This window comes from Galeopterus variegatus, unplaced genomic scaffold (genome assembly GCF_000696425.1).
Source record: "Galeopterus variegatus unplaced genomic scaffold, G_variegatus-3.0.2 Scaffold1858, whole genome shotgun sequence".
NCBI classification, from domain to species: domain Eukaryota; kingdom Metazoa; phylum Chordata; class Mammalia; order Dermoptera; family Cynocephalidae; genus Galeopterus; species Galeopterus variegatus.
The window spans coordinates 154,301-226,389 of NW_007727969.1; the positions used below are offsets into that span (position 1 = coordinate 154,301).

General features: G+C 41.8%; 3 protein-coding genes across 3 annotated transcripts in view; all 3 read left to right on the top strand.

The window, feature by feature from the left end:
- The window catches only part of IL1B (interleukin 1, beta), a 5,552-nt gene extending 3,974 nt beyond the window's left edge, over nt 1-1,578 (top strand). The window contains exons 5-6 of the mRNA XM_008579323.1: nt 356-486; nt 1,227-1,578. Coding sequence (XP_008577545.1) covers nt 356-486; nt 1,227-1,439 — 344 coding nt within the window. The 3' untranslated portion in view covers nt 1,440-1,578. The remainder of the gene's footprint in view (nt 1-355; nt 487-1,226) is intronic.
- Nucleotides 1,579-40,326: 38,748 nt separating this feature from the next.
- Nucleotides 40,327-50,662, top strand: IL1A (interleukin 1, alpha). The gene is made up of 6 exons (XM_008579324.1): nt 40,327-40,377; nt 41,531-41,579; nt 42,886-43,108; nt 44,695-44,868; nt 46,297-46,421; nt 50,468-50,662. The coding sequence occupies exons 1-6, from the start codon at nt 40,331-40,333 to the stop codon at nt 50,660-50,662; spliced, it is 813 nt and encodes a 270-aa protein (XP_008577546.1). The 5' UTR covers nt 40,327-40,330.
- A 10,683-nt stretch (nt 50,663-61,345) lies between these two features.
- CKAP2L (cytoskeleton associated protein 2-like) overlaps nt 61,346-72,089 on the top strand; it is a 34,407-nt gene continuing 23,663 nt past the window's right edge. The window contains exons 1-3 of the mRNA XM_008579325.1: nt 61,346-61,398; nt 63,073-63,139; nt 65,656-65,707. Of these exons, the coding sequence (XP_008577547.1) occupies nt 61,368-61,398; nt 63,073-63,139; nt 65,656-65,707 (150 nt within the window). The 5' untranslated portion in view covers nt 61,346-61,367. The remainder of the gene's footprint in view (nt 61,399-63,072; nt 63,140-65,655; nt 65,708-72,089) is intronic.

The following is a 72,089-nucleotide window of genomic DNA, read 5'->3' on the forward strand; positions in this document are numbered from 1 at the left end:
CCTTGTCTTCCACATTGAACAAATTGGCCACAATTGTGGATGGGCACATTGCTGGCCAGTGGCAAGATGGCTTCCTTCCCTCCTTCAGCATTTAAAAATTAGGTCCCCTTTATTCTTCATTGTCATTGCTGTGAGGCTCTGAGAAGCCCTCGGACTTCTTTGGGGAAACCTTGAATCATCCAACTGACCCTGCTCTTGTCTGTGAGAAACCAAGTTATCTTGTCTATTAGGCCAAAGGAACTTGGCTGTGGGTTCCCACAGAGGGTGCTAAATTGTATGGGTCCTGCACATGGGGTCCCAGGGTTGGGACCTGCACTGCTGTGTACCTGACCACAAGCCTCTCTCCTTTCTTCAGTGGTGTTCTCCATGAGCTTTGTGCAAGGAGAAGAAAGTAATGACAAAATACCTGTGGCCTTGGGCCTCAAGGATAAGAATATGTATCTGTCCTGCGTGATGAAAGACAACAAGCCCACCCTGCAGCTAGAGGTGAGTGAGGGAGGCTTCCCAGCCTCTTCTGAAACACCCCAACCATCTTGTACCTCTCAGATACCACCTTCTCTCTGCCCTCCTGCCCCTCAAAAATCTGGGAGCAGGTCGACTTGACAGTTCTGCATAAATATAAATAAATTTAACATACTTTTTAAATGCATGCAACCTTCACTCCTACCACAGAAAATTAAATCATTTTGCTGATGTATTATGTCCCGCCATTGTTACTACCCTGACAGATTACATACAATGTTGGGGTTAAAAGTATTATACATGGTTAGGGTTGCTGTCATTTGACAGATGACACTTCAGGGAATTAATCCATTAAAGGGACCTGTCATCATGTGCCCTCCACTCCCACCACAATCACCACCACCACCACCTTCAGCTTTGCAGCAGAAACTTCATTTCCAAGTTGATGTCATTCTAGCCAGGGCCATGGGGAAAAATATGGCAAAAGTCTTTAGAGACTAGCTACTTCTAGAAGCTCTAGCTTAATTTTGACTTTTTAGAAAATTCTCATCTACATTATGCTCCCCAGCATTTGGTACTAAGAAAAGTCGAAGGGCTCTTGCCGTCACCACACAGAAATTTGTGGCTCCAAGGGTAGCTTAGGCTTCTGGCTCCTGGTCCTGTAACCTGCTCATCAGTTTCTCTCCAGCCAACCCAGAAAACATCTCAACCACAGTGTCTTTGTCCCTTCCCTCACAAAAATTCTTATTTCTATTTTGCTGCAGAGCGTAGACCCCAAAATCTACCCAAAGAAGAAGATGGAAAAGCGATTTGTTTTCAACAAGATAGAAATCAAGAACAAGGTAGAATTTGAGTCTGCCAACTTCCCAAACTGGTACATCAGCACCTCTCAAGCAGAAAATATGCCTGTCTTCCTGGGAGATGGTCAAAACGGCCAGGACATAACTGACTTCACCATGGAAGTCATGTCTTCCTAAAGCGATCTGTACCTCAGGGACCCCGTGTGCTGCATGTAGATTCAACTTCTCAATCTGGTGGAAGGGGAATGGAAGGGTTCTGAGCATGGCTGCAGGCTGGTCTTTACTGCTGCCTACACTGATGCCCAGCTGCATTCCTAGGACAGTACTAGGGAGACCTCCCGCCCATCAGCCAAGAAGAACAGCTCTCTCTCCCGGGGCCAACCCTCAGACCCTCTGCTGACCCAGGCCTCTCTCACTTCACCCATTCAGTTCAAAGAAATCCTCTGTCCTTTGCTCCCAGCTCCTGAAGAGCGACCAGTTTATTTATTTATTTATTGACTGATTGGTTTGGTCTATTTAATTCAAGGGGTCAAGAAGCAGCAGCATCTATGAAAGAGCCCCATTTTTAATATCTATGGAATCAATTCAGTTTGGACTGGTGTGCTGTCTTTAAATCAAGTCCTTTTGACACAGCTGAAAATACATAAGCTCAGATTATTTAAATGGGAATATTTATACACGAGGGGGTATGATCACACTGTTCTGATGATTCTGAAATAAATTTCACTGAAAAAAAAATTCTGCCCTAGTCATTAAAACTTGTTTTAGATTTGATACAGAAATGTGAAGCTAAGCGGGGCTGCAAGAGCCCTCTCTTTGAGGGGTTAGAAGCCCACTCCTTATCACAGGGTGCTGCAAAGTAGAAACATCCCTGGGCACCAAAGACAAGCCTCCCCCCTCATCCCCTTCATTTCTGTTTTTCAACAAAAGGATATTTAGTTCACAAGGTTCATTTAAAAAGCAGGATCAGCTGAAGCATTGTAAGAAGTAAGGATTAGTGGTAACAGCTGCTGATGAATTTTCTATCTGTTGACTCAACAAACATCTGCTAAGCAAATGCTATGTGCTAAGGACCAGGAGTACAGAGACCAGAAAGGTAAAGAGTTCTTAGTTAGATAGGACAGGCAGATACGTACAAACAAAAATAAGACAACGTGACAAGTAGAGGTAAGAGACAGTATAAAAGGAGTAGCCAGGAAGGAGTGATGAGATCTGCTGGGAACGACAGAGGGTCAAGGGGGTGACATATGAGTCAGGGCCTAAAGGGATGAACAGAGTTCCCAGACAAAGGACACTCCAGGTAGAGGGACCAGCATGAGCAGAGACAGGGGGATACAAGTATGACTGATGCAAAAAGTAACCTTTCAGGATTGCAGAAGTCACCAGAAGCAAAGTCAAAACACAAAACAAACCAGGGAAAAAAATATTTGTAACTCATGCGAGATAAAGAGATAATTTGCTTAACACATAAAGAGCTCCCTGAAAACATTAGAAAAAGAAAACAAAAGCAAACCCCCAATGAAACAATAGGTAAGGGATATTAACAGGCTGTTCGCAAAAAGGGAAATACTATTGGATCGTGGACAGAGTAAAAGATGCTGAGCATTACTCATAATAAGAAAGTCAAATTAAAAGTACTTTGAGGGCCGGCCCGGTGGCGCACTGCTACAGTGCGCCGCTTGGGAGCGCGGTGTCACTCCCGCCAAGGGTTCGGATCCCACATACAGACCGGTTCCCGCTCACTGGCTGAGCGAGGGGCGGGCGCAGCACCGAGGGTTGTAATCCCGTTGCCGGTCCCGGTCCGGTACGGGCGCGACACTGAGGGTTGCGGTCCGTTGCCGGACATGAAAAAAGACAAAAAGGAAAAAAAAAAAAAAAAAGTACTTTGAGATACCGATGTTCTCCTATCAGAGTGACAAAATCAAAAGTTTAACAAAACACCCTTTTGGCAAAACTGTGGAGAAACCCCATGGTTAAACATTACTTTCAGGAGTATAAATTGGTATGACCCCTACAGAGGAAAATTTGATAATAACTATGAAAATCACAAATGCCCTTCCCCTTTGGCCAAGCAATTTCACTTCTGGTGATTTATCCTACAGATAGACATAACCCATGTAAAATGACAAATGATCAAAATTATTCATTGCACATCATTAGTAACAGCAAAACTTGGAAATAACCCAAGTGTCTATCCACAGGAGATTAGCCAAATGAATTATGTGGCATGGAATACCATGCAGCTATAAAAAAGAATAAGAAAGCACTCTCTGCACCAATATGGAATTCCCTCCAAGATATGCTAACTGAAAAAAGCAAGCTGCAGACAGTGTTTGTGGTGTGCTCACTTTTATGGCCAAATTAATTTTTTTTGGTCTCTTGCATAACTGTGCTAACTTTTATGTAACAAAAGGTGGGGGGGGGAGGCAATGCATTCTAATGTGCTTGTATTTGGTTTGAAAAATCCTGGAGGATGCATAAGAAATGAATAAAATAGTAATGTGGGGGTTGGGCAATAAGATAGATGGGGACAGGGGTGAGAGCAAGACATTCATTCATATACTTTGTATATAGTTTGATTTTTGAATCATGTGAATACATCACCTACTCAGAAATAAAATAAGAATAATTTTTAAAGCCTTTGTTCAAAAACAAAACAAAAGAAGTATATGATTTATTGCAGGAAAATCAACTATTGAAACATGCCAGTCCTCCTCAGCTCACTCCCAGTACTCTCCCTGCCTCCTTGTTCCCAGCTCTCCAAGCTCTTCTCCTAGCTCTGTCTGCTTCCTAACTGCAGTAAAAGGAATACAATGGCTGTTAGGAGCAGGCATCTAGGTGGCACCCATTCTGCAGAAGAGGGCAGAGCTGGTGGGAGACAGGCAACTGGTCTGGGAAGAGAGCAGAGGTGTCCCTGTGAGCCCCAGCTACTACATGACCCCCTTTCCTTGGTTGAATGATACAATTCCACCCACCCCTCTGAGGTCCAAAAGGGAAGACAAGCCAGGAAGATGACAAATTGCAAAGGCATCTCACCTTGTGAGGTAGCCAGATTCCAAATCTATGTGTGGGGAAATTGGAGAGAAAATTGAGTGTCTAGTTGTTTTTTTAATATGCCCTATGGCTCAACAATTGCACTATTTGGTGACTTTAAAGAACCAAGTTCAAGGATTTTTATTGATGAATTGTTTATAAAAATTTAACAAAATCAACTAGATACAACCTAAATACCCATTAGTAGGGAAAAGGTTAAATAAACCATGGCAAGTTATAAAGAAAGGAGATAGTAATGAAATGGAAAGACATCCAGGTAAATCACTGAGAGAGAAAGGCACATTGCAGAACAAGTACAGAGTGATAGTATTTATGTATAAAAAAAAAAAAAGCAAGCAAACAAACAAAAACACTGTACATCCGCAACACACAACCATGTGCTTCTAAAGGTATGTACAGGCAGAGGGCTTTGCAAGGTACTGACCGGACTGAAAATAGTGGTTACTTGGGGTGGAGAAGGGGCAGGGAATCGGGTCATCAAGAGAAACTTTAGCTTTATTTATAATGTTTGAATTTTTCACGTGAAGAATATATTTGTTAATTACATATGTATCTCTTTAATCTTCTGCATTACAATGTTAGAAAGCTTGGGTTCTGATTCCTAGATGTGAGTCAAAAACTAAAATTGACGCTCCAAGGGCTATTCTCTTCCTGATTTGAAGCCAAGTTCTCTCCCTGATAACAGCTCTCCATTTCTCTCACTCGGTGTCCTCGGCCTGGAAGACAGAAATGATCTGCTACTAAATGGAAAGGCTCAGACGATTTGAGTGGGAAAAGCCAAGAATGCTCCCTGGACCCAACCCAGTACACAAAATGCAACCAGAAGAAGGCAGTCTTTCCAATGGGCTGGAAAGTGAACTTGTCTACACTGCCAGCAGGTAACACACTACCACAGCTCCTAGCAGCTTTCAAGGAGATCCTGTGTACCTACGGAGTAGAAGGCAAGTACTCATGAACTTGCCTTGATGTCTAAGATTCTGTGACGGGCAGTCCATAGGGGTAGGCTGTGGCTTATCGGATAGGCTTGCACTGGAGTCAGCAAGTTTCTGGTTGGAGGAAGACAAAAGAGGCCATGGTGTGTAGGAGCATATCTGGTGTGAAAGACAGATGAGGGCAGGGGGCTGCTACAACACCCTAGTCAGAGGTGGAGGGGTAAGTCAGCATGTCTTCAGCACAGACCTCCTCCCACCCCATTCCTCATCCACCTATACAGCCTTGTGAGCTACCCACACACATCTGGTTCAATTGGAAGCTGAGGAGAGGGTGACCTAGAGGACTGGAGTAATGCCCACCAAGGGGTGTGGGACACAGTCGGAGATCCTCCCAGTTCTTTCATTCCTCATCCATCTCACCCACATCCTGGGTCCTAAATTGGCAGTGTGGGAGCAAGCTGTGGGATAAGATTTTCTCACTGGAAAGTCCAGAAGCACTGCTTTTCCTATTTGTATAAGCATGATTATTTGCTTATATAAATAATCATGAAAATGCAAATCCCTCTCAGAGCAGATCATAGAATCATGAAGTGTAGCATGTAGACCAGGATCACTGGGAAGGTAGGATTGGGATGGATGAGGAATGAAAGGGAGGAAGCAAGCAAGATTCCAGGGGCCCTGGGCTGCTGTCCTAAATCAGGAGTCTCACCATCTCTGAGAATGTGTCGCCTTCTGGCAAATGGGGCAGGTGGGGATCCAGAGGTCTAGGGAAGGCCTGTACCTGGGCAGATGGGGTCCTCTAGTGACTGAGGTGTGAGTTGTGACTGATGTGCAGCTACTCCTTGCCAGGTCCTGAGCTTGTTTCTCTCCAGGCCCTCACCTCCACCACTTGCACCCAAACCCCATCAGCCCTCAGGGGCAAAAGAGGTATGAAGTCCTTCATCCTCCTGCTGAGTGGGACCCAGGGATCAAGAAGTATGGGCTGAGGGAGTCACAGCCACCTCCTGATGCTGCAAGTCAGCTGAAGAAGCACCTGGCCAGAAGGGGGCCATGTTGTTTGGGTGTGAAGGTTGGATTTAGATGAGACCTTGGAGCCAGTGGATAGCCAGATACATATAGGAGCATCTTCACATCCTATGGCTTGGCTTTAAGATAAAATGTATGTGATCCTTTACATTGCCACCTGGAAGAGAAGTCAAGCATCAGAGGAGACAGCACAGTCCTCACTAACCTGAGCAGAAGGTGAGGCTGAGCCTCAGTACCCTCCCAGCCTGGAGCGTGGGACCCTTGTCCCAAGGGGTAATGTCCTTCTGATGCCCCATCCACTGCAAGCCTCACTGCCACAGCTGCAAGTCCAATCCCCTCCACAAAAGGCCTTTCCTTAACTTACATACTGCCTAAAAGAATTTCAAAAAACTGTGGGACCCCCAACACACCCCACATGCATACTTTAGGTTAATATCTAAAATTTTTCATCACCATTTTAAAGTTAGTTGCAAATATTATCATTTCTAGACGATTTTAAGTATTGACATTTTAAAACAAAATTGTTATTTTACCTTTGTAAATGTATCCAATAAAATCCCAGTACCTCAGTGATTGTTTCCTATTGTTATCCATCTAAAAATTATACAAACAAATCCGCTTTGATAGCCAGAAAATGGACAACGTTCCTTTTTGTCCTTAAACTGATATTTCTACTCATTTCCTCCTTGAAATTTTATACTAATGTAATATATAGTATGCTTAAAAGCATTTTATAGTCATCTTATGATACTTCTTTGCAACAACAAAAATAGGTATTAAATATCAACATGTAATTTATGATATTTTTATGTAAGCATAGGATGCTAAATTTTTTTAATTCTTCGAGATTGAGCTATCATTACAATGATTGTTAGTTACACAATTGATCAAAATAACATAAATATATTACACATGTTAAGGCTTTTATTGGTGTGCTGTCTTTAAATCTATTTCATAGATTTATATTTCATAGATTTATATATTACTCCTAATTAGAATGAGAGTTCAATATTGATCTTATTTTTATTTTAGTTTTTTAAATGTAAATGCTGAGAAAACTTGTACATATAAATAATGAGTAGATGGGAATGAAAGGAATTTTATTATAGCAACATCGCTCAATTCTTTGAAATCTTTCTGAATTATTTGCCAAAAGTCACACAGTCAACTATCATCAAAATTTTTAATGATTTATTAAATGACAATCTATTCAGATCTTCTTTCGGTGTATTGGAAGTAAGAAATGGAAACCATTAGAGCTACATGAAGTTGTTAGAGTTCTTGAGTGGACACAGAACACTTAGACATTCCCTTTTTCTGGTGTCCCAGGGGTTCTGATCCCCAGGGCAATGTAACTTCCTAAGATTAGGGAATATAGTTGTTGATCTTTTGGAGCCTAGGAGAAGAGCAAATTTTTTTTTTATTTGCAATTTCTTTTTTAATATTTACAAGTTTCTTTTTTACAAAGTTCTATACACAAAAATAAATATACAGAAATAAAACCCATCAACTGTCTGCATCAGTAATCCTCACTGGTGGGCTCAGCATTTATAAGGAAGACATCATTCCGTGCAACCTGTCACAGAGACTGTCCTATCAGCAAGAACTTTTAACTTAAAAGATCACTGGTAGGCCTCTTTTATCAAGATTGTTAATCATCTGGAGGCCTTTACCTGTCAACTAGCACTTAACCATGGATCCAATGAGTGCAATCACCTGTCTTTAAGTGGAGTGTGACCACTGACCTAATGCCGAGTGGCAATGTCTATACCCTACGCTGACTGAAGCACTTAAACACTAAGGTATCATTAAGAACAGAAATAAATCCCACCTGCCTTTGTCTAGTCACTGTGAAAAGCATGAGTAGGGCAACTGAATCAAGAGTTAGTGACTCATCTTACTAATGCTGAAAGCAACACTAGCAAGATTCTTAGCCTCATCCACCAGATGATGGGCCTCTGCATCCAGGTCTCCAGGAGCAGGCTCCTCTTCCTTCACCAAACAATGGGAAATTGAGATCACTCTGGCCTTCCTTCCTCTACCCATGCACTGCCTGTCATGGGGGTATGTTCACTGGATTGAGGGATGCCAAGTGTGACCACAGCTGAGGTCAGGCTGTGACTGCAGTCAGGCCACCCAATTGAGCTCTGCTGCATGGGTGGAGGGAGAAGAGTTCTGAAAGGGAAGATCTGGGCCCATCCTCCCCCTGACCTCACTTGGGGGCAAGGTCGGGTCATCAGCTCTAGCATAGTGGTTCAGCTCCTCATCAGCAATAGGAAAATAACCGAGCAGGAGAGCAGGATAGGGAGCCACTGAGGGGTGCCATGACAGGCACTGTTGCAAGTGAGGTGGCCAGGGACGGTGCCTCTGAGAAGGTGGCCTGAGCAGACACCTGAATGTAGAGAAGATGCCAATCATGCAGAGAGCTGGGGGAACAGCATGCTGAGAAGAGGAGGCAAGTGTGCAGACCTGAGGTTGGAAGCGGGGTTGGCAAGAGCGAGGCAGAGGGACAAGGGAGAGGGGCTGAGAGGAGGACACCAAGGCGGGAAGGCCAGGCCTCAGCGTGAGGAGTGTGCACTTGGCGTGTTGTGCAAAGCCATCGGTGGTTCTCAGACACAGAAGGGATGATATCACACATGGTTTTAAAATACCACTCTTGCTGTTGTGTGAGGGATGGACTCGGGAGGTGGATATCAGGGGTGGAAGCAGAGAGACCAGTTAGGAAGCTGTGGCAATGAACCACGCAGGAGAGAACAGCATCCTGGACTAGGGTCATAGGAGAGAAAGGGGGTGAGGAATATATTCTGGGCATAAAGGCGACAGAACTGGCTGATGGTGTAAATGATGCGGGAAAGAGACAAATCAAGGGGGACTCATAAGCTTGAGGGCTGAGTAACTGGGAATAGGGGGTATTCAAGAAATATGGGGAAGCCTGGGAAGGAGGAGGTATTGCTGGGGTGGAGGTCAAAAGCTCTGTGTTGTGGCTAAGTCATACTTGAGAGACCTGTTAGATATCCATGCGAAGATGTCAAAGAGTCCACTGAATATAAAATCTGGATCTCCCTTGAGATTCAGATTTAGGAGTAACTGGCATGTAGAAGGCATATAACGCCCTGGGTCTCAGGAGACCACCTAAGGAGAGAATGAGCTAGGAAAGAGAGAATGGCCAGAAACTGAGCCCTGGGCACACCAGCATTAGAGAGGCCAGAAGAAAGGAACAGAGCCCTCAGGGAGACTGAAGAGAAGTCGCCAGAGAGGTGAGAGAAGCATCAGGAGAGGGGAGAGAACAAGAGGATGTGGGTGGAGGAGAATGTGGCCAGGTTCAGGGAGCTGAGAGGTTAGGTAGGCATGGGCTGGACCCTGGATCCGTGAGAAGGTTGTTGGTGGCCCTGAAACAAAAGTGCAGAAGAGCTTGAGGACAAAACCTGATCAGAAGGGGTTAAGGAGAAAATGAAAGGCGAGGATGTGGACCCAATAAGCACAGAAAGGCTCCCTTGAGTAGTTTTGCTGCAAGATGAAGTGGGTGCAGGGAGGGGATGGGGGACAGGGACATGCAGGGGTAGCTGGAGGAGCCATGGGACCAAAAGAGGGTTTTTATGTTTAAGACAAGGGTAGTTCGGTAGCACATTAGTGGGTCCATACGAGTCATGCAGTAGGAGGAGTGATCAACAAAGCAGGAGGGCAAAGGAGCCACGTGGTCGAGCAGTGCATAAGGAAGGTAATGAAGGCGGGGTGTATGTGGTACAGAGGCAAGTGGGCCCGCGATTCCAGGTGAGGAACATGAGGCATAATGTTGAATATACTACTTATCCTGATTTGAGCATCACATATTGCACACAGGTATTGATATTCAACTCTGTACACCACAGATATGCACAATCAACTATGTTTCAATTTTAAGAATTTAATTGTATAAATTTAGGCTCATGTAACTGTAAATGTCCTTTCTATGCATACAAGCTACTCTTGCACATTAAAATTTTTTTTAGAAGTCAATTGACACCACGGAAAGTTAATGGACATGACAGGAACTTCAAAGCTCTCCAAGACAGAAGACCTCAGAGAGAGGACCCTCCCTGGCTGGTCTGTGCCCATCATCCCCCTTCCCAAGGGGGCAATAGTCATTGCATACTTCATCCTTGCTGGTCCCTTTGAATCCCCAATGGTGGGCAACTGTGCTGCCCAGTCTCAGCACCAAGTCCAAGTCAGGAAAACATCCACCCACCAACCCCCCCCCCACACACACATATTTTGGCATCAAGAAAGCAATTTTAAAATAATTCACATTCTTTGCTTATTTCCACAAACCCCATGAAAAGTGTACATAGCCCAAGCAACATTTTTTAAAATCCCCTTTTTCTCTCATATCCATGTCCCTCACATGTTTCTCTACCCTTTCTCTTCCAAACTCCCTGTTAAAATCCCTACCTCATGTCTTAGATCCCTTGCTCTTTTGCAGATTTGGCATCACAAAAGTCCAAACAACTAGACTGGCTAAGGCAGAAATGCCCTTCTGAGAGCAGGGATGAGAGGAGAAAGGTTAAAACACTTTTTGGCATCAAGAAAGCAATTTTAAAATAATTCACATTCTTTGCTTATTTCCACAAACCCCATGAAAAGTGTACATAGCCCAAGCAACATTTTTTAAAATCCCCTTTTTCTCTCATATCCATGTCCCTCACATGTTTCTCTACCCTTTCTCTTCCAAACTCCCTGTTAAAATCCCTACCTCATGTCTTAGATCCCTTGCTCTTTTGCAGATTTGGCATCACAAAAGTCCAAACAACTAGACTGGCTAAGGCAGAAATGCCCTTCTGAGAGCAGGGATGAGAGGAGAAAGGTTAAAACACTATGTTAAGAAAAATTATCTGAAACGTGGGGAAAAGGCAACAGAATATGTGCCTTTGCAGTGTCTAAGTAGCCCACCTAACGGGCATCTGGTGCTCCAGGACCGGGGTCCACAAAGCTTTATTGTGAAGGGCCAGATGGTAAACCTTTCAAGCCTGAGGACTATCAGGTCTCTGTCACCACCACTCAACACTGTGTGTTTTGTAATCTTTATTACAAAAACAGGCAGAAGGCCAGATTTGGCCTAGGGGTCATAGTTTGCTGACCCCTTCTCTAGAGGAAAGTATCTTTCTTTGACTTACTACTTACAACTGATTGAAGACCAGACTCTGTAGAGTTAGTTGCTAACTGGCAGAAGATTGGCAAGTAATTTATTTATTTATTTATTTATTTATTAATATTATTTTCTTACATTCTAAGATGCTGTTGTGGAGAAGTTGGGGGGCAGGGAAGAGAGGAAGGGAGACGGAAATAGGGTGGGAGGAGTAGGAAGGAGGGGAGGCTTGGTTGAGGCCCATGAATCCCCCTCATTCTGGCAGGGGAGACCAGGGGTGTTCCAGTGGCAGCTTGGTGGTCATCACTGGGCTGGTGGTGTGGCTGAGGCCATTGACACCCCACTGCCCCAGCTCTAGAACCTGGGGCACTTCCTGCGGCAGCTGGGTGGTGGTCGCTGGGCTGGTTGTGGATGTGGAGGTGGGACATGGCTGAGGCCCTCAGCCCTCTGCTGCCCTGGCTCTGGAGCCCAGGGCACTTCCAGCAGCAGCTCAGTGGTCATTGCTGGGCTGATTGCAGTTGTCGGGGGAGGAGGTGTGCCTGAGGCCGTCAGCCCCCACTGCCCCAGTTTGGGAGCCAGGGCACTTCCAATGGTGGCCTGGTGGTCATCACTGGGCTGGGTGTGGTCATCAGGGGGCGTGGTTGAAGCCCACGGTCCTCCCTCCTCCCTTGCTTGGGAGCTCAGGGGCCTTCTGGTCCTTCTAGGTTTTATAGGTGTTCTTTGTGTTCTTTTGTGGTGTCAGGCCTTCACTAGTTTATATCAGACTTTGTCTCTGATCTGTGGGTATTTTGTTTTTCTGTCAGTTCTGTGTTGGATTATTTGCTGTTCCCACCACTTAAACTCTGCACTGGAATTAATTCGTTGTCCTTTGCTTGCTTCTAAAATGGGGGAACTTCCTATGGGGGACCAGCACTTAAGCCCTGTAACTGTAAATTGCTGCTTTGCTGCTGATTCCCTGGGGACGGCTTTTTGTGCCGCTCAGGTTTTAATTGTTAGCCTTGGAACTACTTCTGAGGCTTGTAAGTTCCAGTACACTGGCCTCTGATTGGGTCCTTTTTTCAGTTGCCTGTGGCCCCTCACTCCTAAGTGGGTCCACGGGAACCCTGTTAGTGGTCTTTCTGACCTGGGGACCACCAAGTCCCTCTTCTCTCCTGCTGTGTCCAAGCAATTTCACGTGAAGGGTACAGCTGCGGCTTTTGCCAACTCCTGCTCCGTGTGTTCAGCAGCTCCAGCCTTAAAGTGGCTGGGGCTTGAAATGGTGGGAGTGGTCCTTCCTTTCTCTCATCGTGGTTCTCCCACCTTCATGAACTCCGCAAGTCTCTTCTCCTCTTCCTGTGAGCTCTAGTGGCAATTAATTTTTGTCTAGTAAAATAGCAAATAATTTCTGTCCAGTGGGAAAGGTAAATCCAACTGTCACATTATCACCCTGTTTTGTATTTTACTTTGCTTCTTATTCCAGCATTTTTTATTCCTATCTATCTACAGAAATATGTATCTCAGTCTCTTGTATCCCCCTTTGATCAGCTTTGCCATTCCTTTGGTAATATTGTGAAGTATGTATTTGGTCTTCATCCCCTGACTACAGCTTCTGTTTCCCAATACAGCTTCTAAAACCCTAGGAATCTCTGGGGTGACAAGAGTGTCTTTTGTATGTTCATGATAGCTTCAGGATAGGGGCTGGTCACAGGAAAAACCAAGGAATGTTTTGACAGTTGTGACTTTCAGCCCCACCCTCTAACCCCCAGGGAGGGGAGAGGGGCTGAAGGTTGAGTCGATCACCAGTGGCCAATAATTTAACCAATCGTGCCTCCAGAAAAACCCAAAAAGGACAGGGTTCAGGAGAGCTACGAAACAGCTGAACACATGGAGGTGCCTGGGGGAGGTTGTGCCCACAAAGAGCATGGAAGCTCCACACCCCTCCCCACACTCCTCTCCCTGTGCATCTTTGCATCTGCATCTTTAAAATATCCTTTATAATAAATAGGTAAAAATAAGTAAAGTGTTTCTGTGAGTCCTGTGAGCTGCTCTAGCAAATTAATAGACCCCAAGGGAGGGGGTCATAGGAACACCAATTCATAGGCAGTGGGTCAGAAGTATAGGTGACAACCTACTACTTGTGACTGCAAAGTAGGGGGCAGTCTTGTGGGACTGATCCCTCAACCTGTGGGATCTCACACTATCTCCAGTTAGATACAAAGGTATTTCAAAAAGTTCATGGAAAGATTCATATTGTCTTTCAATTCTATTTTTCCATGAACTTTTTGAAGTACTTGTGTAGCATCGGAATTGAATTAGAAGACACTCGGCTGGTGTCTGCTGCTGGAGGATTGCTTGTGGGGAGAAATCCCCACACATTCTGGTGACCAGAGGTCACAGGAGTATTCTGTGGCGAGTGTTGTAGGAGAACAGTTTGTTTCTTCCTTCTGCAACAAGTGAAATAAACTTTGGAGACATCTACTGTATTTTACTAAAAGTATCATTTTTTTAATGTCTTGAAAGTTATGCTTTAACAACTTTTATATCAATCATTTTTTTTTTTCCTGTCCCTTTGGAATCAAAATCACTTAGTCACCTGAACTGGACTGCCACCCATTCCCCAGGCCTTGGAGGCTTTGCAGCCTTCCCTCCAGCCCCGACCCTCCTGAAGGCTAAGGCTCCTGTAGTTAAAAATGGACTTGGACAGTGAAGCTGGGCTGGACAGAGTTAGAGGACATGCAGGAAGCAGCATCTGCCAGAGGAATGCCAAACTCCACCTGTCCTGACTCTCTGACCTCACCCAGGGAGCTCGGTGAGGATAGGGAGGGATCTCTGCCTACACCTCCTCTGCTTCCTAGACCTGAGTCATGCCAAGTGCAGTAAACCTTGAACAGAAGGGTTCAATTTAACAATAGGATCTGAAGTACTCAAGTCACTTCTCCTTTGACCCAAAATTATAAGAAGTAATTTTATATATATATATATATTCAATATAATTCTACTTATAAGAAAGAATCAGGGATGTGCAACAAATTTTATGTATTTTATGGATGTTTATTAAAGCATTATTCAAAACAGCAAAAAAAAATTGGAAATAAATAGGACTGGTTAAATAATTTTTGGTATAACCACATGATGGAATATTATGAAGCCATTAAAAATTATGTTAAAGGAGAATATTTTAAAACATAGATAGATATTCATTTTTCAGTGTTCAATGAAAATAAAAGCAAATTATAAAATATACAATTTGATTCCAATTTTGATGACAACATACATTATGTAGTCATCAATATATGTATACATATATATGTTATACATACATATAAAATATGTGTTATATATACATGTATTATATATGCACTTACAAACACACGTTTATATAATATTTTCTCTAGAAAGCAGAAAGAGACTAGACAAATATGATGGTGAAGACAGATACATCTACGCTCCTGCTCAGCTTAGAGGACTGCTTTTGAGCCCTCAGGGGAGACAGGTTAAGACCAAAAGGAAAGGCAGCTGTTTGTGAGAGTCCTGGTGTTTTATGCTACTGGGGAAGACAAGCAACAGCACACGTGGAGGCCCCTTCCCACTCATCCTACAGATCGTGGTGTGGCTTTAGGTTCCCCAGAGCTCAAGAAAGACATCTGCAGAGGAAAGGAAGCAAAAATGTGCATGGACTTGTCCCTGAGCTCATGGGCTGCACCATGACAGCAGGAAATTCCTAAAACAGTGGGAAAGTCCTTGGAGGAGGGTAAAGGCCTCTCATCGGCAAGTCCAGGCAAGAGCCCACATACCAGAGATACTTCTCTCTCTGGCTGGTGAGGTCTAAGGACATTTGGTCTCAATATTAAGTATCATGAGAGATGTATAAACCCACTCCCTTGGCCACAAAAAGAAATAAGCATAAACTCTGGCTCGAGAATTTGTGGGGTTGAGGAGAGAGATCAGGGAAGGGGGGTTTCAAGAAGATTTTCATAGAAGAGGTAGAATTTAAGCTAGGTCCTGAAAAGTGAGAATTTCTACCAATAGATATATGGTAGGTCAGAAAGGAAAGATAAAAGATAAGGAGGGAGCAAGTGCCAGATGTGACCAGAGCAAGGTGGGCCCTGGCTAAAAGAATAGATAAGTCTGGTGTCTGGAAAAACCAGAATGCCAACCCCCAACCCTCGTGTGTCATGGCTCCAAAACAACAGGTGCTTTTTTGAGTGTCCACTTTCACCCCACCATTCTCTCCTGGTTAGGAAGAAAAAGAAAGCGGAGGCACAGAGAAGTGCAGTCACTTGTCATAATCACACTGTGATTTGGCCACAAAACAAGGACAAAACTTCACACCCCAAAATGCTGACTTGGTCATCCTTCCTTGCTAATAGGAAGGTACTTTAAAAAGTTCACAAAATAGCAGAATTAAAAGATAATATGATTCAGATCCCCATACTGGCCAGCCACCTAAAAAAAAACAAAATATGAATCTTTCCATGAACTTCTTGAAGTACCCTCATATTTCTATGTTAGCCATTTCAGACTATCTCGAGGGTGCCGTACACCAACACCAGCACTTGAACTTCTCCCCCCAAAAAATGCCAAATATTAACCACAAGGCACAGGCATAAGAGCACTGGACTGGGAATCCCAGCTTTTATGCAAATTTACTGATTGACCTTGTGGACCATTCACTTAACTTGTCCACTCTATTTTTACCACCTGTAAAATGGATGGTGTCTCAGGTTCCATCCAGTTATGAAAACAGAAGATGCTATTGCTCTGATTTGTATCTAACTTTGCTACTTTAGAAAAGCGTATGGTCCTGTACATTCTTCTTTGCCAATTCCCTGCTTATCTCTACTTCTTCCAGCCCTTTCCGCAGACAAAACCAGCATGGGCCTTCTCCACCCCTCTCTCCTTAATCTCCTTGGTTACCTAGGTGATGAGAAGTGTCCCAGATGACAGACCCGGGATGGCCTGGAGGCAACAGGAAAGCACGTGAAGTGCACAGTTCCAATGATGATAATAACAACAATCAACGCTGCAAGTTCTTTTCTTAGTGCAAAAGAAAAATATTCTCACTAAAGAGAAAGAAAAGAAAAAGAAAATTAGAATCCCCGAGAAGGCCCACGCAGTCAGCGGGCAGCTGCCTTTGTACAGCACTTCCCTGTTCTGTGTACGTGCTTAACATTTGGCCTTCAGAACAATTCACAGGAGTGAATTTAACTTTCAGTCCAGCGCCTAGCACAGTATCCAGGTCAGGAGCATAATAAATGTTCAATGAATAAATGATCCCATTTCTAGGTGAGGAAATTGAGGCTCAGAGAGAATAAGCAATATGAGTCCTCCCTTCCATTCAGCCGTCCCCCCTTTACCCCACCCAATGCAGTAGTCCTCAGTGCCCTGAACTTTCCCCTCCTCTGCTTTTTGGACTGGTTCTCCTGATCCTGCTCTGACTCACCACGCTCTCTCTCCTGGATGAGATGTCTACGTTCTAAAACAAAGGATGTGGAAATAAAACATTAGTCTCCCCTCCCCACCCCTACCTTCCAAAAAAAAAAATTCCTCTCTATAACAGAAACATTTCAGGCTTTCTGTAGGGGAATTTTGTTCCCCCAGAGATGGTAGGAAGGCCCTAACCTTGAACCTCGTACCACAGCTATTCATGTGGGGGAATGGGGAATAACATAGGGGGCTTCAGCATGTAGCTGTCCTGGGCTCCAGGACAGATGCTTTGCTCCCAAGCTGGCCTTTGACCATTGACCCCCTGTCCACAAAAAGTGAGCTTAAAATGTCTGCCCCAAAGAGGCAGACATTCTCTTATTCTTCACCCACTCTTTGGAAGCAAGTTGGCAGTAGCACACAGTGTGTAGAATGTCTGCACACTTGACAGTCATCTGTTAATCATGACAAATAGGTGGAAGTCAAGCACAGACTCCTTCCTCTTTCTGGACAATGACATTAGGAACATTTGCATCTGCCATCCCAGAGAAAGGTTAAGAAAGACAAGCCTCTAAGCACACAATGGGTGGAGACTCATGTCTGAAAAATGAATTCTTTCACCCACAGCTATTTTTTTTTTCCCATCAGTAGAAATATTTAGAGATTGAGCTGGCATACGACAGCCCAAGACACGTGCAAGGAAATTCTGGTTCCTGCTGCTGCTACTGCTACTGCTCCTGAGTAATCACTCTGCACTCACTCTGCCTCCACCAGACCACTGCTGCGGCTTCCTTGGGAATTCCCCGGCACATAGTTTGCACTGTCTTGCTATCTTGCTGTTTCTAAGGCTAGAAATGGAATCTTTGTGAGACTTCCTTTGCATGAGGAAATGGTGACCTTTCAACTTTCATCGAAAGAGAGGAAGTAGGTGCTATAATGAGGTTCCTTCCATCAATACCATCCAGCAGGGCTAAGAATTTCTTATCTTTGGCATGACCTCAGCAGAGTCCCTGAGAGGCAGCTGGGCAGTGGCTTTTTGGGTGTCCTGGACCTTAGCCCCAGCTTCCTCCTTCCACCCACCCTCACTCTCCAGAGGCCTTGGATTCCATTTCCTAAGACCAAGAATAAAAAGGCTCATCAATAAGAACTTTGTAGTCCCCACGTGAGACTGCTTCCCAAACTTGTCCTAGGGATGTCTCTCCATGCCCCCGGCTCATCAGCCTCTTGGCCTCCCTTTGCGAGGAAGGAACTTTCTACCTGGTCACCAAAAACATGCTCACTGAACTTCAGTCCGCTCCTCATGGGCTGAGGTCCTGCAGGCTCAGGCCTCCCAGAGTTCTCTTCCTGGCTCCAGGCCCTGGAATCCCTAGACTCTGTGGCTCATCCTTGACTCCCTTCTCTTTTCCTTTGCCCTCTCTTCCCTGCCAGGAATGCCCACCCCTAATTGATGCCAGAGATATCTCCATTGACCTTCACACTGAGCTGTAGCATCTCTCTCTTTTTTTTTTTTGGCAGCTGGCCAGTATGGGGATTCTAACTCTTGACCTTGGTACTATAACATCATGCTCTAACTGTAGCATCTCTTTTATCCTCACGAGAATCCTCCCTTACCCCTGGGCCTGCGCATTCTACTTCTGAAAGGTCTCCCAAAGCAGATGCTGCAGTAGAAGGAGGAAAGGAAGGAGGGGAAGCTACTTTTTACTAAATACTAAACATAAGCAATACACCGTGCAATCTGAACTTAGTGAAGTACAAACCAGAAACAGCTTTACTTTTCTCCAGCAACTGCCTTCAAACATGCTCTGTCAGACCTCCCCAACATCTCAGGCCAGTGCAGAACTTTCTGGTAAATAGTGTTCATATATGAACAGTCTCAGATCCCAGAAAAAGATAGCAATATGCACTCTTACATCTAATTCTGTTCCTTTCCGCAACCCCATTACAATAACATTAAAAGATTTTTAAAGGCACAGACCCATAAGGATGGGGGGAAAAGAAGAGGAGACAGCGATGGTGGGGTGCAGAGGGATAAATTTTTTGACCAATCAGGCAATTCTCTGGCATTCACTTCACGAGGTGAAATGAACATATACACAGCAACAATTCAAAAGTTCCCAGCCTCACATAGGATATTTTTAACCAAAAAAAAAAAAAAAAAAAAATTGAAAGCAGGAAATCAATGGGACAAGTGGTGACTGGTCCTAAACAAGCTAGAGGAAACTTGTGAACTAATTAGCGTGTAATACCTTTGAAAGTGGGATTGGAGAGATGGGTAAAATAAGAATGATTGTATGGAAGCTGATTAAGAAATAGAGACCAAAAGAAGGTACATACTGTGATTTCATTCATACAAAACTGTAGAAAATATAAGTTAATCTATAGTGACAGTAAACAGATCAGTGCTTGCCTGAGAATGAAGGAGGGGAGGAAATGGAATTACAGAGACTTGAGGAAACTTATGAGCTGATGAATATGTTCATTATCTTAATTGTGATGATGGTTTCACAGAATTTATCAAAACATAAATTGCACAATTCAAATATGTGCGGTTTATTATATGTCAGTTTTACCTCATTGAAGCTGTTTTATTTAAATGCTTGTAGGGCTGTGGGAAAATTCTCATTTGTTGCTAATTGGTTCAGTCTTTTTGGAGAACAGCATGATACTAATTTAATATCTGGGTAATAATAAAAATGACATCAACAGGGAAAAAAATAAAGGACTAGATTCCAAGATCACCTTTCCCATACCAGCAGAAGACAGGAAGTTTATTCTGTAATGAGTGTAAAACAAAGGGTCTTTGGACTGGGGGACATGAGGCATAGTTTAAGGTAGGAGAAGAATACTGAAAACAGGATGATAATGAAAGCATTCAGCAGGACATTGAGAATCCCAGCCCTTCTCTCCCACCCACATGCACAGGCTGGTAGCCAGGCCCTTCTCTTTCAGGCACAAGATTAAAAAAGCCTTCCCTGGGAATCATGCCAATTCTAACATTAGGAGCTCCCCAACTCAATGGCATGAGCATCAAGCAGTGCCACAGCCGACAAGCCTCACCCATATCCTCAGAGCTTCTAATCAGCTTTTGAGTTGCCCACTCTCAAAAACCTAAGATTACTAAATATCTGCAGAAAGTTTCTAGCAAAATGGGGGTCAAAACAAACCAACCAAAACAAGCAGGGTTAGGAAAGAGACTATGCAAAGAGAAGGGGTCTTCAAAAACAAACAACAATAAAAAACCTATTATGTATATCTTCAGAGTAATAAGATAGTAGAACTGTGAAACATGAACAAAATACTAGTGGGGTAACATCGGCAGGGGGGACCATCCAAAGAACAAAATGTATAAGAGAAATGAAAACTCAATTAAAGAGTCAAGAGATAAAGTTAAGCAAATCTTCCAGAAAGTAAAGCAAATGGATAAAGACTAGGAAAACAGGATAGAATCATTAAGTATATTAGAGAACAGATCCAGGAGACTCAGAGCTGAAAACAGAACAGAGAAAGAGACATAAAAAAGTTTTCCAGAAAAAGGGATAAGAGGAAAAAACAAAGAGGAAATAATTCATTACTAAAGTTTTCAGAACTTGAAGAACACAAGAATTCCCAGATTAAATAGCCCACTGAGTGCCTAGCACAGTAAATGAAAAAAGACCCACATCATGAAATTTCAGAATGCTGGGGTTAAAGAGACAATTCTACAATATTCCAGACAGAAAAAAAACAGTCACGTGGAAAGAATCAGGCATTTGAATGGTGTCAGACTTCTCAGTAACCACACTGAAAGCTAGACAAAAATGGAGCAAAGTCTTCAAAATCATGAAGGAAAATTAATTCCAACCTGGAATTCTATAACCAGCCAAACTATCAACCAATTGCCAAGGTGGAATAAAGATATTGCCAGACATGCAAGTCCCTAAAGAAAATGTTACCTTTTACATATCTTTTCCCAAGAAGCCACTCAAGGGAGTAAAGCAAGACAAAACTATATGGGAAACAAGAAAGAGATCAAAGGCACAAGTGAGGTGAAGAATCTTCATTGTGAACAGATACCAGGATGAAGCTGTAAGAGCCACCAGTACAAATTGGAGCAGGTAGAAAGCTCTAGGAATTTTTTTCCTAAGACAAAAGAAACTGCCTAATATATCTGAATGTTCTGAGAGAAGATTTAAACAGTTAGTGAAAAGCTTAAGAGTTGAATTGATGATAATCAGAGGCAGATTTACTGTCAAGCTAATCAAGATTAAATTTCAGGACGCTTCATTTGCAAAGACCCTTTCCAAGGCCCTGTAAAATTGTAATTTTATAGTTGTTTTCTTAAAGAGGAACACCAATAGAAACTATGTCCAACCCTAGTGATAAGTACATAGAAAACTAAGCAAACAAGAAAAAAAAAGATAATTATTAACTGAAAGAAAAATAAAATGTGGAACCAGAAAGGAAAAGTACCTAGTTTACCAAATGACTCAGCTCTGAAAAGCACATATTCATAATATATAAACACTGATTATTCATCTCACAAAATTAATATATAACTGTATTAGGAAGACTGGAAGGTAAGAAAGGTGGATGCGTGTGGTGGAGGTTGGGACAGGGCAAAAATCCTAAATCCTCGTTTTCCAAACTGGGAAAATAATTGTTAACGCCTAAAACTCAAAGTTCAAGAAGTAACAATACACGCATGTCATTAAGAAACAAGAACTGATCACCGAACTGGATGGGACAGATGGAAGAGGGCACAAATCTGATTATTTTTTGCAGAAAATCTTATAGAACTATTTGACTCTTTACATGCAGAACTCTCATTTTTTTTTTTAAAAAAAAAAAAGCACAATACAACTACCATTTTTTTAAAACTGGATTTTAAAAAAGAAACGCAGTCTCATTTCAGTAATTCAAACTCATTCCAGGTTAGTTCACCCAGTCAAAATCAAAATTTCAAATTTACATTCAAAATCAAAACTTTAGTCTCACATATGACCATTATGTCAATACCATACTCTATAAAGTAGCAATTAAAAAGAATTGAACATTAGCCTACCTCTATGTGTGCGTGCGTGTGGGTGTGTGACAGAGAGAGAAAAGTATGGATTTAGGAAGATGAGTTTGCAGATGTTGATTACACTCTATTCTTTTAACCTGTCTGTGTATAGGAAAAACGTCATTCTGCCATAATGAGAATTGGGGGTGGGGAGGAGGAAAGAAGGGGAACGTGAACCCCACATCTGATTCTAAGTTTCTCACTTCCCTGGCTCAGCTGACCTTCAGCTCTGGGGAAGGGGACATGTCTGCCCTTCACTCTTTCCCCACCTCTTTCCCCTTCTCCTTCTGGCTCTTCCTTCCTTCTCTAATTTGGAGCCTAGGAAGAAGCACTGGGAAGTGGGGAAAGTCATCCATAATTGGGTAAGGCTTGCCAGTGAGACTGCCAGCTAGACAGAGCCCCCGAGGGGTGAGAATGGCCTGCCAAGGCCTGGGTCGTGCCCATGCTGGGCTAGACACGTCCAGGCACATGGGGTGATCTGTGAAGCAAGCGGCAGGAAGTCAATTGTTGGCATGAGCTGACCTGTGTTTCGGGTGGGAGAAGCCACAGAGGAATCGGCCGTGTGGAAACAGCACAGCACAGCATCCTTCCTTAGTAGGTTCTTCTGCTCAGCCACAGGAAATCACAAGAAAGGGGCTTAGAGTTGTTATTTTCACTAGAAACTCTGTGAGACATGGGTTTGGAAAAGTGCCCAGGACACAGAGGGGGCTGGGCGTGTTCTCTTCCCTCCTGCACAGATGCAGAATAGCCTCAGTTCCTTGACACACACACAGGTCCTCAGAGGACAGACAGGCCTCTGGAGTGGATGTCAGTGTTCTCCGGTCACCAGCAGCAGGGCCAGAGCTGGGGCCCTCATGAAGCTTCACAGGCAGTGAGCTCTCAACAACAGCAGGGGTAGTGCCGTGGGGGTTGGGGGACTGTGGCTGCTAAACTCATGTATATGTGAGATGGCCTCTGAAGGCCCTCAGATATGCGAGCTGGAGTTGTTCAGAAGGGGACAGGAGCAGGGAAGCTGGAGTTATTATTGCTACGGTTCCTTTACACCCACACAGTCAGGAGGCCCAGGGAGCCTTTTTTGTGCTCTTCATTTTTCTAGGTATAGTCTTTTCAAGGCTTTATTGAGGTGTAACTAACATACAAAACACTGCACAAATTTAAAGTGTAATGATAATTTTGACAAAGGTATTCACCAGTGAAACTATCTCCACAATCAAGATAATGAACATATCCATTACCCCCAAAAGTTTCCTCATGTCCATGGTAACCCCTCCCTCCCCACTCCCTGTCCCCCAACGCCAGACAACTACTGATGCATTCTGTCCCCATGAATAAGCGTACATTTGCTGGAATTTTATGCAAATGAAATCATACAGTGTACTGTTTTGTGTCTAACTCCTTTCAGCATAGTTAATTTGAAATTCATATTATTGCGTACATCATTAGCCTGTTCCTTTTTATTGCTGAGTAGTACTCCATTGTACTGATGGACCACAGTTTGTTTTTCATTCACTTCTTGATGACACTGAGTTGTTTCAGTTTTTAGCAATGACAAATAAAGTTGCTACAAACATTCCTGTACAGGTATTTGTATGAACATACACTTTCATTTCTCTTGGGTAAACAAAGACCTAGGAGTGGAAGGGTTGGGTGATATGATAGATATATATTTAACTTTCTAATAAACTCAAATTGTTTCTCAACGTGGTTCTACCATTTTACATTCCCACCAGCAGTGTGTGAAAGTTCCAGTTCCTCCGTATCCTTACCAACACTTGGTATGGTCAGTCTTTTTAATTTTAGACATGCTAATAGGTGTAATGATGCCCAGAGAGTCCTATGTTACATTTGCATCCTCTTTGGCACCCAAAACGCTGTCAGGCATAGAAAAAATACTTGTTGCTTGATTAGTCAGTCTTTTACAGTAAGGGGAATTAATTACAGACTGGTAGTTCCACTGTGCCCTGTGCCAAAAGATACAGTCACAGACACAGAGATAGTAAAGAGCAGAGACTAAGCGGGGACTGATAGGAGGTCACTTGGAGGTCCAAGTGACTCAAGTTCTGACCTATCACCTAGTAAGATATTAAGTAGCCATGGGTAATTTGCTTAATCTCCCAGGGGCTTGGTGTTCTTATCTGTAAAATGGGAACATTGGAATAGCTAATTTGCAAAGGTTCATGTATAATCAAAATTACAAAGATCATGACATTTCCATGAGAGAAGCAAATTTCCAAATATTATAAGGAGTACATCCCACATGAAGGAAGAGAACCTGAATCTTTTTTTACCAGGAAATTTGCATTTTGTTACATTTTCACAAGTACCTTATGAGGAATGGACATTGAGGATGGTAGAAAACTCCATTCTGTCTGACTCCAAAGCCCAGTTTCTTCTTACTACAGTGATAAATGAAGCAACTAGTTCCCTATAGATGATGTAACCACTCAGGGTCCCCACAAAAGTGAATTCTGTCCCCCAACTGAGTAGTTACAGTTTCATAATACAGTAGTCCCCCTTTATCCATGGTTTTTGCTTTTCTTGATTTCATTTACCCATAGTCAACACCAGCCCAAAATATTAAATGGAAAATTCCAGAAATAAACAATTCATAAATTCTAAATTGTGTGTCGTTCTGAGTAGCGTGATGAAAGTTCACGCCATCCCTCTCAGTCCCACCCGGGACGTGAATCATCCCCTTGTCCATCATATCCACGCTGCAGACACTCCACTACCCGCCCGTTACTCAGCAATATCATCTGCTCCTGACATCCAGCCATCAACATCGTCATGGCTCGATGATCCGAAATCACCCAAAGCAGGTGACCCTCCTTCTGATATATGGTCAGAAGGTCACTAGGAGCCTAACACTAGGTCACAGTGCCTACATCATTCCCCTCACTTCATGCCATCACGCAGGTGTTGTGTCATCTCACATCATCACAAGAAGAAAAAGGGTGAGCAAAGTATGAGATATTTTAAGAAACAGAGAGACCACACTCAATAACTTTTACATTTATTGTTATAGTTGTTCAATTTTATTATTAGTTGTTGTTAATCTCTTACTGTGCTTCATTTATAAACTAAACTTTATCATGGATATGTATGTAAAGGAAAAAATCATCACATATACAGGCTTAATACTATCTGTGGTTTCAGGCATCCACCAGAGGTCTTGGAACCTACTGCCCAAGGTTAAGGGAGCACAGTACTGTAATCTCTTCCATTATCCTTGACTCAGTCCTTAACATAAATGGCTTAGCCAGGTCTTGCCTCTGGAGACAAAATTGCCAAGGAATTAAAAGAAGAAAAATGTGGTTCACTGGAAGCAACTAAAATCCACACCATGACAAGCAGAAAGACCCCACACTGCTCTTCATATCTGGAGTACTCAGGGGTCAACCATATTTTAGCAGAGCCATGTACAGCCTGAGCCTACCCTTCGGAGAGCTCCATGAGGGGTCTACAAAACAATCTCTGTGAGGAGCAGTTGGAAAAGACTCAGCGGGGCACAGAAGAGATGCCATAATTACCAAAGGGCTCTCTCGCGAAGTCAGACCTTCTGTGCATCTTCAAGGGAATACCTAGGAAAACAGGCAGGACTCACAGAGGACCTCGTGGATATTGGTTCACCAGAAGGGAGAACATTCTAATAACAGAGTTGTCCAGCTGCAGACTGGGCTGCTTTACAAAGTAACAAGTAACCCACCTCTTGAGTCACCCCCATCTTTGTAGGAATGCAGTGGAAGTTACTTATTCCTGCCCTGAGGAAGACATTGATCTAAGGTAACAGCTCCAAAATTCTAAAAGGAAGCAACCAGAGGCACATACTAGGAATTTTCTGAAGTCTTTAATGGAACTGAAAGCAGGGACAGGAAATGCCCAATTAGACTGATAGAGACGTGCTTTGAGACAATGCAAGTGGAAGATAATATAGTAATGAGTTCTAGGGCTTGGCTCAACTATAGTGGTGAGGGCTGGGCAGGAAGATTTCCCGGAATATTAAGTAATGCTGGGCATTGGGCCAATTCTGTTGACTACATTTGTTTGAAAAGAGCTAAACTGGAAGGACCTTTATATGAGGGTCTACTACCCAAAAAGCCACCAAGAGGTCCAACGGAAGGAGGTGTGTCCCTTTGGGAGCCCAGAAGAAAATATTCCCAAGAACTAAGGGCAAGAGAAGATCTCTTTGTAAAATTTTCATAGATAATTGGAGAAGACATTTTTGAAATGGTGGGTTTTTCAGTGTTTTTAAACATTTTTAAGATTTTTTTCTTATTATAGCAAAAGTAATATGTTTGTTGTAGAAATTTTTAAAAATAAAGAAGAGCACAGAAGAAAATTTGAAACACCTGTAATCCCACCACCCACAAAAATATAACTGTTGTTGACACACTGGTATATATCTGGCCAGTCCTTTTTGTTTTGTGATGTAGTATTATAATCCATATACTGCTTGCTAACTGAAATGCAGACCAAAATGGGAAAAAACATATTTGTTTCATCTGTGTCAATGAGTTTACATAATTATTTGATGAAAAGCTCTTAAATGCTAACAAAAAGTTGAACACCCTCAGTAAAAAAGGGTAAAAGTCATTAACAAAAAATTAGTAAAAGTTTTTTTAAAGGAAAAATAGCCAGCATTGGTGAAAGTACACAGAAGTGGATACTTTCAAACAACGCTGGTGGGAGGAGAAAGGGACACAACCTTCCTGGAGGGCAATTTGTCAAAAGAGGACCCAAAACCTTAGGACTGAAAAGACCTGTGGATCCTGAATTCCACTTTTAAAGATTCACCTAAGGAAATTTATCCCCAGGATTATCTAAATATCTGCCTTTATTTTCTTCTGGTAAAATTGTAGTTTAACTTTTTATGCCTTTAATTTATATGGAATTTAATTTGGTATGAGGAAGACAATGTAACCTTTTTCTTTTTTATTTTTTCAAATGGTTTGTTGGTTTCCAAACTCCACTTATGGATTAATCCACACTTCCCCTTGCTGGTTATAAATCCTGAAAGTTTGGCTTCAAAATGCAATTCTCTGCCTTTCAGGCTCCTTTTGAGGAAATCTGAGACTGAAAGTAGAAGGCCATTTCCTCTCTCAAACCTACGAGGCAGTGAACACGTCACTTCCCCTCTCTCCACTTTATTTCTACGAACTCCTTTCCAAACTCTGCAAGGCCGCTGGTTCATCTCTATAGAAATTCCCAGTGACGGCAGACAAAGCAGAACTAACTGATGGGGAAATCTGAGAAATGCTTACCTACTCGTTAAGCCTACCCTATGCAGTGACTCAAATTGTCTAGAGCTGAAATCATCCTTTTCCTCCCCAAACCATTTCCTCCTCCAGACCTCTCTATTTCTGTTGTCCAGACTCAAGATCCTGATGTCATCCTAGGGTCCTCTTTCTGCCCTCCTACACAGCCAGGCCTCCATCGCATCTGGTCCTCCGTCCCTCCTCAGATCCATTCCCTCCATCCCCACCTCCCCTCTGTTGGGTGGTCCCCTCCAATGGCTTCCCCTAGCCCAGGCTCTCCTCACCATGCACTGGGAGCCTCAAACGGATCTCCCAGCCTTCACTCACTCCGCTAATCTGTTGTGTTCATCACTGTCAGAATCTTCTGCATCACATCGATGCTCTGATCAAAACACCCAAGGGTTCCTCATTACTCATAAATGAAAGCCCAAGATGTTAACCTTAGAAGACCCACCACAATCTGGTCCCACCTCACCTGCCTCGCCATCCTTTCTCCTTACTCTGACACAGGCTTTCTGTCTGTCTCTTACATGTTTTGTTATTGCTTTCTTCTACCCCAGTGTGGACTGAATTTAGGGATTTTTAAAATACTCCTTTCAAGTATTGAATAAAGTATTATGATGCCCGATCTTAAATTTTAAAATTTTAAGTTACATTGCACCTAATGACACGCATTTACTTTTTTCAGTAGGTCACTTGCCCTCACAAAAGCCAAGTTCCCAGACACAAGGTAAGGCCCTGCATTTTCCAAGCTCGTCTTTTAAAAAACACATATGCCTACTACCAGTTGCATCATATTAGGTTCTAAAAATTTTGCATGGAAGATCTTATCAGACCATTTTCATTTAAGAAAGAGCTGGGGGTGGAATAGGGCCCTGGGTGACTGAAGAGAAAGCACTGACACAAGGCCAGAGGAGGCTGCAGGAGCAATGAGGGGCACCAGATGTGAGCCAGTGATGGTTTCGGCCTCACCGGGGAGTGTGGGGCAAGCCAGTTGTATCTGCATGTGACGGGCCACAGCCATCAGCCCCCTTGACTCTCAGAACTCCACCCTCTCCACCTACCCTCCCACCTCCCTGGCTTCTCCTTCTCAGATACTCTTACCTGCCCCTTCCTGGGTGTGCACCTGTCAGTTGTTGGGTGTGCCTTCCTGCTGCACACACCCTTCCCGGTCATCTCAGCCACTCCAAGACTTTAATTGCTAAGGATTCCACCTCTCCTGCTCTAAACCCTTTGTCTCTTCTGGGATCTAAACTCATGCAGCCAGATTACTCCTGCTGCGTTTGCATCACAGGCTCCTCACAACCCACACTGTTGTCTCCAAGTCTGCTTTATTTCTCTCAGAATATGGTGCCTGGGTGTTCCCTGCTGCCCTTTCCAGAATATGTATGCACAGCTCAAATACATGCCCTTCTCTCCATCTCTACCACCACCCCTCAGTGCCAAGCCACCCTCATCTCTCACCCGGATGATTGCAATAGCCTTCACCCACATTCGCCACCACCCCTTTAGATTCCATACAGATCTCTAATCTGATCTTCTTGCTCCCCTGCTTAAAACACCTCAAAAGTGCCTTCAGGACAAATCCAATGTCCTTAGTATGCTCACACGTTGGGCATGACCTGGTCTGGACTCCTCTTCAGCCTCATCTCAGGCCGCTATCTGGGCTTCTGTCTCACTGGCCCTCTTTCAGTTCTCTAATACGCCATGGTCCTTCTAGCTTCTGGGCCTCTGCACGTGCTGTTTCCATTACCTGGAACTTGAATCTCTCTCCCTACCTCTACCCAGACCTTCATCTGGTTAATTCCTACCCTTCCTGTCCATTATGTTGCCTTCTCAGGGAGACTTTCTCTGATCTTTTAGACTAGATCAGGGTCTCCCTGAATATATCTCCATAGCATTCCACACTACCCCTTTTTCTAATAACCACCTGCTATGGTCTGATCTGAATGTTGTGTCCCCCCAAAATTCATATGTTGAAACATAATATCCAATGTGAGGGTATTTGGAGGTGGGGTCTTTGGGAGGTGATTATGTCATGAGGGCAGAACATTCAAGAATGGGTTTATAAAAGAGACCCCAGAGATCCAGCCAGCCCCTTCCACCATGTAAAGACACAGCATAACATGCCATCTATAAACCAGGTAACAGGTCTTCATCCAACACAGACTCTGGCAGCACCTGGATCTTGGACTTCCCAGCCTCCAGAACTGTAAGACATAAATTTCTGCTGTTTGTAAGCCACCCAGTGCATGGTATTTTGTTATAGCAGCCTGAACAAACTCAGACACCACCACAACCACCACCTGTGTATACTACACATGCAAGATATAATCATATGAGGTTAGGAACCATGTGTGTCTTATTTACCACTCAGTCCTCAGTTCCGAGCATATTCCTGAATCAAACATCCCCATCTTCTATGAATGAATATATAAAATTATATCCCCTGATAACTGTTCCAGCCTATTATACCTTCTACAGACAAGCTTGCATTCTACTTGGAATTCCTTCAACTGTACCTTGGTGTTTGGCTAGACATATTTGACATTCCCTGCAGTAAATCTAAGCTTTCCATCTTATGTCAAGGAGGAGTCTGGACTAGCAGAGTAAAGAAAAGTCTAACTTCTCTGGGTAGAGGAGAAAAAATAGATTCCAAAGGGAGAACAGACTCAGAAAAGATGTAGAGATGGAAGAATGCTGGACATTTTTTTTTTTTTCCTTTTTTTTGGTCTTTTTTTGTGACCGGCAATGGATCGCAACCCTCAGTGTAGCACCCGTACCAGACCGGGACCGGCAACGGGATCGCAACCCTCGGTGTTGCTCCCACACCTCGCTCAGCCAGTGAGCGGCCGGTCTGTATGTGGGATCCGAACCCTCGGCAGGAGCGCCGCCATGCTCCCAAGCGGCGCACTGTAGCAGTGCGCCACCGGGCCAGCCCCTGAATGCTGGACATTTGAAGAAAAGGGAGAGGAAGTCAACACTAGACTGAACACTCTCACAAACACAATGTCACTTAATCCCTCCAAAACCCTATGAAGTAAGAACTACTATCCCAGTTTTACAGATGAGGCAACCGTGGGTCTACAAGTTACGTAACTTGCCCAAGGCCACACAGTAAGAGACGCAGGCATAAAATGTACGCCCTACACCTTTACTCACCCTATTTCCTCAGCCTGGAATATCCTGTCTCCCCTATGCAAATCTGACTCTTCAAGCTAAAGCACAGCTAAATGCAGCCTCCGTGAAGGCATCCCTGCATTAACACTCCATGTCAGCCTCAGCCACTGCCTCCCCTCTCTCTGCTCCTGTCTCTACTATAGCACTTCTTTTATTCTGTTTGCATAAAAGTCATCTTCACATGTCTCCCCAACAAGTTAAAGGCTTGTAAAGGGCACATAGCATTCTTTGCTACCTCTTTCCCCATTTCTTCTGATACAATGCCTCATGCATGACAGAGTCTAAAGCAGGTTACCGAGCTGGCTCCAGGCAGGTTTGCACGGATGGGCCCTGGTTCCTGCTCCTGAGTCCGGCCTCTCTCATTCTGTCCTTTCTCTCTGAGGGGAGTCACAGTGCCTTTGAGCAACCCTGCAGAGGACAGAATGGCCTAATGGGCACAGCACAAAGACCCCACGGAAGGAAGAGTGCAGAAAAGGGAGAGTTAAGATCATATATTTTTCCTCAGATGTTCATTTTCTTATCAAAATGTTCCCAAGCTTGTCTAGACTTTCAGACTCAGAAACCTAAACTTCCTTTTGTTGAGGGTAATCAAGGGCACAGATTGTCCTTCATGTATATCAAGCTTTCTAGAAAACAAGGCTGAGTCATCATCACTTAACTGATGTGGTAAAATGTCCGTTTCCTTCTAATTTATTGCAACTGTTACATATTTCTGGACTAGAAAAAGAACTTATTTCTATTTATACTCAGAGTGACAAATCAAATTTGCCATTGAAGTAATGAAGAAAAGCAGAAAGAGTTTAGCATGTATCTATTTGCAACTCAACTGTGCATGGGATAAAGATTCTATAAAAGGATAGTAAGGAATGAATCTAGTGTGAGTCCTATGTACCAAACACAGTATTTCAAGGGCATGGGAGTGCCGTGGCCATGTTTAGGAGAGTCATAAAATCTGGAATGGATAGCCAGGTCTGGAAGAGCCCCAGCTGTCAGCCAGTCTGATCTCCTTCCTTTATAGATAAGGAAAGTCTAGAGATATGTGGGAATTGCCAAAGGTCACACAGCTGATTAGTATCGGAGCCAGAATGAGGATCCAAGCCTCTTTCCTCTCCAGCCGCACTGTATGTCATGCCAGTCTCTCCCTGCCCTACACCACAATTGCTCTAATCAGGGGCCCATCTTCCCCTGAAGCCAGAAGTTCACACAAAAGGAGGAAAGAGAGAACTGTGCACTGGGCAGAGGACCTTTGCTATTGACTATTTGCAAGCATAAAAGTCAACTTCTCATCAAATTGAACGCTTATATTTATGTTTTAAAAAATGCTTTGAAAAACTGTAAAGAACTGTATAATTGTTAGATTATTAATGTAATTATTAAATGATTGGTTTTTGAGACATTTAACTCAACAGGACCAGCTTTATTATTGGCCATTTTATTTATTTTTTTTTTTCTTTCTATTGTAACAAAGTTGATTGTACATATCTGTGGGGTATAGAGTTGAACATCAACACCCACATGCAATAGGTGATGCTCACATCAGAATAATTATCATATTCAATAATATATACTATTGTTGCTATTTGTGGCCCTTTGCCCATTCCTCCTCCCCCCCCACCACTTCCTTCTTCTAGTAACCCCAGTTGTCCTTTTGGAAGTCCAATGTATTACTGGGAATGCTGTATCTTTCTTTCTTTCTTTTATTTATATGTTTATAATTTCAGCTCCCACTTATGAGTGAAAACATGGTATTTCTCTTTCTGTGCATGGTTTATTTCACTTAATATGATTTTCTCTAAGTTCATCCATGTTGCTGTGAATGGCAATATTTCATTCTTTTTTTATAGCTGAGTAATATTCCATTGTGTATATACACCACATTTTCCTTATCCAGTCATCTGATGATGGACACTTAGGTTGGTTCCAACTCTTGGCTATTGTAAATGGAGCTGCAGTAAACATGGGAGTGCAGGTATCTCTTCAACTTGAAGCTTTCCATTCCTTTGGGTATGTACCCAGCAGTGGGGTTGCTGGATCATGTGGCAGTTCTATCTGAAGTTGTTTAAGGAATCTCCATACCATTTTCCATAATGGCTGCACTAACTTATAGTCCCACCAACAGCATAGGAGGGTTTCCCTTTCTCTGCATCCTCCTCAGCATTTGTCATTCTCTGTCTTTTTGATGATAGCCAGTCTAACTGGGGTGAGATGGTATCTTAATGTGGTTTTGATTTGCATTTCCCTGATGCTGAGTGATGTTGAGCATTTTTTCATGTGTCTGTTGGCCATTTGTGTGTCTTCCTTTAAGAGAGGCCTATTCAGTTCCTTTGCCCGTTTTTTAATTGGGTTATTTGTTTTTTTACTGTTAAGTTGCTTGAGTTCCTTGTATTATTATGGATATTAATCCTTTGTCAGATGCATAGTTTGCAAATATTTTCCCCCACTCTGTGGGTTGTCTTTTTGCTCTGTTAATTGCTTCTTTGGCTGTGCAGAAGCTTTGTAGTTTGATATAATCCCATTTGTTTATTTTCCTTTTGTGTTCTGTGCTTTGGGGTCATATTCATAAAATCTTTGCCCAGCACTACTTCCTGAAGTGTTTCCCCTGCATTTTCTTTTAGGAGCTTTATAGTTTCCAGTCTTACATTTAAGTTTTAATCCATTTTGAGTTGATTTTGGTGTATAGTTAGAGGTGCAGGTCTAGTTTCATTCTTCTACATATGGATGTCCAGTTTTCCCAGCACCATTTGTTGAAGAGGCAGTCTTTTTCCCAATGTATGTTCTTGTTGCCTTTGTCAAGGATCCTTTGGCTGTAGGTTTGTGGGTTGATTTCTGGGTTCTCTGTTCTGTTCCATTGGTCTGAGTTTCTGTTTTTATGCCAGTACCATGCTTTTTTGGTAACTATAGCCTTGTAGTATAGTTCGAAGTCAGGTAGTGTTATGCCTCCAGCTTTATTTATTTATTTATTTTTTTGCTTAAGATTTCCTTGGCTATTCGGGGACTTTTGTTGTTCCATATGAACATTAGGGTTGTTTTTTTCTATTTCTGTGAAGAATGTCATTGGTATTTTGATGGGTACTGCAATGAATCTGTAGATTGCTTTGGGAAGTATGGACATTTTCACAATGTTGATTCTTCCAATCCAGGAGCAAGGAACGTCTTTCTATCTTTTCATGTCCTCTTTAATTTCTTTCAACAGTGATCTGTAGTTTTCATTGTAGAGATCTTTCACCTCCTTGGTTAAGTTGAGTCCCAAGTATTTTTTTTTTTTTTTTTTTTGTGGGTGACTATTGTAAATGGGCTTGCTTCCTTGATTTCTTTTTCTGCTAATTCATTGTTGGAGTATAAAAACATTACTGATTTGGCCATTTTATTTTCACAGCTAATTTATATTTTATATCTGGAATCCAAATTTGGCCAAAATGAAAGCATCTTATTAGGTACTTGATTTGTCTTATTAAAAAATTCATCTCCCAAAGGGTAGAGAATATGGCAAGAGGAATGCTAATCTAGACACAATTCTGTCCAAAAAGAAATTGCGTGAAAGAAGAATTTTGAGATACAGTGTATGTCATCTTGGGGTTTGTGATAAAGAAGGGAAGGAGAATCATACATGATATTAGTCAGAAAAGGTTAGGTTATACCGCAGTAACAAATGAACTCTGAAATCTCAGTGACTCGCCACAATTAAAGTCTTATTTATCACTCTTGCAAAATCTAATACAGGTTGTTCTATTCTCATGCAGTTGTAGCCACACCACCTGGAACACTTGCCTTCCAAAGTTGCTGCATCAGGGGAAGTCACACATGATACAGGCACACACTGGTCCTTGACTGCAACAGCTGAAAAGTGCAACACATTACACATCACTTCCTGCTCACAGTTCATTGGCCAGAACAAACCACATGTCCCCAATCTAACTGCAAGGGAGACTGGGAAGTGAAGACAGACATTAACTGAGTAATCTGACAGATATTAAATGAGAAGATGGACATTTGGCGAGCACATATATGTTCCCTAGATTTCAGGAAAGCAAATATCAAAAAAGTTCAGAATATCTCAATTGTTTAAACACAAATTATATACACCTTGAAAAAAGAAAGACTGAAAGGAAATACACTAAAATAATAATAGTAATTATCTCTAGTTATTAAATTGTTTGTGGATTTTATTTTCTTCTTTATATTTTTTATATTTCCCCAGCAATACTTAATAAGCATGCTTTAGAACCAAAAAAGTATAAAAAGTTATTTTTTGAAATTGAGAAACAAGTTCAGACCAGAGATAACCATGACTCTCAGTGAGGAAAATGACTCAAAAGAAAAGGAAATTCCTCAGAAAAGCACTTCTGATTAGACAGTCACAATTGGTCAATAGAAAGAAGAGTGAGAGACAGACGCAGACGTGATTGTTGCCACACAGGAAGCTGTCTGACCATCTCTGATTTTTAAAGAGCATCAGTGAGAGACAAAAAGAAGGGCTTGAATGGAAGGGAGAAGGAAAGGACGAGGCACAGCCTCTGAATCAGCATCTCAAGAGAAGAGAGAAAGGGAACATAGAGACAAAAAGCACATAAATTAGAGAACAAATGAACTCAGGCAAAGAGGGGATCACAGCTAAATGGGGATCTGCTGTCCCTTATAATGCAGGCTTCTGCCAACTTGAATTTCTATGTCTCCTCCAAGCCACAACCTCCCCTCTGCTGTCTGTGTTTCCAGAGCACCTGCTGTCTTTGTCACACAGTTGGAGTTAAGGCAGCAAGACCGGTTTTTACGCACACTTTATGGAAGCAGTTTCATTTCTCTATATAATCCCTGTCCTTTGTCTACTTGCTTTACAACCTAGACATTGTTTTCAAACACAAAGGTGATCATTTAAAAGTACAAAGCTGATTACATCATGAACATATACGATCCTTAACAGCTTCCCATTAAACTTTGGGTAAAGACCTTATGGGGTCCACATGAGGCCCCGCCCATCCAGCTCCTGCTTTCTTCTCCATCCTCATCTCGCCAACCCATCCCCCTGCCCGCGCCTCTATGAGCTCCAGCCTCAGCAACCTACTTCAGCTTATTTGGCCTCGTGGCCTTTGTTCAGCCTGGAATGTTCCCTCTCCCACCCCCATTGAACCACCCACTCCCAGTCTAAGACTAGCACCTCTGTTACATGCCCTTCCTGTACTTATCTCGGTTGGTAACTATAAACTTATTTAGGGGATCACTGATAAAGGTCTTCACTGTCAGCTTTCAGGGAGCAGGAAACATAGCTGGTTTTGCCCACTTAATGAATGGAGTTTTCGTTCTTTGTAACTCCTTTTTTTACTTACAGGTGAGAAGCCACAGGAGAGGTTATTTTTTGAAGAGCCAGTGTCACTAAGTAGTAAGATATTTTGAACTAGAATTGAAGAAACAGTGGGCTTTAATTTCACTTCCCACTCTCATATGAATTCTCCATGTGACCTTGGGGCCATATTTTCCCTGTAGCCTGTTTCCTCTTTTATAAAAGAGTTTAAACTAAATGGTCTTTGAGGTGCATCTTTCTCTAACATATGATTCTAGGACCTTCGATAGATTAAGACAGAGCAGAAGAACTAAAAATTAATTTAAAAGAGCACAAGAGGGGAAGGGGGCACACTACAGAAAAGAGAAGCCCTCGTGGTTAATCGAGTGCACACTCTGGTGTCTGGATCCCATTTAGGCAACTTGGTAACTTTGCATCTTTGGGCGCATTGCTTAATCTCTCCAGGTCTTGACTTCCTCTTCTGTAAAACGTGACAAGAATACCTACCTCACAGGTCTGATGAGCGGATTAGATGAGATTATGTATTATAGCACCTGGAACGTGGTAGGCTATTATGCAGTCATTTTTTCCTTCTCCTTAACTGTCATGGAATTTAAAAACATATTATAACTCAATAGGGCATGAGTTGAGACTAAAAGCCTCAGTAATCTCTGCATGTGATGACTTATGAATGCTTTATTTTTTTTTTTTTTTGAAGTGGCTTTATACCACCTGAAAAGAAATCATTGCATTCTCTTGAAAATGCACAGGAAAGAGTTGTGCTTTTCTCTACATTCAAATGATTCTGTCAGGTCCAACTAGATGCTACAGTTTTAAAGTTGGTTCCAAAGATGTTTACAAACGTTTTCTGTCTTCATGGTACAATGGCAAGACCACAACTAAAGTTCACATCCAGACTCCACCACTGACCATGTCCTCCGTTACGTTGGTCACTTTCACCCTGTTCCTATACATCATAGAATAAAATGAGATTTCTCTAAAGGAGAAGAAGAGAGAGGGGGGAGATATTTCAAACCTGTTCTTTTTTATTTTATTGTATTGTATGAGGATCCTAGAATCACTGAATGATAGAGTGTTTGACGTGGTAAAGCCCGTAAGGATGGTCTAATTCAGCCCTGGCACTTGGCGTTGGTGGTGATAAGAGACTCAAGCATCTATATGCAGTGGAGTGAGAAGATTGGACTTGGAATCAGAAACTGAGTTCAAGTGCTGTCTCTGCCAGTTTTGTGACCTTACGTTGGTCACTTAACCTCTTCAAAGGTCCTCAACTATGAAAGGGAATAGTAATAGCTACCTCTTGTAAGTACAGTGAGGAGCCAATGAGACAGTGCATGTGAGAACTTTTTGTGAATTATAAAGCAATTTTCACATGAAAAGCATCACCATGATTCTTTGGACCTACAACCTCCAAGTTTATAAAGCATATCCACTCACCTACCAACATATATTGTCTCATCTTGCATACCTAATTTTGTGGATCATTAAAAACAAAATGCTGATGCCTAGCAAAACCCATGGCACAGAATAAGTGCACAATAACTTTTTTTCTGAGTGACTTAGCTGTCAGTGACTCAGGAAGGGGTTTTTGAGGCTTTCTCAGAGTCGAGAAGTGGGTGCACAGCCACAGGTGTAAAGTCGCAGGACAGCCGCCCCCACAAATACCGCAGGCCCCATACAGCCCTGAGCGGTGCCTTCCTCTCTCCCTTCCCTAGAAGAGGGCTCTGTCAACCTTTGTTCACACTCACAGAAAAACAGGCTCCCAGAACAATGTAAGGACCTCTCACTCTCTGAACCTCACCTACCCTGTTCTTCTTTTAAAAACCAGGTTCCAAGAAGGTCACCTGAAGGAAGAGGTTGGGTGATACTCTAACCTGAATTGGCTGGCTAGAGAAAATCAAACTCTCCTTGAGAAATTTAACAACCACTTTTGGGGAATTCTCTACAACACAGGGGAGAGGATGGGAAAAGAATGACATTTACACTAGACTTTCCATCAGTGATGCTAGATGCAAGAAAACATTGGAACAGTATCTTCGAAGGGCTTAGGGAAAATAAGTTGTACCTCAGAAGCCTATACCAGATAAATTATTAATAAGAAAATGTGGGGTTAAGGTATCTGCAGAGAAATAGTGATCTAGAAATGTATTGCCACTGATGGTGACACCAAGGGTGGGTGTTGTCACTGATGGTGGAACCGAGGGTGTTTCCTGGATTACCAAAAAGGTGCTATGCATTGCTCCCAGAAATTAAATATCTTCGGGGTTTCAATGGTGGCCTTCACCTGAAAATTACCTCCCTGATGAAGTTTTCAAACCATTATTTTCATAAAAACTATGTTTTGATCTTCAGTGAACTAAGGTGTTACGATGACTGTGCAGGTTCCCAAGTGACTGAAGCCTTCATTAGTAGTGTTGTTATTTTTGTTTAGCTGCATCTCCATAGCAGCCCACATTCACAATGTGTATTGCAATTGTTTCTTAGTAATAGCCCTCACAAGATCCCCAGGAGGCAGAGGGGGTGACCAAGATTAGCATTTCTGTGCTGCCTGAAGGGAAACCAAGGTCAGCAGAAATGTGGAGAGCAGGCTGCCATCACCACTCATATAGGATTCGTCCTCAGACACTCAAGCTTCTGCCCCAATCTGTTCCGACACTCACATTGCCTGCATCCAGGATGCCGGTTACTTCTGCATCTCTTGTTTATAACGATGTGACACCAGGTCTATAACCAGGAGAAACAATACTGGGCAACAGAATCACAATCAGAGATTCTGCACCTGGAGTAAACTTTCATAGTCATCTAACCAACCCCATTAGTTACGGTTAAGCAAGACCAGAAAGAACGCTTTATCCTCCTCATACAAGCCACTTTACTCCCAGTTCTATGTTTTTTGCTTTTTTATGCATGTTTCTATGCCTCGCCTTTCTCTCTTTACCTTTTTTCTCTCCTATGCCCTATTCTTCCACCCATTTCCTTTATTTAAAATTTACATGCCTTAAATTCCAACTAGGAAACCTGAAACATTCATTTGCTAAGAGTCTGGTATTCTACCACCTGAACTGGACTGGCCCCAGGAGACTGAAAAAGTCTTTAATAATAACAACCAGGCAACCCTGATGCAGTGTCATATGTAAGGATCCATGCCTTCCTTCCTGCCGACTTCTATTCCCGAACTCAGCCACCTGGCTACTATCTGGGGCTTGCCAATACCTCCCAAAGTCTGCAGCTATCCCACGTTCCATGGATTTATCCTAGAGAAGACCAGATTTCTTTTGGTGCTCTGGTGAAGGGCCACTTTACAGCAGCATGGCTAGGTCTGAGAGTTATCTACTGAAGCTCTGCCACCTACCTCTCTAGGACGTGTGTTGACAATATTCAGAGGAGTAAGAGGATCAAGACTTTTGTGGTCAAATATCACATTTCTTTCCTCCACCCTGCCCTAACCAGGAGGCTGTCTCCCTATACTCAGAGTGATTTATGCTTTACTCAAGCAAACCTCCCTCTTTAGAAAAGTTGGCTCATTTTTCCCTCAAATGCCACCCCTTAGCTGACGGGGGCTGCCAAATACTCCACCAGTTCACACTCAGCCCTGGAGCACAGTAAACAAATTAAGCCAAAACCCAAACTACAGCTAATAAACTCCTCCCAACTCTAGCCATCTATAATTCTGATTTCAGGATTTCTTCCTTCCTCTCCCACATATATTTTTAGAAACTTGATAAGTTTCCTGCTCTTCTTCCCTTTTTCTAAGACTATGTGGTTTGTAATTGTACAGAACAAAGCAATAAATGAACAAATCAAGGCAATAACTCCTGGAATCTCTGCAAACAACCATATTATCTAGTATAACGTCTGTCATTATTTTAGCCAGTACCAAACTGGAAGAACATAGAAAACTTCAAGTATAACTCTTCCCTGTAAATTCCCCTGACGCACCCTGGCCACGCCTACTCAAGAGACGACAAATTACAAAAGGCGAAGGCGCCTGACTCAGGCTTACACTTCCAGGCACAGAGGGAGTCATTTCATTGGCGCTTCAGTCAGCAAAGGTATTGTCCTTATCACATCTCTAGCTTTTAAAATATTTTTGTTTTTTTCCTTGGCTGTTTTCTCTCCGGCTGACTTCTCTAAAGCTAAAGCCTATTCCTTCTTTCTTTTCTTGTCCCTCTCTGCTGTGGTGTGTGAGCTAGAATCACAGTCAAACTGAGAAAATGACTCCCTCATTTTACTGATGGGGAGCCAAGGGACAGCAGAACTAGCTTCATATAAGGGCGACGGTGGATATAACTGAGCCTTCCCCTGGGAGGGTATCTCTACTGCCTAAAGCTATTAACAAAAAACTGAAAATTTCCAGCTCTTTCTCTCTCTTGCATCTGTGTAAGGCAAATACCTCAATCTTGTGGGGGTTTTCTTTAACTTATCCAAACTTGCATTGAATGTTTATGTGCCGTGCATTGGGTTGGGCACATAAAGAATACAAGATAAATAAGACATTCTAAAAGAAGTTTACAATTTAGGAGAGGACACAGATGCATATAAAAATCTATTGATTAAACTGAGATTGCATTAACAAGCAGACAGACATTTTAGGAAAATGATATAAAAATAATCCCAAGGAAAGAGAAAATGCTGAATGTGGGCTAAGCCGTTCAGTGAAGCTTCTCAAGAAGCCAAAACAGAGGTGCTTCCCCTTGCAGTCGTGTGGTTCAGAGGCTGGCTGAGCTGACAGCCACCGGTGTTCTCTGTTGCAGAAGTCAACATGGCCGAAGTCACCGACCTGTTTGAAGACCTGAAGAACTGTTACAGGTAAGGAATAGATTCTATCCCTTGTTATTTAATGAGGGGTTCAAAGCTCACTAGAATCCAGCAAGGAGTTTCACTGGGGCCAGGCTGGCAGAGGATATAGAGAAGCAGACTAGCCCTGAAGTCAGGGCAGGTCCACCGAAGACCCAGGAAAACCAAGAATCCTGCATATTAAACTGAGATTACATTGACAGGGAGACAGACATTTCAGAAGAATTATTTTTGAGGTCTGCTGTGTCCTCCATGAACTTGACCCTTGACTTAGACACAGCCTCCGTAGAGTACACACACTCTGATAGAGAAATGGGAAGGGCTGGCTGGTTAGTTCACTTGGTACAGCATGGTGCTGATAACACCAAGGTCAGGGGTTTGGATCCCTGTACCAGCCAGCTGCCAAAAAAATAAAAATTAAAAATTAAAAAAAAAAAAAAAATATATATATACGTTTGATACAGTAATGGGTTTTAATGGACTGTCTGAGAGAATCCATTCTCAAGAGAACTTGATCTCCATCGGGATCAAGCTCCACAGCACTTTTAAGCATGAGGATGCACATACACAGTCAAACCTCATTCATACCTAAAAGCAAGGTAAATGAACAAAAAGTTAAAACTATAGAACATTTTAAGCTAACATGATGTTAGTTAAACGTCATTTATGCTAATGATGTTCCCATTACCTGTAATAAATACTGACACAAACTAGGCTATCAAAATGCTGCCTGGATATTTTGCCAAGTAAAAATTATTAAATCTGTTTTAGTGAATATATGAAAGCAATGTGTAATGTATAATTTATTTGGTTAAAATAAAACATGAGGTGCTTCAAAAGTATTTCTTTTCTCTTAAGGAGCTTAACATTTTCCCCTGAAATTCAATTAAAGCTCTTCAATTTGTTAGCCAAGCCCAATTTTTATAAATAAAGCACAGGTAAAGTTTAGGACCTGTCCTGATGATTACTACATCCCAATTAGTGAGGTATGAATTACTATATGTATGTGTTGAAGTCCTTAATTTTGAAGATGACAGTAATGGCTGTGTGTGTGTGTGTGAGTGTGTGTGTTACACAAAGCTAATGTGCTCATTAAAATAGGTTGCCCAGTGACCACAGTGAAATAACAAACAGAATTTACATTCCCATCCTCTTATTTTGACAGTGAGAATGAAGAATACAGTTCTGCCATTGAGCATCTCTCTCTGAATCAGGTAAACAAACGACTGTAATTTTTATGGAATTGCTATTCTCACACAGTAGTTTCTCCAGAAGAGAACAGCAGTGGCTTCAATCTTAGAAGCTTTTGTTTTACCCTCACTAGAGGTCCAGAGACCTGTACTTCTCCATTATAATGAGACTAATAGTTGATGGCATTCTTTATGTTCACTGGTTTTTACCAGAACAGAGCAGAACTATCCTGAAACCCTCAGAACTGGATCAGGCTTCATTAGGATGTTAGTTATGCCATTCTGAGACAGCTCCTTTAGGCCACTTCACCAGTGGTCTGTCTCCTAGCATAATGTGTGTAGAGCTAGGGCTAGGTCTCACAGACCCCTCAAGCCCATTTGCAAACCCTTCACACGCAGGTCTATGAGCTGGGTAACAGGAAAAGGTCCTTGGAGCCTTGGTTGAAGTAGGAGTGGTCTTTATTCAGCACACACACATCTAAGAGTTAGGCAGTCCAAAGAGAAACTCAGAAACTCAACTGCTACCGGCAAAGTCCAAAGAAAAACTGAGCAGCTGCCAGCAAAGTAAACATGCTCTATTTTTAGACATGAGCTCTGACATCCAGCACTGCTTCACAAACTCCAGAACACACAACAGCAACAAAGTAAAAAAGATACATGGGTGCACATGCACACTAACTCCACCCACATGCAACTTGTTTACAAAGAATGTGCTGCACCACCCCCAACTGGACCTGAGACAAGGGGGCCTGACTAAACTAGTCTATTTTCCTCACAATGTGCTGTGGTTATCTTCTCTGACACCAGCACCAGAGGTTAGAGATAGCCCTCTAAACATAATAGCCCTTGAAGCTGAGGTAGAGGAAGCAGGCCAATTTCATGTGAGAAATCAGCTGCCACCCATCAATCTGTGTTTGGAGACCACAAATAGACAGTATAAGTATTGCCTTGTATGTCTCTGGTTTTAAAAAGTGTTTTAGAGGAGTATTTTTTAAATATTTTGAGCACCATCAAGTAGTTATTTCACCTCCTAAGGGGGAGCTAATTGGAAAGCTATCACTCACTAAGATCACTTGTTGATCTATTTAGTTACAACATCTCATTTTTGAGCCTGCATACAGATGAAAAAAGTCTTCACAAGAAATCACTTCCTTTTTTCCAGGAAAGAAGGAAAAGGGTAATAGGGAGGAAGGGAAGACTGATAAAATGTGGGCTACCCAAGACCAAAATGGAGAACCTTCTTACAAAGTCTGTTGGATACAGTTCCTACTGAAAGGAGTTTCATTTCATGGCCATGGACAGCCTCTGTTTCCATGTTTCTTCCTCACAGAAATCCTTCTATGATGCAAGCTATGGCCCACTTCATGAGGACTGCACGGATCAATTTGTGTCTCTGAGTACCTCTGAAACCTCCAAGACATCCAGCTCTACCTTCAAGGAGAGTGTGGTAGTCGTGGCAGCCAGTGGGAAGATTCTGAAGAAGAGACGGTTGAGTTTAAATCACCCCATCAGTGATGATGATCTGGAGGCCATTGCCAATGATCTAGAAGAAGGTAAGGGGTCGAGCACAGTAAGGTCTAAGTAAACAGGGACAATAGGGCAAAACAAAACCTGGGGTCATTAACAAGAGGCAAGCAGGCATTAGTCTGGTAACTATAAGGAAAGAAAATTAATTTTTGTCCTTCTCCAGAGGGGAGAGATTAGGAGTGGCCTGAGTCTAGAATACTTGTTCATGGGCTCGTTTTCTAGCCATAATGGTCATGTGACTTTTTGTGTTTCAGGAGAAAGCAGTTATATATTATTAGTGGCTGACCACTAACAAGCTATGATCCTCTACTGTTAACTCTACCTGCTTCACTTATTTGATCTTCCTTGCTTTAGTTCCTCTACTGTGAAATAGAGATCATCAGAGAACCCACCTCACTGAATTGGTGTGAAGATTAAATGAGTCAGTACTCCCAAACTTCTAGACTAATGTCTGGCACATAGTAAGCACCCAATAAATGTTAGCTGCTGTTATTATTATTATTGCTACCACTACTATTATGCATACTACCTTTATTAATACTACCAACACTACTAACTTATCAATGGCTGCATTATCTCTAAACCTCATGACAACCCTCCATTCTCATTTTACATATGAGGAAACTAAGCTTGTGAAGATAAGTAACCTGCACAAAGCCACACAGTCTGTAAATGGGAGAGCCTCAAATCTGATTCAGTTCTATCTTATTATAAAAGTCACGGTTTTTCTCCTGTACCTTTACTGTACAAGCCTCCACATGAAACATGAGCCCAATATTTCTGTTGTTAAGATAGCACTTAAGCAATAATACGTGTTCACCTAGAAAGTTTAAAAATACAAAGAAATATAAAAAAGAAAATAAAAGTACTCATATTGTGACTCAGAGTTTACCACTGCCAGCACTATGGTACATTTCCTTAAAGTCTTTTCTATATACATACACATACATGAATAAACATGTTCAACATTTATTAGGATCACACTATATTCAATTTTATATCCAGCTTCTTTCACTTAGCAATATATCAAGGGCATTTTAGAGTGCCAACTTTTTACCACTATAAGTAATGCAACAGTGAATATCTATAGCAATAAATCTTCATTTCTACCACAATTTATTTCCTTAGAATAGATTTGTAAAAGTAGAATTATTCAGAGCCATGAGGATTCGTGAAATTATTAATAGATAACACTTTCCAGAGAGGTGGTAGACCTGCACCCTCTGTGACACATAATTTTTAAAATGTATTTATGTTTTTCTCAGACTGTATTCATTTGAAAATATAGGTGGGGAATACTGGTAGTCTTCCTGGTCACTTAGAAACCTCTAATCAAAAATAAGAAAGTGTTTATTCCTTTTTTAAAAAAAAAAATCCCTTTTAAAAAAATGACAAAACTATTGCCTGAGAAATTAAAGTTTAAAAAGAAGCAAATCAGTAACCACTAGAATCAACTCTACTGCTGACTGGGTGATTTCCCTTTTCTATGTCCTCATTTAGATTGGAATATTTCTAATGTCCCTTTCAGAGCTACTTTCTAAACTTGTATTAGTGTTTAGCTCATTTGTGTCTGTACCTAGACATTAATCTGAACTTGTGATAATGGTTCTAGCAATCATCAAGCCCAGGTCAGCACCTTCCGTCTTCCAGAGCAATGTGAAATACAGCTTCATGAGGACCATCAAACACCAGTGCACCCTGAATGACGCCCTCAATCAAAGTGTAATTCGAGACACCTCTGGTCAATACCTCAGGGCTTTTGCAATACAGAATCTGGATGATGCAGGTAAATGGACGACTCTGTCATCCTTCCGTCATTTTACTTCCTTAGTTCTTTCAAACTTTCTGCTTTCAAAGAATGAACCTCTCCAGATTCCTAGTTTTGCACAATTCTTGCAGAACAGGATAAAGCATTCACATCACCATTGGTAAAAATCCCAGGGAAGGACAGAAATGTCAGCCAAATCTGGAAGTTCTGCAAGAGCTAAGTTTCTGATCTTTGAGAGCACTAAGGGAAGCACAAAGCTCTCTGATGTCCTGTCTCCTCAGTTCGTTTTTCTCTGAATAACGACTTACTCAGACTTACCCAGAAACCCATGAGGAGCAATCATTCTCCATGAGAAAACCTGCTGATCAGTCTTACAAATAACACCAAACTAGGAAGATCTTTGTTATCTTTGATAACATAATTGTGAGGCAAAACAGCCAATAAGCTGCAGATAATCATCTGAGGCATAAAATTTAGTGTCCAAAAAATCTTGTCACACAGGTCCAGTTTCCATGGTGGACATGTTTTAGCTCAGGACATGTCACCAGTACACAAAATTATTTTTAAATATACAAAGAGACAACTTCGCAATAAACAAGCATGACTTTCTGATTGGATGTGGTTCAGCTAACATGCTTTCCACTCTATGACATTTACAAACTATTTTGTGTTCTATCTTCCTACTTAATATTATTTCACACAATTTTCTCACATATTGACATAGTATATATATTTGCCATTATTAATGGCATTAGAGTATTCAATCATGTTGCTATGTTGATCCCTTGGGTTTAAGTAGCTCTGTTGCAAATATATTTGTATACATTATTGTTTTTTCCCCTATCTGCTATTTCTTTGGCGCATATCCCAAAGTGGAATTCCTAGATCACTAGGCATAAATAATTTTACAGCTCTTATTAAACGTTATTCTCTAAGGAAAACTGAACTACTCTTTAGTATCATTAGCAACATATGAGTGTATCAACTTCCTAAATCCCTCCATTTTAGGTTATTATGAACTCATGACCTAACAAATTGTAAGGTCTTATCTCATTAATGTAATTACAAGAGATTCGGCAAATACTCATTCAGCCCCAAGCATTCATTCAACACAGAAAATTCTAAAAACATTAACCAAGTATTTACCTACCTGGAAATATGGAAGATATTGTGAGGGATACAAAGATGTATAGAATTCCATTCCTGACCTTTAGGTATTTACTCCATAGTTGGGGACCTAACTATTCTCTCTCCTATTCTCTCTCTCTCTCTCTCTCTCTCTCTCTCTCTCTCTCTCCATAAACACTTGATTTTATACAAATACAATGAATTTACTTTCTTTTTGGCTCTCCTCTTCACCAGTAAAATTTGACATGGGTGCCATAAACACTTGATTTTATACTAATACAATGAATTTACTTTCTTTTTGGCTCTCCTCTTCACCAGTAAAATTTGACATGGGTGCTTATAGATCAGCAGCAGAGGATTCTAAACTTCCTGTGACTCTAAGAATCTCCGAAACGCGACTGTTTCTGAGTGCCCAAAATGAAGAAGACCCCGTGTTGCTGAAGGTCAGTTGTCTTTAGTCTCCAGCATACCCTTGTTTATGCTCTGTATGTTTGTAAATGCTCACAATAGGCAGATGTCCCTAGCAGGGTGGCACAGTCCTCCTCCCTTCCTACCACAGTCTCCAACTGTCCACCCCACCCCACCCGAACTCTTACCTATCCTCAGAGGCAATCCTAGGCAGGGTTTGTGAGAGAGAACAGTGGAGGTGTTCTCTCCTTCCTCTTCGTTTTCCTTTCCCTGCCTGACCCTAGTCAGGCCTGACCTCCTGCCCCAGGGCATCCTTTCACTCCATTGATCTTTACTGATATCTACTATCTGACCTACACAACAGTAGGCATTAGGACAATGGGCCCTGCCTCAGAGAAACTCAAATAAGCTACCTGAGATCAGAGAGGATTGACCACCTGCCAATGGCACAAAGCAAAACGCTGGGAGCCAAGACTCGAGCCCCACCCTTCTGACTCCAGAGTTCCTCCCTCTTCATTGGTGGCAGCATTGTCCTTCATCCCAGCCCCATCTCTACTACCACTGTCCCCCTCAAACACACAGATATACAGAAGAATGCCCACTGTAGCCTTAGGCATGTTCTCCACTGGTAAGTAGGAGCCTCTTAGTCAGTAGATGTGTAATCCAAGAACCCTTATCCCCAACTAGAATTTATGTGGGTGCATGTTTCTCTACTTGGGTCAAGTATAATAAAAGTGATGTCTATACAGTAGGGCAGTAGCTTCATTCATGAAATCATTCAACAAGGATTATTTATTGAGAGACTTCTAGTTTCTAAGCATTGTGCTAAGAGCTATGTAGACAGTGGTGAGTCAAAATCCCTAGCTTCACAGGACTTAGTCTTCTGGTGGACACAGACAATAGCCAAGCCAAACAACCAACAAAAAGTTCAAGAGGCTGTAAAGAAAATGAATAGAGCACTACAATAGAGAAAAATGGGAAAAGTGCTATTTAGAGCAGAGCTCTCTGAGATGAGAGCTGCAGATAGGAAGGAGCCTGCCATGCAAGGGAGTGAGGGCTTCTAAACAGGGGGGTCGGGGGACTTGTGGTCAAGAAGGTGGAATAGATGGTCCCCAGTGTCACTCTCTCTCACAAATCAACTAATTTACAACTATTAAAAAGCAATGACAGCCAAACTGGGACCACTAGAGCTCAGGGGAAGAGGAGGAGAGACCTATGGAGTACATGAAGGCGGGAGAAGCCACAATGAGAGAAAGAAAAAACCGCTCCAACCATTTGGAATCCCAGCCGCTTCCAGGCTAGGGCTGCTGAGCACACAGAGCAGGAGCTGGCAAATGCTGCAGCTGTGCCCTTTGGATGAAGTTGCTTAGAGGCAGCAGAGGAGAAGAGGGCCTTGGGGCCCCCAGGCCAGCAAGACCACTAAAAGGTCTCCCATGGACCCACATAGGACCAAGGAGCCACAACAAATGAAAAAAAGGAGCCACTCAGAGGCCAGTGAGTCATCGCAAGAGACTAGAGCACATCCCATCCCATGGGAAGTGTCTGCAGCATGGATGATGGGGGAGACCACCCACTGGGAGAACACTGGAGCACAGCAAGGACAGCTGATCTGACTCCCAGTCAGCACAGGACCACTCAGAGGAGACTGGTCAGGAATGTAGAATTGCATGGGATGCAGTTTGATGAAAAGACTCAGGCCCAGATCAGAGTTTCTACACAACCCAGGTGCAGCAGATCTCACTAAACCCAGAAGTACCTATAAAGTCAACCATTAAAACCTGAGCTGCACAAAATGCCTTCCCCAGGGAATCAGCACCAAAGCAGTAATTTAGCTCAACCACAGAGCTCAAGTACTGGTCCCCACAGGAAGTTCCTCCACTTTAGAAGTAAGCAAAGCACAACAAATTAGTTCCAGCAGAGTTTAAGTGGTGGGAACAGCAAATAATCCAACACAGAACTGAACGAAAAAACAGAGCATCCATTGGGGCGCACCCAGGGTCCTGAGGCTTGCAGCCAGGGACCGGACCCTCTGTCCACAACCAGACACACTGCCAGTGCCATGAGGCCCACGTGGGGTCCTGAGGTATGGAGTCACGGACCGGACCCATCACCCACAACCAGGCACACCACCAGTGTCACAGAACCTGCCCATGGTCCTGAGACATTGGACCCCCCCCCCCCCCCACAACCAGGCACACCACCAGTGTCACAGAACCTGCCCATGGTCCTGAGACATTGGACCCCCCCCCCTCCCACAACCAGGCACACCACCAGTGTCACAGAACCTGCCCATGGTCCTGAGACATTGGACCCCCCCCCCTCCCACAACCAGGCACACCACCAGTGTCACAGAACCTGCCCATGGTCCTGAGACATTGGACCCCCCCCCCTCCCACAACCAGGCACACCGCCAATGCCATGGGGTCCACCTGGGGTCCTGAGGCATGGAGTCAGGAGCCACCAGCATCTAGGTAAGGAGCATGTCAAAAATATCACCTCCATGTGGGTGGCCCACCACAGCCACCACAATAATGACAGCTGCCGTGAAAGCAGCTAGACACCACAACCACTGTGCGGTGGTCCACCAGCGACTGGAGTGCATTGACACAAGAAGAGTCACCAGCAGAGACCAAAGAGAAGAGGATGTCTCTCTCCATAAAGCCTATTCCAGAGAGACAGAAGAAGCATCTGCTCTATGATAATATTGGGGGACCTGATCACACCTCTCAGCATTGTACAGATCATCTAGGCAACAAATCAACAGAGTAACCATTATTCTTCCAGAAGGAGAGACAAAATCTAGGGTTATCAGAGGTCGGAGGGGGGAGGGAGAAGGGGATGAGGAGAGATTGGACAAGGGCATAAAGAATAAGTACAATTTTTAACAATGTATATGCAAGTAATATTGATTTGATCAACATATGTCAACATTGAACCCCAAAAATATGTATAATCAATTATGATTCAATAAGAATTTTAAAACTAAGTAAATAAATAGATAGATAGAAGGGTCTGAATGCAACCAGACTCTAGAGCTTCCAGAGCTTAGAGGCCAGCTTCAAGGATCAGAAGGAGCTCTCTTGGAGCCAGGGCATTATGCAAAGGAGGAAAGATATGCAGAGGCAATGAAAAGCCAGTAAAGGGTTTCAGACAGTGCAGCATCCTAACCTCACTTATGGTTCCTAAAATGGAGAATAGATGAGAAGGAAGGCTATGGAGAAAGCAGAGAGCCCAGCTAGGAAATTATAACAGAGTCATGGGGTGGGGTAAGAAAAACAGGTGGAAAGAAAAGAGTCAGAATTGGATTATATTTTGAAGACAGAACCAATAGGAGGAAGAGGAGAAACTCCATTTACTGAGATGGAAAAAACTAAGAGAGGAACAGGTTTGGGAAATAAAATCCTTGCTGACATTGAAAACCCCAGAGTAAGGAAGAAGGGTCTCAACTTGGAATTTGAAATTTATTTTTTCATGAAAGTATTGTTAGATTGTATTTATACTCATAGGAAGAGTACAGCCTAAAGAGGTTGTATGGAAAGTGTTCAGCTACTGAGCTACTGATACACCTGGGAAGTTGTGTGTGTGTGTGTGTGTGTGTGTGTGTTTATCCTTCAACTACTGACTTAAATGCAGAGATAAATGTCATCTAAATGCTAAATTGCTTTCCCAAAGGTATGATTTACTTACTTAGAGGTCAAAATGTTTAGAGATCCTAGAATCACCCGTACTCAGATTTGATGAAAAATGCCTTATGTCTATGCCGAATGCAGGACATGCATGTTTCACCCCCATCTGCCTGGATATAGCAAGACACTAGTGTTATTGGCAATCTTTATGACTCATTTAGATTTCTCTCTGATTAACTAAGGAAATCAATTCTTATGAATAGACTGGACCATGCATCTAATAGGCATGTAATAAATGCTTGCTGAATTAACAAATGGATGAAAACCTATACCATCATATTAGAGTCATAGTCCTAAAGTGCTGTTTCTCATGAAGGCCAAATGCCAAAGGACTGAGCTTCAATTCTTTTTCTAGCATCTTATTGTTCTCTAACAGAATTCTGTTCTTATCATAGGAGATCCCTGAGACACCCAAAGTCATCACAGATGGTGAGACCAACATCCTCTTCTTCTGGGAAAGTTACGGCACTAAGAACTACTTCAAATCGGTTACCCATCCAACGCTGTTTATTGCCACAAAGCAAGAAGATCTGGTGCATATGGCAAGGGGTCAACCCTCTATCACTGACTTTCAGATAGTGGAAAATTAGCCTTAGCTCTGGAGTCTACCCACTTCTGAAGTGTTGACAGTTCGTATGTACCATGTACATGAAGAAATCAAATCCTTTACTCTTAGTCACTTGCTGAGCATGTGCTGAGCCTTTGTAATTCTAAATGAATGTTTACCCTCTTTGTAAGAGAGGAGCAAGGTCTAGTGGAACCAACCCTAACATATGATGTTGTTTGTTATTTAAAGAACACCCTATACTTTGCACAGCACCAATCATTTTAATTATTATTTTTCATAACAATCTTACGAGGACCAGGGCTACTGACTCTGGCTACCAAAAAGACTCTACCCGTATTACAGATGGGTTAACTAAGGCATAAGAAACTTCAGAAATACACACTAGAGCAGATGGAATGAGAAGCCACAGACCCAGGATTTCATTCCAACTGTTTGCTTTCCACTTTAGAGTTGCTGATGGACCCTTAATCAAATATCATAAGTTTCTGGAACCTCAGTTTCATCACTTTTAGGATACAGGAAATACCTATAATCTTCCTGCCTTGACAGTTTTTTATGCCAATCAGTGAAGTCATTTTGGTAAAATGCTTCTTGAAGCTGGACCTCAAGATGAAGGCCAAGCACGAATGTTATTTTTAAATTATTGTTTATATTTATATGTATTTATAAATGTATTTTAAGATAATTATAACATATTATTATATTTATGGCAGCTCCTTGCATTCTCTGAGTGTGACTAGCCACCCTCAACAACAGAAGACAGTGTTTTCCAGGCTTGAGTGAGGTTGATTTAGTTTCACCAGGGCACTTTAGTCCAAGTTGTACTTTTTCCATAGCCATGGAGCTCTGAATTCTAACTCTTGGGAGCCCTGTAATTATGTTAATAAATTTATATCAATTACTTTGTTTGATAATTGGCCAATCTTTCACTCTTCTGCCCTTAAACTTGCCTTGGCATTCTGTGTCATTCAATTTCACCTGCAATCAAGTCTTACTAGCTAAATTGGGATGAACTTAACTCTGGCAACTACAGGACCATTGTTATCTAAACTTTCTTTTCTGGGATACAATCAATGTTTTTTCTAGTTTCTAAAAATTGTGATCAAACCATAGTCTTACATATTATCAACAATAATGATTAATGCATTATTATCAATCATAATTTAATAAAACACAACAAAGTTGATCAGACACATAGAAATTTGTTGTCTTAACCATTATTTTACTACATGGTAATTAGGGACAAATGGTAAAAGCTTGCATAAATAACTATACCTAGGCTACTCTACAAAGCCAAACCCAGATTTTACACTTTTTCTCTCCTCTTTGTATGCATACATGGCATTAAGAATTATAATATTCACAGGTTCAGTTAAAGTTCACATTACACATATACAACATATGTGTTCATATATCCATGCAAACTCACACATGCAGAGCCATATTAAAAATAACTAATGAATTTGTTTGAAAAGCATGGACACCAGATATGTTGAGCTGGAAGAAAGTTAAAATGAAGAGAACTTGAAATTAGATGTGGGAGATAATGTGAGGTAGTCCATATTTCTTGGTACCGCAGACTGGACAAGTGGTGGTATCTCAATCAGTATTTATTGTAGAAATATGGAATTCTTCTCTATTCTAGGATGAAATATGATGAGTATAATTTCAGACATATAATTTGAGCTACTAGCAGGACACCCAAGAGGAGATGTATAATGGGGCAGATGAAAATGTATCCAGAATTCGGGAGAAGTTAGAACTAGATGTAGATTTGGAAGACATCAGTAGGTATACAGTGGGTAAAATTTTTAAGGTAACATCAAAGAGAAAAGAGAAGCACATGGTGAACACTGTTAGTTGCCCATGCAGTTGCCATCTCTCCTTCCTTACTTACAGAACCCTGATTTCATTGAAAAGTCAACTTGTCCTGCCCCAAAGAACAAGTCCAATTCATTTGGTTTAAGATCATGTTCATTCTATCCTTGCACAATTAAGTCATGTTGACTTAATCCTGACTAATGAGATGTCAATCTGCTAGGGAAAACCTCAGAAAAGATTTTCTACCCTGATAAAAGAAGGAGCCATATAGAAAGTCCTTTTTCCTCCTCCTCTCCTGCATGAGACATGTTCTGTAATGATGGGGAGCTTGGAGCTGTGGTAACCAACTTGCAACCATTGGGAAGGCAAAGCCACACAGTGAGGAAGGCAGAGTGGAAGGAGAAAAACAACCAACACCTCTGGCAGCATTGTTACACTAAGATCCTACCTCCAGACTTTAAGAAAACAAGAAATCTTACTGTTATTCAGCCATTTTCATTTGGTTTGCTGTTACTTACAGCCAAACTCAGCCTAACTGATACAGAGCACCCCAGACACCTGAGTTCCCTTGTTTATTTCACCCTGTTCTTTCTAGCAGCCACTACTTTCCTAGGGTTCCCAAGTCTGGCTAGAATAAGACCAAGTAAGACCTGCTTCCTTTTTCCATTCTTTGGTTTTAAGAAATACTTAAGAACTACTTCAATATTTTTTAAATTTATTTACTTATTGATGATTATACACATATTTATGGGGTACAGAGTTGAATATCAGTATTTACGTACAGTATGTGATGATCAAATCAATATTATTAGCATGTTCATCATTAAAAATCATAATTACTCTTTGTGTCCCTTACCCAATTACTCACTAATCTCCCTCCTCCTCTCCCTTTCCCACCTTTAGTAACTATAGGTCTGTTCTCTCCTCTGAAAGTTCAACATTTTATTGTGGTCTTTCTCTTTCTTTCTTAGCTCCCACTTATGAGTGAGGACATATGGTATTTCTCTTTCTATGTCTGGCTTATTTCACTTAACATAGTTTTCTCCAAGCTCATCCATTGTTGCTGCAAATGGCAGAATTTCATTCTTTTTTATGGCTGAGTAGTATTCCGTTGTGTATATGTACCACATTTTCCTTATCTAGTCATCCATATATGGACATTTATGTTGGTTCCATATCTTGACTATTGTAAAAAGAGCTGCGATGAACATGGGAGTGCAGGTATCCCTTCAACATGATGATTTTCATTCCTTTGGGTATATACCCAGCAGTGGGATTGCTGGATCATATGGCAGTTCTATCTGTAGTTGTTTGAGAAACTTCCATATTGTTTTCCATAATGGCTGTTCTAATTTACAGTGTCACAAACAGTGCAGATGGGTTCCCCTTTTCTCCACATCCTTGCCAGCATTTGTTATTCTCAGTCTTTTTGATAATAGCCAATCTAACTGGGGTGAGATGATATCTCAATGTGGTTTTGATGTGCGTTTCCCTGGTGATTAGTGATTTTGAGCATTTTTTCAAATATTAATGTATTTTAATGTTTTTAAAAATATAAATAAATATACCAGCTGCCAAAAAAGAAAAAGAAATAGGTAAATACAAAACACTGAGCAAGCAAAACAAATTCAAGAAATATTAAAAAGTATAATAGCTGCTAACTTAGTATTAAAAGTATAATAGCTGCTTACTCTGATCAATACTGAAATATTGAATCATTGTAGAAAGGGCCTTGGGCCAGATAGATATACATATCCTCTACCTCACCTCCCTCACTGCCTAAATAGTAAGAGAGTCACCATGGTGAGGCTCAACAGTCTTAGCACTGAACTTGTTAGAGTCTACTTCTTTTATTACATTCTTATACATCAGTTTCCATATTAATGAGAATAAAGCCAAATCCCTGACTTGGTACAGAAGCGAAAAGCCAAGAGGTATTTCCTAACCCTCCTCCCACTGAGTTGCCTCCTCTGACATTTAAGAATACCTACATTTTGGGGGTAACAGAATTGTTGGGATACCAATAATTATTGTGGTGGATATAAAATATGTTTGTGTATCTATATCTATTCCTTGATGGCGTGGTAGTTTTACAACTATATATATTTGTCAAAATTCTCCTTTTGAGTCTTGACCAACACTAGCTTGTCAATATCTTTCATAAAATGTGTTGCCCAGAATTGAGTATAGTGCTTAGGATACGGTCAGATCAGCACAGCCTAGAGTGGAATCTTTTCTATTCTGGATACCACACTTTTGTTAAGACAGCCTAGGTATTAGCTTTTGAATGCCAACTGACGTTGATTTGTATAGTATTTGTAAGCAACTAAAACCTACAGGTTCTCGACCTAGGTTCAGAACTTTAAATGTAGCTCTGTTGCATTTAATCTTGTTAGTTTGTCCCTAAGATCTTTCTAGACTGTTCTAGATTCTGATTCTCTTATTTGATACACTGGCACTCCTTCTCAGCTTGTGACATCTGTGATTTGGAAAGCTGATTTCTATTTTGCTTATAATATATTGTAGAGTATAAAGAACAGGTTATGTATTAGTCCATTTCTGTTGCTTCTAACAAAATACCTGAAACTGGGTGATTTAGAAAGAAAACAAAATTTACTGCTTACAGTTTCTGAGGCTGGGAAGTCCAAAGTCCATGTGGTGGTGATGACAGTGACCCATGGGTCTCACATTGCAAGATGGTGGCAGCAGAGAGAGAAAGAAACAGACTCTCCTCTTCTTTTAAAGCCCTCAGAACCATGCCCCTGACCACCATTATTAGTCCATTCACTACTACACAGTCCTACAATATAACCACCTCTTCAAGCCTCCACCTTTCAATTACCATAATAGGATTTCCCACCCTCTTAACAGTCACAGTGGGGGCTAAGTTTCTAATACATAAAACTTGCGGGACACCATTCAAGTTTCAATGAGTTTTGGGGGGACATAACTCAATCCACTACAGGTTACAACCATTTTTATAGTGTGATCCTATTTTATTCAAAATAAATATTATTTGCATTAAAATGTTTATGGAAGGGTTTACACCAAAATGTTAACAGTCCTTATCTCTGAATGATTTATAAGTTTTATGTAGTTATGGTTATATATTTTTCTGATTTTTAAAATGAATGTATGATTACACAACAAATATCAATTTACACAAAGCGTATTACTTAAAAATATCTCATTGAACTATACATAAAATGGATGAATTTCAATATGTATAAATTACACCTCAACAAAGAGGGCTTTTGTTAATTTACAGGAAAAAAATTAAAATATCCCTATTTCATTTTTTCCTTTGTATAACCAGATGGTCTTTTTTTGCACCTTCTGTCAGCCCTGGGCATGAGATGTTCACTTACCTTAAAATGCTATATAAGATAATTTCTTTTTCTTGTGAATACATTGTTTGCTTTTTCTTCTCATTCCCTTTCCTATCCTCCACACTCATTGGCCAAGAACACCTTTGCTATCCCTTCTCAAAAACAAACCTTACCTATTTTTCTATAGAGTGACTGACAGGCAAACAATAAAGGATCTTATGTGACCTTATGAGTAAAGAAGCTAAGCCCTGGAGGCGTTTCAGAGTGCACAGGGTTTTCTAACATCAGAGCTTCTCAAAAGTATACATGCCCAGGCCTCACCACTGCAGATTCTGATTCAGTCAGTCTAGGGTAGGGCCTTAAGCATCTTTTTTTTTTTAAGCTCCAAAGTTAACTCTCAGTTTATCACTACTTAAGAACTACTCAATTAAGGCATTTCCAGAGTCAAACGTGGTTTATCACAGAGCTAACAATGGCTTCTCTTTGGCAAGTCAGTCCAAGGTTAGAAGAGGTAAGAACTCACAAGTTCCATCAATTCAGCAGAGGTCTTCTAACAGCCACAGGGACACAATGGGCCCCATTTGGAAATACAGTATGCACAGTGGAAGTAGCCCCCAATTTCATATATCTATATTGGCACAGAAGCCGAGGGGCCTGGCAAGTAAGTACTTGCCCTTGCATTCACTCTTCCAAAAGTTCTGTAGTGCTCTGCCCATAGAGGTAGGTCTATGAAATACAGAAGACACAGGTGGACTGTTCCTGGCTTATCCTCTCATCTCTCAACATTCCAAAAGCTAACTTTGGCTCCTAGCATGACAACCAGAAGCCTTGATCTCTAAAGGAACACTCTTCCCTCATCCCCACCAAGCGTAGAGCTAATTTTCTTCTACACAGCTCCTGTTCACTACTTCATAGATGGTGAAGCCATTTCTTCCTCTTCTGAAGAGAAATGCTGCTACTAATTCTTTTTTAAATGGAAAAGAGAGGATTTGTGGAGATTGCAAATAGGCATTCTTAACCTGATTATATTGCAATAATTTAGAAAAGATTATTCAACGGACATTTTGTGAGTACACAGAATAAGATGCTGCAATCACAAAGTCTCAGTCTGGGATCACAGTCATGCCACAGACCTTATTTCCATTTTTGATGGGATTACCTGTTCAGTGCCATTGGCAGGTACATCTTTATTGTGGCAACGGGTAGATTGCAGCTTAATGTCATTAAGCATTTAGATCAGATAGATAACTCCTCTTGTTCTGATCCACACTCACCAAAGAAACTTCTGATTATAAACTGGCATCCTGCACATTTGCTTCCAGAAAGAGAACTGGCTAGAGGATGGGAGTGTCAAGTCTCTTCTGCAATACTTGCCTGTTGTAAATTCAAATTAGCTCTCTATCTTATAATTCAGTTTCTTGTGAATTTAGAATACTGTAAAGATAAAGAGAACAGACTTTCAAATCAGTACTGGATTCAAATCTCATTCACTTTGTAACTTTGAGCTAGTCTCTTAATCTCTCAATCTGAGTTTACCTCTAAAAATAGAGATAGTAATGACTACATCAAATGGCTGTGGTATTAAATGAGATGAAACACAGAAAGAGCTTGGCACAGCACCAGGGATTTAGAGTTTTCAATTCATTCGTTATTTCATTTAAGAGTAGCTGTTATTGCTTTTATTTAGGGAATTCATTCCAGAAAGACTAATCTACAATCAGGATACCAATTAAATCATGTTCCTGAACCCACAGAGCTGAGAATCTGACCCTGGATGAAGGTGAACACTCTGAAGACCCTCAGGTAAAGTCTCTTAACCAGCCAGCCAGCCATCCTTGGTGACTTCAACCAAGCCATGCTCACTTATTTTCAACTTCCACTTTATACCATATTTTGATTTTTACCATGACATTTGGCAAAGTCTCTAATGGTATAGTAGTAGACAAGATGGAAACATATGGGCTAGAAGAGCCAGTAGTATTATTGAGCAGACTTGCAGTTACTTCTACACAGTGTGGTTACTGTATTAAAAGAGTCTTTAAAGGGAAAAAGCTCATTCACTCAACATATATTTTTTTGAATTCCTATTTGGTGCTAGGCACAATGGATATAATGGTCTGCCCTCAGCTTACAGACTAGCAGGGCAGACAATAAATAATCAAGCTAATCACAAAGTGAGACACAGAAAACTTCCTTGAGAAACGGATGACTTGCATGAGACTGAAGGATGATTGAGAGTTAAGACACTCAATAGTAAATAGACAAATGACCCGATTTAAAAATGGACAAAGGATTTGAATAAACATGCCTTCAAAGAAGATATACAAATAGATGGCCAATAAGCACATGAAAAGATGCTCAACATCATTAGTCATCTAGGAAATACAAATAAAAACCACAATGAGATAGCACTTCACACCCACTAGGATGATTATAATCAAAAAACGGACAATAACAAGTGTTGTTAAGGATGTGGAGAAATTGGAACCTTCATACACTGCTGGTGAGAATGTAAAACAGTGCAGCTATATTTGGAAAATAGTCTGTCAGTTCCTCAAATGGTTAAATATGGAGTTACCATATGACCCAGTAATTCTACTCAGAAAGTATATAACAATAAATATGGAAAACATAATGTACACCCAAAAATTTGTACAGGAATGTTCATAGCAGCATTATTTACAATAGCCAGAAAGTGGAAGCAATCTAAATGTTCGTCTACTGATGAATGATAAAAGAAATATGGTCTACTCATACAATGGAATACTATGCAGTCATAAAAAGGAATGAATACTGATACATGCAACAACATGGATAAACCTCAAAAACAATATGCTAAGTGAAAAAGCCCATCACAGACCTCATATTGCATGATTTCATGTATATGAAATGTCCAGAACAGGCAAATCTATAGAGATAGAAAGTCGATAAGCAGAACAGGGAGTGACTGCTAATAAGTATGGGGTTTCTTTAGAGAGTGATGAGAGTGTTCTCAAATTGAATTGGTACACTGTAAGAAGGTGAACTGTATGGTATGTGAATATCTCAATAAAGCTGTTACAGTAATAATAATAATAATAATTAGGAGAAAGGAGGAAGAGGGTTGGATTCCAGATAGAGTGTGGAAAGGAACTGAAGGAACAGGCAGTGTGATGGGACTACAGTGGGCAAGGCCGTGCAGTGTGGGATGAGGCTGAGAAGTATACGAAGGTCAGGCCCCACAGGGCCTTGTAGGTCTCTAACCTGAGAGCAATGTGTAGCTGTTAAAGCCACCAGCATCAAGGCGAGCTACACTGGATAGTTTGCTGGATGAGTTGAGATTTTTTAAAACTGCCTAGCTTTTTTCCCACATTTTGTGTCCTACAAAATAGTCCTCCAAATATCCAAAGGATAGAGAAAAGGGTGCAGAACTGGCCTATGGTGCACCAACGGACTAGGGCCAATAGCTAGAGGGCTTATTTGAGCTCATTTTAAGGAAACTTTCATAATAAGCAGAGCTCTCTAATAACAGGACAGTTAAGGCAGCTCCTCAATACCAGCAGTATTCCTGCAAAGGTGCGATACCTACATGGGATCTGTAGAGTACTCTAGCATTGGGTGGGAGATCAGGCAAAATGACTTCTAATACTAAAACCCATTCAATCACTAAGAGTCTATGAAGAGCAACAGAACCCCTTTCACTTTTCTAAAACTATTCATGAAGAAGCCCCTTTCTTACTCATTAACAAAGAAGGCTCTTTCCCAGTTGCTGGATTTAACCATTAGGCACAAAGTCATAGTCCTAGACAAAGAGCACAACCTTTCATTAAGATAATTATCAATTTTCCTATTTTAAACATATTTTATACTACTAATGTAAATGCAAAAATGCTTAAATCCAGAAACCCCAGCACAGCTGTCTTCCGAACTCCCTACCTGGGGACAAAAAGAAGGGCTGCTGCAATGGCTTCATGCTCTGCTCTGTACCCAACTAGTGAAGTGACCCTGGCAAACAGGGGCCCAGATATGGCTGCCCCTCCCTCCCCTCCACCTCCTCAGTACCCAGGGAAGAGGAACCCTAACATACAAGGTGCTAAGAGCATTTCCCAGACCTCTTCATGAAACCAGAGAATAGCTGAAACAGGGGGCAAACTTCAAATGAAAAAATTTTAGGACTGAAACTAGAGGAATGAGGTACGTCCAAGAACTTAGGACCACGGGGCCAGTCCTCCATCATCGCTTTGTCAGTTAGGCATACACCCAGCTGAGGCCAAGTCAAAAATGTACATTAAAAGGGAGCTACCCTGAAAAGAGTATGGTTGTTCCTCAAAAAATTAAAAATAGAATCACTACAGGATCTAGCAATAACACTTCTGGTTCTATACCCAAAAGAATTGAAAGGAGGATCTCAAAGAGATATCTGTACGCCCACGTGCATGGCAGCATTATTCACAACAGCCAAAAGATGGAAGCAACCCAAGTGCTCATCAATGCACGAACTGAAAAGCAAAACGTGGTATATACACAACAATGGAATATTATTCAGCTTTAAAAGGGAAAGAAATTCTAACATATGCTACAACATCGGATGAACCTTGAAAACCTTGTTAAGTGAAATAATGCAGACACAAAAGGACAAATACGTATGCTTCCACACATATGAGGTCCCTAGAGTTAGTCACATTCAGAGACAGAAAGTAGAGTGGTGGTTGCTGGGGGCTGGGGGTGGGGACGAGGGGGCAGGGGACGGGGAGTTAAGTGTTTAATGGGCTCAGGGTTTCAGTTTGGGAAGACGAAGTTCTAGACACGGATAGTGGCGACGCTTGCACCATAATGTGAATGTGCTTAATACTACTGTACTGTATGTACACTTTTAAAAGCGTAACAATTAAAAACGGATAAAATGGTAAATTTTATGTTCTGTATATCTATCTACCACAAGTAAAAATAAAAAAGGAGCAACCCTGCAGTAAGTACGAGGAACCTTTACATTCGCCAGACCCTTAGCGAGGAGAGACACATACTCGTAAGGAGGCGCCCAACTCAACAGTTTGGTTTTTTCTTATTTTTTCACCGCTCCTGGGAACCTGAGGGTGTGAGACGAGGGAATGGGGCTGCGTCCCCAGCAGTCCGGAGAGCGGCTCCGTGTCCCCGCGCAAGGGCTCCGGCAGCGCCAGCCCCACGGCTGCAGCGTAACCGACACGGCAGCCGCGCGCCCCGCCCACCCCGCCGACAGCGGCTCACAGGCCCGGGGCCCTACTCAGAGGGCTGCGCGTTCTTCCAATCAAAGGGCCTCAGGGGAGGGCGCTGCAGCGTAACCGACACGGCAGCCGCGCGCCCCGCCCACCCCGCCGACAGCGGCTCACAGGCCCGGGGCCCTACTCAGAGGGCTGCGCGTTCTTCCAATCAAAGGGCCTCAGGGGAGGGCTCGGAGGGCTACAGCCAACCGCAGAGCAGCTATTTCCTGTGGTCCCACCCTCCCCTGCTTCCGACTGGCGAGTTTCAAACCCGCAGGAGCCAATGAGAGTGCGCGGACGCGGGGCGCGCCGGACTTGCCTCCAGGCGCGGACTTTGAAGAGAAACTGTCGCAGAGCAGTCATGGTGGGACCCGGGCCCGCCGCCTCTGTCGGTGAGTATGACCGCGAGCCCGTGTTTCAGGAGCTGGAGCATGGGCGGGAAAGTAGGGCGACCACCGAGTGAGTTCTTCTCGCGGAAGTTGCCCGCCCGCTCTCTTGCCTGCCTCAGTTTCCCCCGGGCATTTCCGGTCCTGGAGCGGAGACGTCTGGGCCCGGGATGGGGGAGGTTGTGCGCCGCGCCAAATGCCTCACGGGCATCTTAGGAGTTAGTGCTGCAGCAGTCCTGCAAAACCATGTCATCACCACGTTCTAGATAAACGGAGGCCCCTCGTGGGTCACACCACCAGTGCGAAGCGGCGCGCTCCTTCGACCCGCATTGCTCCAAGCCGGGCCCGGTGTGGTCCTCTGCTCCGTGGCCCGAGCTTTGACAGCTGGCGGGAGGCGGGTCTCACCCGAACCCGGTCTTTTGCCTGCGCCGGGCGCCTTCCTCTACGCCTCTCGAGCCTCTGCGGACTGGAAGTTGATTGGTTAAATCTGCACTCGGGGGCTAAGAATCCTGCCTTCCCTGACCTCTTAGATATGTCTGGAGCCTTCTCTGCTCTTCAAACACTCCTCTCAGATGCCACCTTCTCCAATATGCACACCGTGTTTTGATAGTTTAGTCAATTACGCCTGCTGATATCTACTAGGCAGTTTACATAACAGCCCTTAACACAGTGTTGACGTAAGTCGATGGGCATTTCTTTCCCCACTTTCTAGGCTCAGCAGCAGCAAGACTTTGCGAACTTGCTAGAAGTCACAGAGCTGGGACTCCAACCCTATATGTCAGACTCCTGACATGATGCCCCTGCTGGATACTGCCTGGCATGAACCTAGTGTTCTGTTTCTCTCCTAAGGACGCATCAGAGTCAGAGAATAAAACACATGCAACTCACTTCAGATGAGGTTAAGCATGGATTTGCACCCCTATGGTCTTTCTTTTTTTAATCATTATTTAATTTTAGCCTTTTCCAACCACCTGCTCCCCTCACCCATTCCCACCTCTGAATTCCCATTCTTTCTTTGACCCTCTCTTATGGCACGTAGGTTTTGCCTTACCATTGTAATTATTGTTGTGTTTATGTATCTCCACTATTAGATTGAAACTTTTTGAAGGCAGAAATATTGACTTTTCATCCCCCCCAAATGCCTTGCTTAGAAAGTCAACATGTACATGTTTTCCATGAGTCCCCTAACCTGACCTATTGTTTCTTAGTCCCAAAAGAAACTGTGTAAGGGTTTGTGGGTAAAAATCATCATCCCAGTCAGAAAAAAACAGTAAGATCAGTCCAGGCTCACCAACTTGGTCCGGCTGAGACAGAACTTCTTCATGCAAAGCATAGTATGTCATAGCTGAGAACATTGCTTAGCTGAGCAAGGTCTCTGGGATTAGATAAACCTGTTATCAAATCCTGGCTTTGCCACATATTAGCTGGGAAACTTTACCTCATAGGACTGTTGTGTGGATTAAAAGAAGTAACGTAAGTATAAAGAGCTTAGTATAGGGCTTGGCATATAAATTATATTGTTGGTGTTGATATTAACTTGAAGGCAAACTTATAGAGCTATGGACTTGATAACATGCTGCAAAGCCAAAATCATTACAAAGAAGTGTCATCTTTCTGAATATTAACGAGCTAGTTAAAATCTTGAACTCGAGTTCTGTTTGTTTCTTGCCTGTTTCACAGAAGAGCGGCAGAGAAAGCTCCAGGAGTACCTAGCAGCCAAGGGAAAACTGAAGAGCCAAAACACCAAGTGAGTTTCTCTACCCACAGTTAAGCAAATTTTGTTGGCCTCGTTGCTAATAGCAATTTAAAGCCTTTTGAAAACAGCCTTTTTGCTGGCAGTGTACTCAGACTGCATTGGAATTCTATTATAACTCAAAACAGGCATTTCAGTCCAGGCATGACAATAACCCCAAGCAGTGCCTAGTCCATTGGCAAACAGGTAAGCATTATTATTGTGACAGTCTCCAAAAGAAGAAGGGAAGGGTCTACAGTATTACCCACCATGCTGGAAGCTTTTCCTCTTCCTGTTTTTTTTTTTTATCCTGGGAAAGTTGATTTTCTGAAGGCAATTTTTGGTCAAGGAAATGGACGACCCTGGTTCTGGTGTTTCTTGCTAAAGCAAGAGAGCCAGTTAGAATCAGTCCTCTCTAGTGGCACACTGACATCCTCTAGCCTGACGGCGCTCTTGGTCATTCCCAGTATTTACTCTTGAGATGCGGCAGAGTACCACTTCACTTTTTTATCTTGTCAGCATCTTACCATCTTACTGGTATTATTTATCCCTCTTGCTTAGCATTTCTCCTTCCTTGGGATACTAAATTTTTACTTAAAAATTCATTTTTAGAAAATTAGCTTTCACCCTTTATTTTACCTTGGGTTTTTACTCAACTTTATTTTCTTGTTTAGATGAACCTAATTCATTTATTTAGTATCTTTAACATATCAATCACTTTTTAAAAAAATTTTATCGAAACATTTATTGTACATAAGAGGTACAGAGTTATATTTCAATACACATATACAATGTGTGGTGATCTAGTCAGGGTAATTAGCCTATTCATCATTGTAAAACAATCATTTCTTTGTGATGTGCACATTTGATCTTTTCTAGTCATTTGGTTACATGCAGAAAATCTATTGATTATACATCGACTGTACATGAATAGGGCTTATTTTTCCTATCTTGCTGTACTTTTTGTGTCCATTAATCAGCCTCTTCCTTCCACTCTCCTTCCCTTTTCCACCTCTATAACCACAGTTATTCTCTCTCCCTTTACCAGTTCAACTTATTGTTATTATTTATTTGGTTTTTTGTTTGTTTTGTTCTCTTTTTTAGCTCTCACATATGAGTGAGAACATACAGTATTTCTCTTTCTGTGCCTGGCTTATTTCACTTAACATAATTTTTTCCAAGCTCATCCATGTTGCTGCGAAAGTCAGAATTTCATTCTTTTTGATGGCTGAGTAGTATTCCATTCTGTATATGTACCACATCTTTATCCAATCATGTGTTGTTGATGGACATTTAGGTTGGTTCCATATCTTGGCTACTGTGAACAGAGCTGCAATAAACGTGGGAGTGCAGGTATCCCTTTAACATGATGACTTCCATTCCTTTGGGTATATTCCCAAAAGTGGGATTCCTGGATCGTATGGAAGATCTATCTGTAGTTGTTTGAGAAACCTCCATACTGTTTTCCATAATGGCTGTACTAATTTACAGTCCAAACAACATTGTATAAGGGTTCTTCTTTCTCTGCATCCTCGCCAGCATTTGTTATTTTCTGTCTTTTTGATAATAGCCAGTCTAACTGGGGTGAAATGGTGTCTCGATGTGGTTTGATTTGCATTTCCCTGATGATTAGTGATGTTGAGCATTTTTTTATATACCTGTTGGCCACTTGTATGTCTTTTGAGAAATGTCTACTGAGCTCCTTTGCCCATTTTTCAATTGGGTTATTTGCTTTTTTACAATTGAGTTGTTTGAGTTCCTTGCATATTCTGGAAATTAGTCTCTCATCAGATGCATAGTTTGATATCAATCACTTTTGATGCTGGAGATATGGTGTTTAACAAGACAGAGGTCCCTGGCCTCTCAGGGCTTATGTTCTAGATGGAAGAGAAAAATATCAAACAAGTCATGATCGAAGTCTCTGTTAGTCTAGCAGTTGTTTTTGGTCCATGGAGATTGAATCCTTCTAAATTCTCCTCTGTTCTTCTATCTTTTTCCTTTTTTTTTCCCATTTTCTGCCTCACTAGCTAGATTTCATGGTGTCCCTGTTTTGTTTTTTTGTTTTTTAAATTATATCTCTTTTTCCCCCTGAAAACCCACTATTTGAAGACACTTAAAACAAGGAAGTTTTTTAAAGAAGCAGTTAGTTGTCTTATTTGGCATTGTAGCTCCAGTATCTGGCACATTGCAGTGTTCAAGGAATGATGTTTGAATGAATGAGACTATGAAAATATGAAGAAAACACATGTACTCATATTTCATTAATATTGTTAGAACACTACATTTATGCATAGGATGTTTCTGAAAGGATCACAAAAAAAAATGGGTAAGAGCAGTTATGGTCTTTGAGGAGGAGAATACAGGACTAAGGAAGTGATGATAAGGATATTTTTATTGAATATAATTTTGAATTATTTTGCCATATACAGAAATTCTAATGAGTTAAAAGTCTAATCATAATTTTCAATTACTATACTTCCCAAGCCTTGACAATTCTATAGTAAGGATTAATTTTATTTTGTCTTTTATAGGCCCTATCTGAAAGCCAAGAATAATTGCCCGAATCAAGCACTTTCTAAATCTGTAAGTAGAAATTAGCCTTCTAAGAAATATTCATTTTGGAAGTATGATTAGTAATAAAAATAACAAAGATGTTAGCAACCTAAAGAATATGTATTTCAAAGATATTTCTTATGAATATAGGAGCACTTTGGTTTAATGAGATACAATAATTTTTTGAAAAGTACAACGTATTGTAGTTTCGTTTTATTAACCAAGAAAAACCTTAAGGGGACTTTGGTTCTCTTAACAGCTAGCATTTGTTGAATACTTACTGTTTCTGACCTGCATTAACTCATTGAGTCTTCACAACCTTATGAGATAAGTACTATGAGTAGCCCCATTTTAAAGATCAGGGATCTGAGTCACAGAAAGGTTAAGTAGCTTCCCAAAGTCATATAGCTATTAAGTGACAGCTGAGAGTCTGTGGTCTTAACCACTTTGGTATGCTGCCATACAGTTAATTAGCTCAGTAGTCATTAAAAGAGAACACCTGTGTTGGGTCTTCCACACTGCTTAACAAGAATATGCTATCTAGGGCCGGCCCGGTGGCGCACTGGAGAGTGCGCCGCTTGGGAGCGCGGAGGCGCTCCCGCCGAGGGTTCGGATCCCATGTGGAGACCAGTTCCCGCTCACTGGCTGAGCGCGGTGCAGGCGCAACACCAAGGGTTGCGATCCCGTTGCCGGTCCCCAGTACGGGCGCGACACCGAGGGTTGCGATCCCGTTACCGGTCAGTAAAAAAGACAAAAAAAAAAAAGAATATGTTATCTAATCAATTCAGTTCAACGAGCTTGTAGATAGAATGATAAAGGATCCTAACATACCTAAATTAGCCTTCTGGAAGGGGCACAAATTCTTCATCCGCAATAAAATAATCCACAAAAATCCCACCATTCATTTTTAAAACCATAGTTTTATCTAAGTTTTAAAGTGTAACTGAAATTATGTTGCCCAAAGTGAAACATTGGTGCCAGTTTTTTGTTTCTTTGTTTGTTTTTGTTTGTTTTGTTTTGGTTTGGTTTTTTGTGACCGGTAAGGGGATTGCAACCCTTGGCTAGGTGTCGCCCGCACCGCGCTCAGCCAGTGAGCGCACCAGCCATCCCTATATAGGATCCGAACCCGTGGCGGGAGCGCCGCTGCACTCCCAGTGCTGCACTCTCCCAGGTACCAGTTTTGATAAGATTTAATGGTTCATGCACTATGTATGTACACACACACACACACACACACACACACACACATACATATACACACACACGAGAGTACTTCAAAAAGTTCATGGAAAGATTTGTATTATCTTTTAATTCTGTCTTTCCACAAACTTTTGGAAGTGCCCTTGTATATATGTATGCATACACATATGTGTATATGTGCATATATGGACATGTATATGCCATGTGTATATATGACGTCATTAGACACTGGAGAATAGAAAAATATAAGGCAAATTTGGTGCATGATGATGTGAATAGTTGGGAAGCACTTGGTTCAACTTCTACTTCATGCAAATTGAACCAGTGTAGGATGCAAAGCTTAAAGGAAAAATTTGCCGGAAAGGGCCCTTACTCAGAGTTCCCAGAGGCTTCTCTAGAAGTTAACAGTGCTGACTTTAGTAAATCATCTCTTAAATGGGGGTGATTCCTACCTTATCTGCTTTACACAGTTGTAAAGATAAAAATAAAGTGGGGAGGGAAATTATGGAACTTAGGAGAAACTAAAAGCAGTATACAAATAACAGTCATCACAACAATTGTGTAATGCTTTACAATCTATAAAACATTCAGGTACTGGGCAAGACACACATATCACCTCAGTACTCAAAACAACCTTATAAGAAGGTTGGCCATATGATTTGATGTTCAAACCAGGACACCTTCAAGAATAAAAGGAAATGCTGTTAATAATTATGTTGGGGGCTGGCCAGTTAGCTCATTTCATTAGAGTGAGCCTTGTAGCACCAAGGTCATGGGTTCAGATCCCCGTACAGGCCAGCCACCAAAAAAAAAAATCTTCCTACAATAAATATTGGGCCAAGAAGCATAAATCAAAACTGTCTTGTGAAAACCAGGACATATGACATCCTTCCTAGAAGACAGATATTATTATTATTATTCCCTTTTTACAAATGAGAGGACTGAGGCTCAGAGAGATTAAGTACTTGACCAAAATTATATAGCCAGTGTATTAGTCAGTTTCTGTTGCTTATAACAAAATACATGGAACTGGTGATTTATATGAAAACAAAATTTAATGCTTACAGTTTCTGAGGCTGGGATGTCCAAAGTCCAGGGAACACATCTGGTGAGGATCTTGGTGGTGGCAACAGTGACCCAGGGTTCTCACACTGCAAGATGGTGGAAGCAGAGAGAGAAAGACGTAATCCTCTCTCCTTTTAAAGCCCTCAGAACCACGCCCCTGACTACCATTTTTAATCCATTCACTGTGGCATGGTCCTACAATCTAATCACCTCTTCAAGGCTCCACCTTTCAGTTACCATAATAGGATTTCCCACCCTCTTAACAGTCACAGTGAGGGCCAAGTTTCTAAATCATGAAACTTGGGGGACACGATTCAAGCTTTTGCAGGATATAATTCAATCCACTACAGCCAGTAAGGGTCAGATTCAGGACTTGAATAAAGCTTTTCCAGAGTACCTTACTACAGTGTTACTACCTAAAGGAACACACAAAGTTGTTTTTTTGTTTTCCTGTTCCCCTATCCAAGAGTTTTCACATATTGACTGGGATTTGAAAAGAGTCCTTGGAGCCATGCTCTTAAATTTACTCAAGAAATTGTAACGTACAATAGTTAAAAACTGCCTAAGTCCACATCCTAACTCCTTCATTGTCTGGCTAAGTGAGCTTGGGCAAGTTACTTTATCTGTAAAATAAGGAGACATCTCATAGAGTTGTTTTAAAGGATTAATTGAGTTAACTATTGATTTATACTTAAGAATGTCCACACATTGGTTTATGAGTTCCTCTGGAGGTACATGTTGGGTATGCAGGGACACTCTTTAACAGAATCACATCCAGATCTTCAACTTTCACACATGCTTTTACCTAAAATTGATTTGTTGAAGAATGTGCCTCACATACAGTTTCTCCTTTCCCACTTCTCTTAACACTGTCATCCTTCTTCCACTTTCTAATTTTTTCCTTCTCTGCCTGATTTAGGCAACCACTCTCTCATCACATCCGTAATCTTGATGTTATAATTTACCCTGGGATGGAAATATCTCCAGGATACAAAATCAAGAAACAACTCGAAATAATAGTGTTGACATTGAGAAAATCTTTTGTAGTTCAAGTGGCTTCCGATTCTTTGCATTCAACGTTGTCATCAGATAGAACATTAAAAATTATTTTTTTGCCAAGAGATTTTTAGCACATACCTCTAGATGTGTTCAAAAAATGGAGTGTTACTGCTGTAACAAAACAGTTTCTTGTTCACATTAATAAGTAGATGGGATAAGTTTTCTAATGTTTTTATTTAAAAAGAAAAAGGAAGAAAATTAATGCAGAACTCTGTCTCATTCTAGCAATAAATAGTATTAAATACATGAACTAATTATGGGGTACAGAGTTTGTCAAAATTATCTTGGGAGTATATGAACAAAAATATTTGAGAACCACTGATAAAGTGTGCTGTGCAGTCCCTTCTAACTCTACAATAGCCTTATTTTGTTACATCATAATTTTCTTGTGTTTATATCTTTTCTACTAGAACTCCTCAGAGGCAAGTGTCATCTCTCATGTTTGTATCACCTTAAGAGTGCCTCGTATACAATCAGCATTCAGTAAATCTCTCTTGGTTTAAACCCTAGTCCTATCCTTAGTAAATTTTCTCCCTTCTCTGTTGTCATATTTGGTACAGAATGAAGAGACCAAATTTGATTTGAATCAATTGTTTCTTCTTCTGCTTTCTGTCTTTTTTTTTTTTTTTGACTGGTAAGGGGATCGCAACCCTTGGCACGGTGTTGTCTGCACCACGCTCAGCCAGTGAGCACACCGGCCATCCCTATATAGGATCCAAACCCACGGCCTCGGCACTACCAGCACCACACCCTCCCGAGGGAGCCACAGGGCTGGCCCCCTGTCTTCGTTTTTTATCAACTCAATCCATCAGTTCTGTGGTGGGTTGAAAAAGACCAGTAGTTGGAGACCAGGGTACAGAGACTGAATTTCTAACTCTAACCCTGCCTCTTACTCCCTGCCTAACCTTGGGCAGTTCACTTTCCCTCTCAAATGAAGGGGCTGAATTTAATGATCTCTAAAGTCCTTTCCAGTTGTAATGGTCTATATTCATATTTTGGATGCAGGCTATTCTGCTAGCCTGATGACTCTTCTAAACCCAGCTTTTTTCTCTCAAAGGAGTGCCTAAAACTGCATGACGAGTTCTACTACCTATGATAAGTTAGCAAGGTCAAGCTGATCTAAAATGAAGATAAAAAAATATGCAAGAAAGAAAATAGTTATAAATCATATATCTGATAAAAATCTAGTATTCAGGATACTTAAAGAACTCTTACAACTCAACAATTAAAAAACATACAACCCAATATAAAATTAGCAAAGGATCTTAATAGACATCTCTCCAAAGAAGGCATACAAATGGTCAATAAGGACCTGAAAAGATGCTCAACATCATTAGCCATCAAAGAAATGCAAATAAAAATCACAGTGTGATACTACTTCACACCCGCTAGGATGGCTATGATCAAAAAGACAGATAATAAGTGTTGGGGAGGACATGGAGATACTAGAACCCTCCTACATTGTTAGTGAGAATGTAAAATGACACAGCCACTTTGGAAAACAACTCGGTGGTTACACATAAACATTGAGTTACCATATGACCCAGCAATTTTACTTCTAAATATAAATCCAAGAGAATTAAAAACATATGTCACATAAAAACTTATTCACAAATGTTTGTAGCAACATTGTTCATAATATCCAAGAAGTGGAAACAACACAAATGTCCATCAGTTAATGAACAGCTAACCAAAATGTGGTATATCCATAATGGAATATTATTCAACCATAGAAAAGTACTAAAGTGTTTTTTGTGGAGATAGGTATATGGGAACTCTCTGTACCTTCTACTCAATTTTGCTGTTAACCTAAAACTGCTCTAAAAAATAAAGTTTGTTAATTAAAAAAGAATAATGAAGCACTGATACATGCTAAGATATGGGTGAATATTGAAAAGATTATTCTAAGTGAAAGAAGCCAGACACAGAAGGCCACATATTGCATGATCCCATTTATATGACATGCCCAGAATAGGCAAATCTACAGGGATATAGAGACAAAAAGTAGATTAGTGGTTGCCAGGGTCTGCAGGGAGAGGAGAATGGGGAGTGACTGCTAACAATTACCAGGTTTCTTTTAGGGGTGATGAAAATGTTCTGGAACTAGATAGTGATTATCATACACCTTTGTGAATATATTAAAATATACTGAACTGTGTACACTTTAAAATGGTCAATTTTGGCTTCACATCAAGATGGTGGAATAGACGGTTCCCTGAGTCACTCCTCCCACAAATCAACCAATTTACGACTATTAAAAAGCCATGAGGGCCGAGCCCGTGGCGCACTCAGGAGAGTGCGGCGCTGGGAGCACGGCAGCGCTCCCGCCGCGGGTTCAGATCCTATATAGGGATGGCCGGTGTGCTCACTGGCTGAGCGCAGTGCAGCCAGTCACAAAAAGGACAAAAAAAAAAAAAGCAATGACAGCCAAGCTGGGCCGCTAGAGCTCAGGGGAAGAGGAGGAGAGACCTATGTAGTTCATGAGGGCAGGAGAAGCCACAGTGAGAAAGAAAGGATCGTTCCCACCATTTCGAGCCCCAGCTGCTTCAAGCCTGGAGATGGTGAGCACATGGAGCAAGAGCTGTCAAAAGCCACAGCTGTGCCTTTCACATGAAGTTGCTTGGAGGTGGCAGGGGAGAAGAAGGCATTGGTGGCCCCAGGCCAACAAGACCACTAACAGGGTTCCCATGGACCCACATAGAAACGAGGAGCCACAGACAACAGAAAAAAGGAGCCACTCAGAGGCCGGTGAGTTATCGCAGGGGACTGGCACATGGCCTGTCCCATGGGAAGTGTTTGGAGTACAGGCAGTAGGGGAGACAGGCCCACCAGGGGAACATTGAGGTATAGTATGGACAGCTGATCTGTCCCCCAGTCAGTGTAGGACCACTCAGTGGAGACTGGTCAGGAATATAGAATAGCAGGGGGTACAGTTTGCTGAAAAGACTCAGGCCCAGACCAGAGTTTCCACACAACCCAGGTGTACTGGACATCACAAGACCCAGAAGTACATACACAAGGTCAACTATTAAAACCTGAGCTGCACAAAAACCCTTCCCCAGGCAGTCATCAGCAATGAAGCAGTTTA

Coding starts and splice junctions, on each gene's coding strand:
- IL1A (XM_008579324.1), top strand. CDS start 40,331: ATGGCCGAAGTCACCGACCTGTTTGAAGACCTGAAGAACTGTTACAG. Junction 40,378..41,530: donor GACCTGAAGAACTGTTACAG/GTAAGGAATAGA, acceptor TTATTTTGACAG/TGAGAATGAAGAATACAGTT. Junction 44,869..46,296: donor ACAGAATCTGGATGATGCAG/GTAAATGGACGA, acceptor CCTCTTCACCAG/TAAAATTTGACATGGGTGCT.